Genomic DNA, 71,734 nt, shown 5'->3' with positions numbered 1-71,734 from the left:
TTCTTGCTGCACAAAGGTGCTCGATAAATGTTCAAGGAAGAAGACGGGCCAAGGAATAACGTTTCAGGTCTCTGTGACAAGAGAGACAAAAGGAGGACATAGGGCATATGATGTTCCTCTTCCCCATATGACATTACTTCTTTGGATGTTGACTCCTCAGCAGAATGGAGATGGAAGGAAGAGTAAGGAATGAAAAGGAGGGACAGAGAGTCCTTGATCATTCATGGCCCAGTTAAAAAACATGAAGTACTTTCACAGAAGGGTTTTAGTACAAGGAACAAATTACAAAGGTAGTAGGAAAGCAGAGGGCCAAGGATAGGGAACAATGAGGCAACCTAGACATCGTCCATAGCTGGAATCTGCTGGAAGGTCATAAGACAGAGACAGCAGTACCAGAGGCCAGGAGCTAAGGCCACCAGTCAGAACTGAGACCACAGAGGGCCAAGCTGTCTGTGGCAAATGGAACTGCAGAAGGGATGCAGCCACTGCCCTAGGCACTTCCCTAAACAGACAGGGAGACTTAGCCTGCCTTCCTCCTGCTTCTTGCTGTCCAGTTTCCCACTGGTGCCACCCTTGGCCAAACACAGCCAAAAGCCAGAAGGCACAAGGGAGCCTGAAAACCGTAGTCTGAAGCACTTAGCCGCTGCTGTGATGCCAAGTGGATCTGAGAGCAACCGTCCAAGAGTATTAGTCTTTTGCTTCTTCCATAACAAGTATCTGCCCTCCTCTGCCATGGTCCTGAGTTCTCCTTTCTGCCTGTGTTCCTCCCACCCCTTCATGCCAAACCAGAGCATGAATGGGACTACTTCTGGGAGTCTGTTCCAAGAGGATAACCAGGCAGGCCAGGGAAGACCTTGGATGATCAGTTCATGATCAAGGAGCCCTGGCAGGCAGGTCTGGCCCGGCCACCCAGGACTGGGAGCAGTGCAGGGAAAGGGAATCACCCAAGCTTGGCAATAGCCCCGGTGGAACTCAGAACTCCCAGCTCCCTCACCCTCCCATCCCTCCCAGCCCAGCTCCCTCACCCCACTCTCAAGGAGTGACCCCCATCCCAATGGGCCCATGGTCAACTGTCTTGGGACCATATGGTAGACCTGGCCTCTCAAGGCTTCAGGATGCCTCTAACGTTTAGATGTGAGCACCACACTCTAATTCATTCTGATGAGAGCCACCAGAGGTTTTGATCCACAAGAGGGAGGAATTAGGAAGCCTGCACACACACATACACACACACACACACACACACGCACGCATAATATGCGCACACATATATTCATGCATGGGCTGGAATTCTCTGGACATTTTCCCAAAGTTCTCTTTAAAACTGAACCTTGTTTTCCCCCTTCATAAGGCAAAGCTTTGGCCTGAATGCCCAATGTTCCACCATCAAAAAGCCACTGTTCACCAGAAACACATGTCAAAATCTAGAAGCCAGTGACCAGTAATGCTGAGAACAACCAACACTGATATTTAAGCTGAGCTCATGTGCCCATGAATGTTTACAGGAAGACATGGAAGAAATCCCACTTTGCAGAGAAACGGCTGGGTATTTTGAAGTTTTGTTTATACTCAAGCATCTGCCTCAGGAATCTGACACGTCAAATCAACTCATTACCACCCACCTTGTCCAAACTTTCATCAGAGAAATGCAAAAGGAGCGATGAAGGCAGGTAGACCCTGGCTGCCCAAATTCAGTCCCACAGTTCCGAGTAGTCTTGTCCCCACCCCATCCCAACTTTTCTGCAGCAAGGTTCAGCCTTGGCTTTAGGGTCTGCCATCGACCTTTAGACACCCTGAGGCTGTGTCCACACCCATAAGAGATGGGGCAGTTAGAACTCACAGGCCAGGGGTGGCTGCTCAGCTCATATAAAGTCATCGTTGGGGCCTGGGAAGATCCGCCCTCTCAAGCGGCCGCGGGAGTGTTACTGAACCAGGCACACGTTCAGAATTTGCCAGCCTTTGCCCCTCACCAGGATGTAAAGTCTGACCCCACACAACTCTGAGGATCCCCAGCCAGGCAGCTCTCCCAGGCAGTTATCACAGCCAGCATGGGCAAGATGGGGAGTCTTGGGAGGTTTTTCTCCCATATTCTTGCCTCTCCTTCAATGGCCTTCTTCCCCTATTCTACCTGCGGGCACCCAAAAGGCTTTAAAATGTCTATCTGTGATCACGCATCTTAGGATCAGATGCACACTGACAACTAAACCCTGAGCCCTAAATATGGAAGGGAAGCATGGAACATGTTAGGGCCCCTATTCTGTCTAGAGGGCCTCATCATGTCCCACTGAGTCTTAGGGTGAATAGCCACTTAAGCTGGCTAAGAAGGACCCCTCAGTAATCAGAATGCAGGTAATGACCTAGAAACAAGTTTACTTCTCAGTAGAAATTGTGGTCTCTTCAACCCACATAGTGAGAGGACCTCATAAGCCTCATTTCCTGCTGTCCCTACCACATTCCCCTCATCTGGCTCTCATGGCACCTTAATCTTCTTGACACACAGCTTGGGTCTTCTCAAGGCTGGCAGCCTCTGTGCCTTTTTCCATGACTTTCCTCCTCCCATTAGGCTCTTGCCAACCTGGAAAAACCTTTACTTTCAAGTACAGGTCAACAACCACTTTTGGTCTCACCCTCGCCTATCCAGGCTCCTCCTTTGCCCAAAGAGGGGTGACCACTCCTTCCTCTAATGCCCCATGGCTACTTTAGCCCTTGTCTTAAATAAAAGACAGTAAGGATCTTTGAGAAGATGGGTCCTCACCCCCAGTGGACAGAGAACTCAACAGGGACAGTGTTCAAGAATGTGTCACCAGTCCTTGGCCAGGCACACTTAGATTCCACAACTCAGTTCAGAGAAAGAGAAGCTATGTCACTTAATCACATCAGCCACGCTTCCCTACCTGTTTGAGGTGGACAATTCTGTTCCATATATCTGACCTGCTGGCCACAGACATAAAACAAACAGGAATTTCCTCCATGATCTGATACAGCCAAGAAAATTCTAATCCAACCATAGCAGCCAAAAATGCATTCTGTGTTTTCCATGTATCAACAGACTCAAACAAGCTTTAAATAAGCACTACATTGGTAACTTCTGATAAAGCCTCCTCTAGGTTTGGTTAAATTTAAAGGATCCACTGCCTTACCACTATTAAGGTAACCCATAAAAACACATAAACCAGAAGGGCCTACTCACTTGACAAAAGATAGCAAAGAATTCTAGTTCCCCCCTAAGAGCATTTCTCAAACGCTCATCCACACCATGGCCACAACTTCTGCCATCATCCATTTACCATCTATGTTACTAACTTTATATTTTTCTTCGTCTTAACATTAAAATGACTCTCTTTGATTTAAACTTGGCTTTTCTCATTCAATGCAGGCATTTTATTGTTTTCCTAATATGCAGTAAACCAAACACAAAACAACTAACATTTCCAAAAGTCTGCGCACAACATAAAACCTTTTTGTCTCCCACTCAGGTCAAGCATGGCCCACTCGGAGGTAGGCCCTGTTTGCTGCGCCTGCCTTTGGACGCTGCGGACAGAAATGTCAACACTTCTGCTGCCCTTGATCAGGGACGGGGCACAGTGGTTTCAGTGCCTGGCTTCTGGGCTCTCGGGTGACTCAGTGACCCTGCTCAGCAGCTCCCAAGGGCCCAGTTAAGGAGGTTACTATGAACAGAGTTTGCAAAACAGTGAAAGGGGGGAAGACAGAAGGCAAAGCCAGGCTTTGCGCTCATTTCAGGGAATAACCACACCCACTCAGGCTCCCACCCACTTGCTTTCCATCCCTGAGCAGCTCAAGCAGACAAGGGAGCCAGGGAGAAGCCTGTTGTCATAAAGACCTAAGAGCTGCGGGCCCCACTGAAGGTGGGGGTTGGAGAGCCTTGTCACCTCCTCACGCGGTGCCCAGACAGAGGCCGCAGCAAGAGCAGCATCAGTAATAATAATGACAACCTGCAGCCCCTGGAGTCTGGCTGCACAGGTGCCAGCTGATATCATTTATCAGCTGATAAAATGCACCTGGCACCACAGACCACCTGCCGCATAGCTGGGGGAAGAGAGAAAGGCCGAAATCATTGTAACTGTGATTTACTGAGCACCTCCCTCTGTGTCGGGCTGAGGTAAATGCTTTGCATACATTTGCTTACTTAAGCCTCACATGGCCCCTCAGGGCACTTATTACCAATGGGGAACTCATTCATAAAGGGGGGCCTGAGGTCTACCACTGAAGTGAAGGGATAAGCCCAAGGTCAGGCAGCTACTATTTTGAGTTCCCATGGCAAGAGTCCACACCCAGTGTAAAGGGCTTCGCTGTCATGAGCCTTCTGCTGTTTGTCCAAACCTACCTGAGACCAACCTTCCCGGCCTCTGGTGTTCTCAGGTGACACTCTCATCCATTTTGGGGTAGCCAACAGACACTGCACCTTTCCAGGCCCTGAGCGCCATACCAATGAGAAAATGCTGGTCTTCAGAATCCCCGTCTGCGGTTTTGGGCCAGCAAGCAGCCAAGGTCCTGGGGCTAGGCTGGGTGCTAGAGTAAGAGGAGAGAAAGCTTAGCCAGAGAACTGTATTGGCAACCTGGGGGTTTTCCAAAAGCAAACTCTTTATACCAGAGATCCTCTCCTTTCAGAGGAGCAGAGGCCAAAGGGGAAATGGCCGTACGCCATATGCCTTTGCCCAAGTGACATGTTTAGACGCACTGATGTGCTGCAGTGAGTCCTCGGGGGTGCAGGCCTCATTGGTGCCCGCTAGGGGTAGTCTGCAGGATGGGGGTTACTCAGAGGGGGTCCAGCCTCTCTGAGCAGCTGCACCACCTGCAAGGCCCCACACACTCTGCCCCCAGCCTGCCTGTCCACCCTCACGCCGCACGGCCCCTCCCAAACCACCGGATTCTGATGGATCCATTCTGCTTCACTGATTCATTCCTGAACGCAGGACCAGAGTCTTTGTACCATTACCTTTTTAAAATACGACTCATGTTCAAAGTCTCTCAGCCAGTCTCATCTGTTTTATGATGTTTCAACTAATATTTTTCTCACTTACAAATGTGCATTGCACAAAACTTTGAAAATCTGAAAAGTATAAGGAACATAAAAATTGCTCAAATCCAACCACCCAGACACAAGGACCGTTAAAATGTTGGTATGTTTTCTTTCCTTCTCTCCATCTTTTATCTATGTGTGTGATTATCTTTTAAAAAAAATTTTTTTAATGTTCATTTATTCCTGAGACAGAGAGAGACAGAGTGTGAGTGGAGGAGGGGCAGAGAGAGAGAGAGAGACACAGAATCTAAAGCAGACTCCAGGCTCTGAGCTGTCAGCACAGGGCCTGATGTGGGGCTCGAACTCGTCAACACTGAGATCATGACCTGAGCTGAAGTCAGACGCTCAACCGACTGAGCCACTCAGGCATCCCTGTTAGTGATTATTTTTAATAAAAAAAAAAAAAAAAAGAAATCATGCTACATATAGCTTATATCCTGGAGTTTTCATTTGCTACATAGTAAGCATTTTCTCAGGTAATTTAATGACAGGATTCTTCAAAAACATGATTCCTAATGACCACAGAGTATTCATCTTATGGATGGGCCATAATTTAGTTAACTATTACCATATTGTTGGACGTGTCAGCTGTTTCCAATCTTTTTCTATTAAAATAATGCCACGACAAATACCTGCATATCTAAGTCTATATATGAATCTCTGATTCTTCCCCAAGGTGAATTCATAGCAGATGAATAGCTTGGCCCCCAGGGATAGATATTTTTCAGGCTTTCCATACAAGGTATTTCAGAAAGCTGGTTTAGTATTCCCACCCTCACCTGAATGTCAAAATACCCATTTCACTGTATCCTTACCATCACTGGATCTTGTCAGTTTTAAAGTACTTGCCCTCCTGAAATATGAGAAATGCTATGTTGTGTTAATGTGCATCCTTTGAGTGTTAGTGAAGTCTGGCATTTTTCCATAGGCTTATTTGGCCTTTTCTCTTCTTCTTTTGTGGTTTGGTTATTCACGTCGTTTGCCCTTTTTACTCTTACGTATTCATGTTTTTCTTACCAAACTGTAAAAGATCTTACATTGAAAATACGGAGGACAATGTAAATATTTCCTCATTCTGTCTTCTGGCTTTAGATGACAACATTGACATTTATCCCAGTAATTCATCTGGAATGTATTTTGATGTGTGGGTTGTGACAGCAGTTCCCACATTTTAATATGAAGTATAACCTAAAGCTTAAATATCTGCATTTTAAGAGTGCTCCAAGGAATTCTGATGGCTGTGGCCACACTCTGAAGAACACTGGTACAGAGTGAGAGGCTAACTTTTTTTGGTAATGGGTGAATTGCCCCAGCTTAGTTATTGAGTAACCCTTCCTTACCAATTGCTGTGAAATGCTGAATGATAAATTACATTCTTATATCCACTTGGGTCTATATCTTTTAGATTTTTGATATTCCCACAAACTAAAAACTTAATTTAGGGGAACTAGTATAAAACTAATAGCTCATATTTATTTACTTTTTTTGAGATAGAGTTATGAGTGGGGGAGGGGCAGAGAGAGAGAGAGAGAGAGAGAGAGAGAGAGAGAGAGACTGAATCCGAAACAGGCTCCAGGCTCTGAGCTGTAAGCACAAACCTGATGTGGGGCTCCAACTCGAGAACAGTGGGATCATGACCTGAGCTGAAGTTGGATGCTCAACTGACTAAGCCACCCAGATGCCCCTAGCTCATATTTAATGAACCATTGCTATGTAGCAGGCAGTGCCCTACTCTTGCCACATAATAACTCACAACAATGTTATGAGGCCAATTATTATTATTGATGAGAAAACTTGGGCCCAGAAGTATTTAGTAATTTGACCAGAATTACACATTCAGTAAGTAGTAAAGCTGACACTTGGATCAGAGTAATTTAACTGTAACATTGTTCCACCTCGTTTTCAAGAAGCATTGTCTCACATACCTCAAAAGTACCAAGTTCATGAACATGGTACACTTTTCCAGTGATTCATTTTTAATTACTCTAAATTCAATATATTTCTTACTCATCTCTAGGTATTTTATATGCTTAAATAACTAAAATAAGATCTTTTGTATTACATACTTTTCCAGCTAGCTATTGTTAATACTTGGGAAAGTTATAGCATATAAAGTATTTATGTAGCCTGGCCACCTAATTGAACTCTTATTAATGTTAATAATACTTCTATCAGTGCTCTTAAATTTTCTTAGAAGGTAATTTTACAATTTTAAAATAATGGTCACATTGTTTCTTCTTTTCAATAGCTATACCTCTTGTTTTCTAGTTCCATGACTTCTTCCATAGAGTGATATTAAATCTCAGGCGGGAGGGATCATTCTTACTATATTGCTGATTTTAATGGGAATGTCTTTTGTTTTCCTATTTTCTTTATTTTTTAATGTTTTTTTAATTTTTGAGACAGGGAGAAACAGAGCATGAATGGGGAAGGGTCAGAGAGAGAGGGAGACACAGAATCTGCAACAGGCTCCAGGCTCTGAGCTGTCAGCTCAGATGCAGGGCTCGAACTCACAGAGCACGAGATCATGACCTGAGCAAAGTCGGACACTTAACCGACTGAGTCACCCAGGCGTCCCTGTTTTCCTATTTTCTACAAAGGTGGATATTGGTTTAGACAAACATTCCTTATCCTGTTAAAGAAACATTCTTTGTACCGTAGCGTTTTTTTTTCATGTTTATTTATTTTTGAGAGAGAGAGACAGAACGGGAGCTGGGGGCAGAGAGGGGAGATAGAGAGAGGGAGACACAAAATCCAAAGCAGGCTCCAGGCTCTGAGCTGTCAGCATAAAGCCTGACATGGGGCTCGAACTCACGGACCGTGAAATCATGACCTGAGCTGAAGTCGGACACTTAGCTGACTGAGCCGCCTAGGTGCCCTCACAGAATTTTTAAATGTTAATTATTTCTGGGGCACCTGGGTGGCTCAGTCAGTTAAGTGCCAACTCTTGGTATCAGCTCAGGTCATGATCTTGCAGCCGTGAGATTGAGCCCTGCATAGTGTTCCATGCTGGGTGTGGAGAGTGCTTGGGATTCTCTCTCTCTCCCTCCCCCTCTCTCTCTCTGCCCCTCCCCCGCTCATGCTTTCTCTCTCTCTCTCAAAAATAAACACATATTTGAAAAATATTTTTTTTGAAAAACATTTTTGATGTGAATTATTTCTGATAAAATTTTTCTAAAATTTACTCACTTCTGTCTTCTTCAAACAAAAGATTCAGAACATAACCTTCCTCGAAGATTCAGAATCATTGCCTGCATATCCACTACTATAATGTGTGGGGGCACATAGAACTTTCTTGTCTCTGTATGAATACATTCCCGACACTAGATTTCTTGAAGTCAGGGCTCTGCTTTTTATGTTTCTTTTCTGTGCCATTAAGTTGTCATTTCTTGCTGAGGTCAAGGCATGTGTCTCTATTCCCCTTTACCCTAAGGTTTTGTAGATGTCTAAATTAGAAAACTCTACTTCTTAAAGTTATATACAAAATGAGAACAAGCTCTGAGAAAGCAGTGTCTTTATGAGTAAGAGTGAGTATTATCACAAAGAAACCTTGAGCCGTTTTGACAGTGATTAAACTTCTCCCTGTATTCAGTGGTTGTCAGCTCTGTTCTGGGGGAGAGAGGATTCCAGGTAGCTGAAGCATTTATTGCCCCCACAGGTAAGGAAGTAACTATAAGCATGCTTTAAGAACTTCAATTACAAAACAGGAGGAAAGCACACAGTAAAACAGAAAATTAAATTAATTTAAACACCTCATTCTAACAATCATTCAGGGGGCTTTCTATAAAGTTACTGGAAGATTTCATCCTCATCCATGATGAAAATTGTTATCAGTGGACTTCCCACTTTAAAAAGAGCATGAAGGAGGAATGATAAATAATCTACAGGGGCAAGTGAATCTTGTTATATTTATCTTCCACGCTTCCTGAAGTAATGACGCGGCATGAGGTTCTATGTATGCTAACAACTCTGGGGGTACATAATCCTGTAAGAGAACTGAACGTGCCCGTGAATGATTACAGTAAGAACGCATGTGTGAGGGTTGGGGCTGCAATTTTCAGGCTCAAGGAAACACACTCAGGAGAGTCAGAGAGGGGAAACGGGCACCCTTGTCACCTGCAGTGAGAAAAAAGACCACGGAACTAGGTCTGAGCCTGTGGGAATGGATGCCCGGGGTCGGTCACGCCCCTCTCCAGGGCTCTCCAGGCTAGAGCTGGCCCAGGCCCACCCTCGGTCCCAAACCTGGTTGTTTTCCTGGCACCTGGAAGACTCCACATATCCCTACTTGTATATTAGTCTTACTTTTGTTGCCAAATGGCCTACAAACATTTCCTTTAAGTAAGCACACATATTTTTAAACAACTGGATTTTTGCATTGAAAAAGTAATATATGCATGTGGCTAAAAAAATAAATAAATAAACAGTACAAGTAGTTATGCAGTTACAAGTGAGTCTCCCTTTTACCCTCAGTCCTCCAGATTCCCTTCTGAGGCACAACCACCAATTTTTAGTGTACCTTTCTAGAGATTTCTGCAAATGTATAAGCACACATGAGTAAGTACATGTATAAACACACATGTGTAAGCACACATCCCTTTTAAACAGATGATACCCAGACACCTTGTTCTGCACCTTGCTTTTTCTAATAATCTATCTTGGAAATGGGGTTAAGCCTTAACCCAATGGGCTCAGACTCCCTCCCATGATCCTTATAAGGAAAGATCATCTGTAAACCATGTGCAGGAATGGACAGGGGACTCACCACGTGTCCCTCTGCCAGGAACACGTTTCTGCGAATCTGCAGAGCAGATTCCTCATGCTCAGGTCTCAGCTTGAAGGTCACCCTCAGCCATGTGTCCTCTTAGGTCACCTTATCTATGAAATACCTGCTTCCCCCACCCAGGTATATTCTTCTCTCAGAATCCTGTATGTTTTCTTCATACATTTTACAGGGTATCCAGCTACTTTCTTTGCCATTTACTGGTTCACTATGTGTCTCTTCCCATGAAACAGCACGTCCATGAGTGCCAAGGCCATGACTGTCTCGATCACTGTTATTTTCCTGTGCCCACCACACACTGCCCATGACAGGTGCTCTGTGCATACTGGGTAAGAAAATAGGTGTCCTGACTCTACAAAGCCCCTTTATTTCCTGAGTGAGGGATAGATGAGGCAGTATGAGATCGTGGGGATAAGAATGAACCCCAATTTACTGATGGAAAAACAGGTTTGGGGAGAAAGCACAACTTGTCTGAAGCCACATAGTGAGTGGGTCAGTGGTGAATGGAGCCAAAATTACAACCCACACATTGTGGTTCAAGACCCATGCCTCTTCCACCTCTAGAAAATGCCAAGTTGTACTGATTGACTCTCAGCTTCCAAAATGCCAGTCCTCGTTTTCAAGTTGGACCCTAACTCTACAGATGTCCACAGATAAGGGCCCAAAACCCCTCACACTCCTTCCTCCAATTAGGATCTAAGGATGTGTCCCAGGCCACCCTAGGAAGCAGCTAGTTCCTCAAGGGACACAAACTGTCCTCTTCACATTTGACAGCTGTCAGAGATTTGGGGCACCAGAAAGAACCCAGTAATTTCTGCTCACACTTGCCTGGCCAGCCTGGGGGAAGGAGGACAGGAAACTGTCCACCTCCCACCGATCATTTCCATCGATCAGTTTTCTGCCTACCATGGAGCGACCCCCTCATGTACTGCACCTTTGGTCATCACAAGCCTGCATGCTTCGGCCCGTGCCCTGTAGCTGCACAGCCAAGGCCAGAGTGGGGAGAAGGGGCATGTGGCCCCACGTGGAAATCTGCTCTTCCTCAAATGGGCTGGGCTCTCTGGGAACCACCTCACGAGCTGGCCCATGTGCAGACGTTCCAGGCCAATTGCAGAATTCTCCTGCATGGTGAGAAAAGGGCCCTAGACACCAGCTGGCTCCCCTGTGACTTGAATCAAGCATTTGATCTTCATGTTCAGTCCCGGTCAGGCTCTGACCACCACCATTAGATGAACAACAGAACTTCGCTACTGAGGCAGACGTTAGTGTTCTGCTGACTTACATCCTCTATAAAGAGACCATAAGAGTTTCCAAACCAAAACAGCCCTAAAAATAAAAAGAGTACCCTTAATACTTATGCCAGGATTTCAGACAAGAACCAGGAATGTCCCAGGCAAACCTGGCATATTTCACCCTAACTATGGCAACAAGTCTGCTATTCCTAACGGCCCTGAACACATCTCTGAGCTTGGCCCATCTTCCAAAAGACTCCCTCAGCTGCACATCCTCCACTGCCTGGCATTTATAAAACTATTCCCAAGCATTTTCACATCCATATAACACTCTTGTGAACTATAAAAACAAGTATAATCTCCCTATTAAAAACAAAGAGATTTTTAAAAAGGGAGGGCGTGCCTGGGTGGCTCAGTTTGTGGGCATCTGACTTTGGCTCGGGTCATGATCTCAAGGTCCATGGTTTCAAACCCCGCATTGGACTCTGTACTGACTGCTCAGAGCCTGGAGCCTGCATCAGATTCTGTGTCTCCCCTCTCTGTTTGCCCCTCCCCCACTCGTACTCTGTCTCTCTGTCTCTCAAAAATAAATAAATGTTAATAAAATAAAAATTAATAAAGTTTAAAAAAAATAAACACAAAGATAAAGGCATGGTAAGGTAAGGAAATGGCCAAGGTCCCACAGAAGTTAGTGGCAGAAATGGGATGAGAACTCGACTCCCCCGACTGCAATCCAGTGAATAAACCAATTCCATGTACCTTCTCCACTGTCAGCCCGCTCTGATTTACATAATGACTAATGTAGAAAAGGGCCCTTTTTGAAGTCAGAAGATGAGCTTCCTCTAGGAACTAACAAGTCACTATTCAGTAAGAAACCCTGAGTTAAAGAAACTACTAATACAATTACCTAATACAATTTCCAGTGGGTTTAACTTAATTCATATAGAAACAGGAAAACATACACCCTTAAAGATGCTTGTATACTCCTCTCCCAAAGGTAATAACCAACATAATGTGTAACCTACACTTGTGTGGTCATAGCATGTTTCATTCTGTAGTGTGATGGGGGCGAGTCTTCCTCCTCAAGGTGAGAATCAGGCTATCTTCATCACTCTTCTGCTCCATCTCCTAACACATGGCCTGGCATGAGCAGGTGCTCCAAATCCATGAATGGGTGGATGATGGATGGAAGGATAGCTAGGTGCATGGATGACGGAGGGCCTATTCAGACAGGTACATGCATAGACACAAGTTGGTCTCCCTTTGATGGGGGATCAGCTATATTTATAGATCTATTTAGAACATGATTAAGTAGGCCACAATTAAGTTGAGACATCCATTTTTTCCCCAATGATAAGTCAAGCGCTATAGTACAAGAAAACAAGGGAAGGAAAGGCATTAGGGAATATCCTAACCCAAACCAGTGAATATGGCGAATGTTAAGAGCCTGAGCTTCTGAGAAGTAGCACCTGTGAAGGCAGCCAGAGGGCAGGAAAAGGAGAAGCAGACTAGCCGACTCGGTGGACACTTAGAGGTCCTGGGGTCTAGGCCAAGTGTGGAAGTGTCAAGGCAGGACACATGGGAGATCCCACTTCGGGGTGGGAAGCAGGAAACACTGGAGAACAGAAAAGAATTATGGGCTTCACCAGCAAGGAATTCTAATTCACTCTCTCACAAGCCACAGTGGTAATTTCATCCACTTTATTGTTCCTCTGAACTATAAAAGAAAAACCAAATACACATTAAAGGCAGCTTCTCCAGGCCTGGAAAATCTCTCCTTTATGGTTGGGGAAGTTTGTTCAGAGATCACAGAAACAAAGGCACCTCGGGGGTGATGCTATTTTTCCAAGGAACTTCCTTATCCATCTAGTGCTGAACATGCACTTCAGTTGAGTTTCACTCACCCTGGGAGAGAGCATGACCTGTGTACCAGGGAAGACAGGGGAACTCTGGGTGTTTGGGAGTCAAAAAGAGCTGGCTTCCAGCTCAGTGTCTGCCACTCATTAGACAGGGGACTCAGCCAAGCCACTTGCCTTCTCTCTCTGAGCCCCGGCTTCTTACCTGTTAAACCACCCTGATACTCAAAGAACCTGCCATGGAGCACAGGTGGCCACTGGTGACCTTGCAGTGCTCTGCACATGGACAGTGGTGTCATCTGTCTATTTAGAGGATTAAAAATCATATATGGGGGTTGCCTGTGTGGCTCAGTCAGTTAAGCGTCCAACTCTCAATTTCGGCTCAGGTCATGATCTCCTGGTTCATGAGTTCGAGCCCCACACTGGGCTCTGTGCTGATAGCATGGAGCCTGCTTGGGATTCTGTCTCCCTCTCTCTCTCTGCCCCTCCCCTGTTTGAACGCCCTCTGCCTGCCTCTCTCTCTCTCTCTCTCTCTCTCTCTCTCTCTCTCTGTGTCTCAAAATAAATAAAAATAAACTTAAAAAAAACCACATATGGTTTGTCTACAGATAAATGCTTCTCAAATATTTTAAATGGAAAATTGAAAAACAAAGTCAGATCCTAGCAAGTTATTGTCATTTCTAAAAGTCTCACATTAACCTTGAATTTAACTCAAATTAACACATTCCCCTGTTTTGTCAAGACAGACCTATAGCACAGACCACCACCCTTCTGAAAACGTGGACATTTTATGTGGAAGAAAAAGTAAGGCTGGTGGAGTGTGAACCAGTGTAAACAACCAGGTCTCTGTCCAGACACAGGCCTGGGCCTGACTTAATTGCATGTCAACACAATTCCAATCTAAAGGTTTTTGAGCCATTCTACCCTCACTCCAAGGCCAGATCTTTTTTCTCTACCCTAGGACTGAAATGTTCTCGTAGCTCCCTGCAGTGGCATTGCTTAAGAGAAAACCTAGTGCATTTTAGATACGCAATACATGTTTCTTGATAAATCTTCAATCTGAAAATAGTATGGTAATTCGTGAAATGCTGGCTTCAAACAGCCAACCTTTCTTTGACAACACCCTCCCAGACCAGGCGTCCATCTCCCAAAATTTGCATCTTCTGGGGCAACACAGATTTTTCTCTGCTCATTTCTGGCACTATGGAAAAATCAGCATTCCCAAGGAGCAGTCAAGACCATGCAGAATAAGAAAGAAAAAAAAAAGACCAGGCAGAATAGTCTCGCTCAGGCTGAGATTTCCCATTGGCACCAAACTTAGGACAATTTTCAAGTTCAAGTTCACTACCACTTTCAAAGATGTGTGTTTCAGGATGGTCAAAGCCCAAGCAAGGCAATCAGGCAATGGCAGTGAAGATGATGTTAAGTGCTCATATTTCCGGAAAGCAAGTACCCAAGGTAAACTCAACCAAGAGTATCCACTGTCTCCAGGGAAACCTGCAGCAGTTCTACAGGAGATGGGCCATTCAGGAAGATGAAACACTGGAAATTCTAGGCAGGCCCTGCCTGGTGTTTCTGGCTGGACGTGCTAGGCATGAAGAAGGCCACCAACCAGGCAATTGTCAAACCCTCCTAACAAGATGCTCACACTCAGATCTGGATACAAAGCCTCTGAGTGTTTCCAATCAAGGACCTCCAACCTTTCACAGGCACACACTCCTCATCATTTAAAACCCATTTTGCAATGGGAGCAGGGGCTGTGAGGGCAGGATCCTGGCATGAGAGAGCAGTCCTTGTTTTATATTTTTCAATAGGATTTGTTTTAATTATAAAGTAATTCGTGCTCATTGCACAAGATAGAGGCAATACAGAGTAAGAAGTACATAAAAACCATCCAAATTTCCATAACATAAAGATAACATTCCTGTGAATGCATATATATAATTAAACGCATAATGTACATAATTTGTGCATCCCACAGTTCTCACCTAAAATTACTTAAAAGCATTTTCCAATGGTGTTCACTGTTTATATTTCATGAACACCCCTGTAGCCTTTACTCTGAACCAGAAACTGTCCTAAGTGCTTTCACAAGCACTAATCCTCACAGCAGGCCTACAAAGTATTATTATTATCCCTATTCGTAGCCGGGGACACTGAGGGATCCCAGAGTACGCAGCAGCAAAGCCAGAGTTCACACCTGGCCATCTACCTGCATAGGCTGTGCCCTTGACCACCATGCTGGACAGCCTCGGCAGCCTTTGGAAATCTGACTTTTTAGGACTCCGTAATATTCCAATTTGGTCTCCTGTGATTAGAGCAGTGCCACGTTTAAGACCTCAAAGTCCCTTCCAGCCAAAGTCCCTTAGCTGAGTTGTTTTTTTCTCTTTTAATTTTTAAAAATATTTTTAAAGTTTATGTTTGAGAGAGACAGATTGTGAGCTGAGGAGGGGCAGAGAGATGGATACAGAATCTGAAGCAGGCTCCAGACTCTGAGCTGTCAGCACAGAGCCCAACGCAGGGATCGAATTCATGAAGCACGAGATCATGACCTGAGCCGAAGTCAAACGCTCAACTGACTGAGCCACCCAGGCGCCCCCGAGTTTTTTGATTATAGGAAAAGGATCCTGAATATCAGTTGCCTTAACTGTTGACTACGAGGTACCCCCTGGGACAAGCTATTTATAGCAAACTGGGGAAAACACTGCCAAAGAAACACTCATTGTAAGAGCTTTAGCTGTTTGACCCTGGCTCTCAAGCCCCAGTATCCCAGGGAACGGAGAAGTTGTTCCACTTCCTCAAGCTCCAGGAGGCTGCCTGATTTTTGCCTGAGCTTCACTTTATATCGCTAACATGGGGCACCTTCACCTGCCTGACAGGATCTTGATGAGACTTAAGGAGACAGCTAGATAAACCTGAAGTATCTGGCCCAACCTGGCCCAGGGCTGGGTGAAGTACAGGCTGTTTTTGTTTTTAGCTTCCCTGTTGATTCAGGTCGATACCCACTTGTGCCTTATCCACTGGGATGGGAAGGACAGACTCTGGAGTCAGACAAGCTAGGACTGACTCCCAGCCCTGCCATTTCCTAGCTGTGGGTCTTTGGGCAAGTTTCATATCCTCTCCGAACCTTGTTTCCTCATCTGTGTAACAGGCATAATAATGGAACCCACCCACACAGGTTACAGTGAAGATTAGACAACACAACGCGTGTCAAAGACCTTAGCGTCTAGCAGGCACTCAATAGGTCATAGCTCTTCGTAGCACTTCTTTGCTAATTTTCCACTCTCTGCTTTCCCCTGTACTCATTTCATTCGTTTCTCCATTGAGATGGAGCCCAGGAAGGGGGCAGGGGACCCGCCAAACAGGCCTGAGTCTGTGACATAAAAACCTCAAGCAACCAGTGTCAAGGGTAGGTTAGAAACCTGGTCACTCTCCACGTCCCTTTTCCACTGCACGGCTCAGGGGACCTGACTCCCGTGCCCAGTCATGGTCATCGGCCATCATTAGAGAGTACTACTGGGACTGTGAAAGCCTCTTCTAGCATCCCAGAACCATTAGCATGTTATTTCTAAAGGAATCACCTTCTTAAAAAGAAAGCAATGATGAGGAGCTTGGCCCTGCCCCTGGGGCTGGAATGCCTGTTTCTGAAGCCCAGGTTGTTGGTTCCTAAGTGAGGTATGCAGGAAACTGTCTGTCAACACCCAAGCCTGCCAGTTTCCAGTGATAAGGCTCCCTAGGACTCTGAGCTGGCGTGTTCCCCAAAGACAGCCCGCTAGCTCCAGGGAGGGGCAATCTGGAGGCAGGGCCAGGCGTGCTGGGAGGCAGGCCCGCTTCTCCAGTATTTCCACTTGGCCCTGGGGCCGAAAGGGAGGAATGTATGGGACACTCCTCAAAGCCAGCATGGTAATTGCAAAAGGCATTAAGTTAATTAGGCTAATCATCTGCCTGAAGTCATTCACCTTCAACCCCCAAAAAGCCTCTTCAGAAGAAAATCCCATAGCAGCTGTGGGGCTGGAGGGTGCAGGCGGAGGCTTAGGGCACTGGTATCTGGAATTCTTACGAAGACTCCAGCATGGTCTCAGTCAGGAGTCCTGGGGGATAGAACTAACCAACTAAGTCTATACCCAAGAAGGGCAAAAAGGGGGACTTTTCGGCCTTAGTCCCAAGCGGGATCTGAGCCCAGACTAGAGGCCGGGGGTCTTTTCCCGTTTCGCTCTGAGCCTATTTGACTTGGTCAGTGGAAGTATGACCCAGGAAACTACCGTGCCCATGCACGTTCCCATAGGCCCTGCAGGTAGAGTATCTCTAGCTGAGTATCCCCACAGCAGTGGCCTCCTGTCTGCCAGGGTGTATTATGTGTAACCAACCGAGAGACGGAAAGACTTATCCGAGTGGAATGGGTAAGTCAGAAAACTTCATGCGAGGCTCCAAAGCCCAGCTGAGAATGAGCAATCCTTTGCAACAAGGAAAAAAAAACAAACAATCTACTTAGCAGCTAAAACTGAATCCTAAACCCCACACTCAAAAGTCTCAGGGCATAGAGATGCCAGCGGCCAAACCCTTGTGCATAAATGCCTTCCTGGAACCGGGGCATGAGGAGGGAAATCTGGAAACTGGGTCCAACTCCAGGTCTGCATAAGCCCACGCACCTGGTAAAAATCTCACCGAATCAAAGCACACTCATCCAGAATTCAGGATCGCTGGGATACAGAGTACCTGGTTCCTTCCTGGGTCATGGTTTACGGAAGGCACACAGTGAACACAATTGTGGGGGAAATGCTTAGCCCCACCGAGTCTTCCTGATCGTCTTAGTTGCACATATTAGCACACAAGGAGCTAGACATAAATAATCCTGTTTTGCCCATCAGAGATGATTCTTGACATTAGAGGCTCACTTTGTTGGCAGTAGGCCCTAGCTTTGTATACACTCTCTATAAAAAGGAAGAGACAGGCAGTTTATGGAGCGGTGCCTGCCATGTGCTGGAGAGGAGCACTAATCCTCTGCTCTCTGCCAAGTGGCAGGCACAGAGCAAGGTGATTGACACTGAAGTCACTCCTCACAGTAAACCCAGGGGGTAGACGCTGTTAACCCAGATTTACGAAAAGAAGAAACCAAGGCTCAAGAAACATTACATAACTGCCCAGGGTCACTGAGCAAGTGAGCACGCTGCTGGTTTCAAACTCAGGTCAAAGCCTGCGCACACAAGACGGCATTCCCAGGAATTCAATAGTAGAGCTTCCTTTGGCCCATCGGGGCATTCACTGTGGCAGCTGTGTGCAGATAGGATAGGAGAGTGCAGAAGCCAGGGCAAGTCCAGCTGGGCGGCCCACTGTCCCCCCGGTCCAGCAGGAGATGGCCAGGGCCCAACTGAGGCAGCAAAGGGGTGGGAGCCCACTGGAGGGAGCTGTGAGGAAGCAAAGAACTTGGGGGGAAAGACTGTATAACCCCTAGGTTCAGCTCAAGGAGGGGAGAAGAACCACACTTTCTCCCAAGAGTGTTAAAGACAAACACTTTAAGCACACATGACCGGCTCAAGGATAAAAGAACATTTCCCTGGAAGGTTCCCAGGCATCCCTCGGAAGGTGGAAATTGAGGGAAAAGCCAGACTCCCCAGGCATGGCAGCAGGGGATGCCTGTGGCAGGAGGCAGCCCTCAGTGGTGACAGACTCTCAACGTGCACATAAAACACTATGCAGAGTTCTTATGTGGCCCCCACCAGACCCCCACAAGGACAGTTAGCAGCCAGAGGTTGTGATGAGAGATGGAGACCTGAGCATCCAAAGCTGTAAATGACTCATCCACTCCAGGATGGATGGCCCCGGCTGCGGCTCAGAACCTCCCCAGGTCACTCCCTCACCCTGTGTCAGCCCTCTGCTCTCCTATGTCTTCTTCCATGGTTGGTTTTTGACTTCCCTCTTCTGTGACCAACTCTGTGAAGCCAGGGAAGGGGTAATTTGTTCATTCATCCAGTCAGCCAGCCAGTCAACAGAGACCTGAGTGCCCACCATGTGCCAGGCACTGTGTTTGGTGCTGGGATAGGACAGTAAACACAACAGTCCCTACCGGGGAAGACATTCCAGGCAAGGATAACAAGGAACACAGAAGTAAAGGTTACAAAGGGGCAGGAGCGAGTGGAAGGTTTATTCAGGGAGATAGCATATGGGCACGACTTTGTGCAAGTACCAGTCTGGGAAGAAGAGAAGAGGTGTTCCCTCCTGGCCCAGCCACTCCATCTGGGGAGGGGGTACAGCTGGGTGCCAGGTATACCTCCTCAGAGGACCCCAGCACCACTGTCCCTGAACTGAAGATCCCCAAATCCACAGACAGACACCCTCAGGGCTTTGATCCCGGGCAGCAGAGAAGGCAAGAATGGTGTCCTAGGCCACATGAAGAAAGAGGCTACATTAGTCATCTACTCCCCAAGCTGTTCCACTTGGAATGTCCTGGCCATCACCAACTAGGCACCAGAGCATAAAGGCCCTGGAAGTGCCTCATTTACCTTATTATTTTGACCTACTTTTAATCAATCAAAGACCGCACCCCAGGACACAGTTCCTAGCATGAGAAGCTCTAATGAAGCCAGCAGACGTATCCCTGACAACTGTAATACACCAGAAGTGCTGAGTGATATATTGAGCCCCGAGGGGGTTGGCCAAGGGAGAAGGGCGTAGGCAGAAATACAAACGGATTCTTTCTTAGATATGTTATGGCACGGACAGACAGGAATAGACGCCTCTTCCCAAGGTCACTGCCATGTACTGACTTCCCCAAAGTTTCCCAGAGAGGCAGCCCTGTCCAGGGCAAGCCGCTGAGTGCTGGTGGCCAGGAAGGAGGGTGTGCCTGCTGACTTCTAACTCCTTACATAGAGTTAGCCCAAAAGTGGCATCAAGGAACATCTTCCGGATAAAATTAACAAGGGAGTGAATGCCAGATGGAAGGAAAAACAAACACCTTTTTGGGCTGGTCTGTGGTCCCTACAGCTAGAGTGGGAAGGGTACCACCAATACCAGCAATATTGGCTGTGTCCTCCCAGCCTCAGTCTCCCCAGCACCCCATCCTGCCTCCAGCTGTTCTGGACCTTCATGGGTTGTAAATGGCAAGGGTACCTGCAGATCTGGGCACAGCACCATAGCAGCACGCCTGTGCCTGGTGAAGAAGAAAGGGGAGCCGTAAGCAGCTTGATTGCAGCAAACCTCCAAAGGGTCCCCACCAGATTCTGGTGGGAAGGGGGCACCCCCTAAGAGCCACCAGGTCTAGGAATCCAACTCAGTCGCACAGTCCAGGAGGGATGAGAGCAGCCATATAACCAGATAGTGCTCCCCAAAATGAAAAGTAAGCATGATCGTCCAGGTGGGAGCCCTCCTAGCCATCCCTATGCAGGAAGGATCCTTCCCAAGTTCACAGTCCCTTTGGAATCATGGTTCTAGGAGCTAGATTAATAGTAATGGTTATAACAACCCTCCCACGTCTTCTCCCTCTCTCTGCCCTAGGCCTCATCTACAGCCAGCTTTCCCTTGAGGGTTCTTCTCCCCACAGCCCACTTGCACGGAGGCTACTCCTTCCTTCTGCATTGGCCGGTGGCCCCAAGTCATCTTCACTGCCCAGAGCTGCTTCCAGCACACATTCTGCTGCCCACACCTGAAGCTCCTGTCCCTCTGAGGCTTCTGTGGTCTGGTCCCCCTCTCCTCGCAGTGGTCATCTATCGCCCGCTTCCTTCACACCCCCTCACTCACCGCGGAGCTGTGAGCGGGCCCACTGTGCTCCCCCAGGCCACCCCGAGGTCACCTCGGCCTGTGGGGAGGCCGTCAGTCCTTGACTTCCTTGTCACTGGCGGCCCTCGCCCACACTCCGGTCCAGCAACCCACACGAAGAGCCACACCCTGCACCCTGTCATCCCCCAGACTCTCTCCATCTTCCAGATCACCAGCTCCATACCCCACCTACTGACCATAGGCCTCCAGCCCCCTAGCCCTCAGGGTCCTACACCTTCCTGAAGAGCACTGACCTTGGAGCCACCCCTGCCTTGGCCTCTGCCGCAGAGCCCCATGACGAGGCCCCGTGGTCTCACGTGAGGTGCCTCTGGTCCTCCGACGGTCCTCTGTGGCAACACTCCACACAGCAGCTTTTGTTGCTCTCCTCTCAGACGCCCTCATGCCACCACCGCCCCCTTCCTGCCAGCTGCAGACCTACCTCGGCTTCGTGGAAAAAGTATCCTACTTTTCATTTAGCAGTTACTGATTCACCATCCCAAATATGTGTGACTTACTGTCCTAGGCACTGAGGATACAGACAAAAATCCCTACCCTCTTGCAGCTTACAGCCAACTGGAGGGAGCCAAACAATTAAAAAGATAAAGTAAGTAGTACATGCTAAGTGCTAAGGGAAAGTGCTAGGACTGACAACAGAAACTCACAGACAGGTGCACCCTTCACGCCTGCCTGCCACCAGGAAAGGCACCTCATGGTGCCATGACCTCCTCGGGGCCTCCAGCCCCCAAATTTCTGTGGCCCTCCCTAGCCCAAGGTTAGTTCCACTCCTGGCCTCTGGGTCCCTCTCTCCCCACTTCCTGGGGTGGGGGGAGTCTCTCCCATCAGCTCCGCCTCTGGCCAGTCTCCCAATTCTCCGCCTCCCTCTGCCTCCTTCCCCCACACATGCTTGGGTCCTGCTCAGTCATCAGGAAACCAAAGAGTTGTTTAACTCTCCTTCTACCCATTTCTCCACCTTCCCCCAACCTGGTGCCCTCTCTCCTCCCACCAAAGCGAGGTTACCTCAGAGAGTTGCTTACAATCCTCCCTGCCCTCTTCCACTCCAACCACTGCAGTCTGGTTCTGTCCCCTGCCAGCTCCCTGGAACTGCTCTCGCCAAGGTCACGGTCAGCTCCCTGTGGCCACCTCGGACCTCATCCTTCTGACCTCCCAGCAGTGTTTGCCCTCGAACATCCAGCTCCACTGCAGGGGCACCATCATGAGAGAGCTGGTGCAGCACTGAGTTCACACTCTGGAACCATGCCGTGCTGAGCTGGCAGTCCTACCTCTGCCGTTTACTGTCACTTTGACATCTCTGCCTCAGACTGGGGGGGGGGGGCGGGGGGGGGACACCAGCACTGCCTCCCCGGGTTACCGTTTGGTTGAAAGCTTGTATGGGGCGTCCAGTGCTTCCTGGCACCGTAGTGACAGTGACCATCGCCGTAATCACAAGACCACCAAACTCTGGGCACACACTGGGTGCTCCACATTGAAGAAGCTGAGAAAAAACTGGAAGGGAGACTTGTCTGTGAGGTCTGCATGTCAAAGGAGCAGCTCTTTCATTAATAACTCAGGGAAACTGGAACACTGCTGACAAGAGAGCCATTGAGAAAATGCCAGGCCAGGAGCTAGAAGTGTTCAGAGAGGGTGGAAGGGTGGGGAGTGGGAGTCCCCCACTGAGAAGGACCAGCTCTGCCCAGGCTCTGCCAAGTCCCCTCCTCCACATGCCTTCCCTGCTCACCCATCTACGGTGGGCCCTGTGGCACCTTCCAGTTCTTGCCTTTGGCACTGACCTTGCCTCTTTTCCTCTTATTGCCACTTGGACTTGTCCTCCCCGACTCCTGGGTTGTACGTCCCCAGAGGACAGACTTTGACATTACCCAGAGAGGTACACCATCTGCAGCACTACCAGAGCCTGGCGCCCAGGGAGAGTGGTGCCCGAGGCCACTGCCGAACTGGTGAAGGGACAACTGGAGAAGAAGGCCAGATGGAGCAAAGGTCAGGGAAGAGGTTTCTTAACTGACTGGCTGAGTCAGCGAGAGACTGGGGGCGATGAGGATGGTGAGGATGAGTAAGTTCTGGTCTCACAACTAACGAGCCCTCTTCTGTGGTGAGGGAGCCAAAATATTTGATGTTAAAGGGGCCCAGGAGCTCTGCAGGGGGTGGGAGGGGGGAACTTGCCCAGAAGGGCAGGGAGGATGTCACCAGGAGGCAGCGTTGAGAGAGTCCTGAGAGCTGACCCAGAGATCCCAGGAGCAGAGGCAGGGAAGGCATTCCAGCAGAGGGAACAAAGAATACAGAAGCTCGGAGAAGTGAGAGAACATGGTGTGTCTGGGCAAAACCACAGGGGCTGGGGGGCTGAGCTCAGTGTGGCAGGGGAAGATGAGGCCAGGAGGCCATTAGACTAGATGCCCTGGGGCCAGACCTCAGCACAGCCACCTGGAGGCCAGGGAGCCACTCAGGAGCTCAAAGCAGGCGAGAGAGTGGCAAGCTTTGTGTTTAAGAAAGCTGTGCAGGCTGTCAGGTAGACGATGGGTTCGGAAGGAAGCTTGGAATCCAGGAGGCCAGAGGGAAGGCAGTCACACTGTCCAGCGCAGAGACTGTGATAAAGGCTCAATGAAGGACTGTGGCAATGGAGGAAGGGACAGATATGTCAATGGAGGTGATTTACAAGGCTTGGTGGCTGGTTGGGGTGAGCAGGTCGGTTAGTGAGGGAGAAGAGTAAGTCAGAGTGGTCCAAGCTCCTGGCACAGACACTATGGCGGAGGGTGACATGATGACACCATTAAATGAGATGCTGCATCTCGGAAAACCACTCTGCAAGGGAGGCCCCCCAAGGAGAAAGGTGAACCTTAAGACTCTTCACTAGGGGCCCCTCAAATTAGTGAGTCCTCAAGCCAGACTTCCTGCGAAGGCAAGGAAAATAATGATAATGATAGCAACAGTAATAACAATAATAATGCCAAATATTTTGAGCACTTGTATTAATAAGCACTTGGCTGGATTCTGTGGATTGGTTCTCCCAGCTTCCATTCCATTCTCCTTCTAGCTGGGTGGGGGTGGGGTGGGGGGGAAGCTAAACACATTTCCCAGACTCCTGCAGCTAGGATCGAGGATGTGAGCTAGGTTCCACCAGTTGGATCCACTCACAGGAGGTTTGGAAAGCAGAAGGAAGGCGGAAGTCATCCCCCCATCTCCTCGGGCTATTTCCAGTGGCAAGAAGTCCTGGAGATGTGGAGCTTCTGGGAGGCTGGTTCCAGGGTTCCTACCGCTACTTCCAGGAGCAGCGGTAGTGATTCCTTCATCCTGGCCTCCTGCTTCCTGGATCCCAGCTGCAAGGATGAATCCTGAGCTCTGAACTCCGTTGTCAGAGGGGGAAGAGAGGCAGGCAACCCCACCCTGGAGGGTCAGTTCTGAACTGATCTGGGAATCCTTCCAGAGGCCCGTCAGTGACCTGCTCCCCCAGCCCTCCCAACAGTGTTGTAGGACCTCATTCCCTATATTAAATCTCCTCTTGCTCAAAGTCGGTCCGCTGTGTTGCACCAGGCACTGTGCTGGGGCTTTTATAGGCATCATCCTCTCACAACAGACTTACTCTTTTTGCAAAGAAGAACCGAGTTATAGAGAAGCTAAGTAATTCACAGTAGGTCACACAACTAGTAAAAAGCAGAGCCAGACTTCAGCCCACTGTCAAGGACCCCAATCCCTACACTACCTACACTGATGGGGAGCAGACTGTTACACTACCTCCGAGAAGCAGCCCTGTGGGCATGTCTTTTCCGAGCCTCCACTAGGCGCAGGGGGGCGGGGCGGAGGGCAGAAAGAGAGGGAAGGGGAAAACCTCTCACTGGATGGGCACTCTTTCAAAATGACGGTGGGATAAATACGGGAGGACACTCTGGTGGGTCAACCTTATTAAAAGTGGGACATAAAGTTCTGCTCGCTTGGTAGGTGACACCGATGAGAAAAACTCCCCCTGCCCTTCTTAGAAAATGAGGCAGGTCAGCACATGGAGGTTATGGGCAACTGGGAGCTGAGAACCACTCACCCCTCATCCACTTCACAACTGAGCATGTTAAATCATCTCATTCCCCACACCTGTAAAGTCTAGCCTGGGTCAAAGAAGAGGCTACTTGGATGGTGAAGTGAGGCAAGGAGAGTCAAGATATTTGACTTTGAGGGCTACAGAGGCTGACTCCTTGGGCTGAAACTAAGGCTCCTCACACGTGCCCCCTCTGGATGAGGACAGAGGGACAAAGCTTTGCAGATGAGTCCTTGCTAATCCTTTTCCTCCCCCCAGAGATTTTTCCCTTGGCTGCATAGCCCATGAGTGAAGTCATGTGCCTCTGTGCATAAGGTTCAGCAACTATAATTTACAGGGAGTTAATTACCTTCATACTTTGATCTGGTGGAATTTCATCTCTATGGTTACCGGATGACTATAAACAGTTATCACTTGTCTCTTTCACATAAAATATTCTTGGAAAACACCCCTAGGGCTCCAATCATGGAAATCAAATACACAGAATGTTCAGAGAACCTTTTAAGATTTTTCTATATAAAATGTCTCTACACACAAAAATAGATAAAACTGAGTAACCATATGGCTATAAATAATAATTGGAAGTTTGCTACAGTTTGTTTTTTCAGCCCTAACTTACAATGAGCACATCAGGTCTCCTAAGAGTGGCAGGCCTGGTGAGGGTAAGGGCCTGACTGACAGGTGGGGGGTGCCAAGAAAACAACGTCCAGCACCTGATGACGGTAAATTCTAGGAGTACCAGAGTTGGGGGTGACTGATGCTCAGAGGGACCGTGCAGGTAAGTGATCATTTAGTCCTTTTGCGTACTGATTATGCCTGCCTGGGGCCTTATGCTGAAACCTGTGTAAATAGACGCAACTGTGGTGAATGAATGAATGGATGAATGATTGATGAAAGCTAACATTTATGCAGAGTTTACTATGTGCCAGTCACTATGTCACGCACTTTATCAGTGATTCATGTAATCTTCACAATATCAGTATGAGGTAGATATCATGGTCATTATGCCAAGTTTACAGATGAGGAAACAGAGGCTCAGAGAGGTCACCTAGCTAAAAACAGGTAGAGCCAGGATTTATACCCAAGCCCATCTCAGTCCAAAGCCCCTGCTCTCTCGACTCCCTCTTCTGCTGCCACCATACCACAGGCCCACAGGCCCCGTGGATGTCATGACTGCCCAACAAAACTCTGACATTTTCAAGGTGAGGGACATGACAGCTTTTCTAACTTGCCATGAGGGAGCTCCATAGATGGGTAACCCTGATGGGAAGATGCTTCTGACCACCAGAAGCATTCAACCCTTGGAATCCCTGGTCAACAGTATCTACCTATTGACATCTCTTTGTCTCTGGCCAATGGTATATGCCCACTGTTAGCCCTATGTCTCTGGTCAATTGTGTTCTTTCACTGGTAGCTCTATGTTCCTGGTCAGCAGTGTCTGTCCAGTGGGAGTCTTCCCATCCAGTGTAGAACCCTCAGCAGCTCTGAACGCCAGGAGGCTGAGCAAGGTTACGATGTCACACAACTCCAGGTGGCATACAATGGGAACAGTGCCCAGGAGACTTCAGCAACACCCATCCCGGCCCATACAATCTTGTCTCCAAATGGGACAGGTGACAGGGACTACACAGGGTGGAGCTGGGTGAGGGAATGAGAGGACTCACCAGAATGGCACTGTCTAAAGATGGAGGACTCCAGGTGTCTCCCCAGGGACCATTTGGAAGTGGGGTCTGAGTCACTGCAGAGATGATCCGACTTCAGAGGCATGGAGATCCCATCTCCAAGACCCAAAATCTGGGTATAAGGTCTGACCAATATTTAAAACAGGGACAAAATATTTGGAGTGAGGACTATCTCTCAAAGCCCCGGTTGTCATGATCCCACAGAAATGGGCCACTGCAATAATTTTAGCTCATCAAAGATGCCGTCCTCCACCTGCCTCTTGGAAGAAACCCTTGGAACTTCATCTATGGTGCCGGAAATTGCAGATGCTGCTTAATCAAGTGCAAATGCTTCCCTAGATCCATCAAATCCCCTTTAATTTTCTGCTCTGGATGGGATCTGCCAGAGATTAGAAATAGTATTATTTGTAATATGTACCTGCTGAGTGTTGACCTGAGGTTAGCACACATAGGTTGTCACAGAGGTTGACACTCGGTCACAGAATAGACAGCCAGCTGATGTTCCACTGCAGGAACAAAGCAATCAGGCCCATCGGTCAAGCAGCCTGTTGCTAAGGGCCTGCTGTGTGCTTGAGCCTCTGGATCCAAGATGGAGAAGCCCTGGCTTCTGCCTGGGGCATACGGAGGACACTGAGGACTACACCAGCTGTGAGCAGAAAAGGAGGGAACTGGCGGATGAGAGAAGAGGAGGAAGAAGGAGGAAACAGCAGAGCTGATGAAACGGCTCCTTCTGGGCAACCTGGAGAGCCTAGATGGCAGCACTCCGAGCCCTTGGACCTGTGCCCCTGGGCACTCCCCTGGGGTCCTGCTGGGTTCCGGCTCACCGCTAGAGCTCCAGGACCCTGGGCAATGACCAGGTGATGGGCATTTCTGTCAGGAGTAGGATGTTTACACGACTCTTCCTCCCTCCCTGTCCCCCACTGTGCTCTCTCAGAGAGTTCTGCTGTAGGTACTGGTGCCTCTGGTGCCTTCAGAGTGTCTAGAAGCCCCTAACATCTGCCCTCCACTCTCTAGCATCTGTATGGGAACCAGCTCTTCTCCAAACTCCCAGTGCCTTCATTCTACCTTCCCAGGGCCATGGCTAGACCATTTCAGGGCACATGTGTATTCTCTGTCTCTCTCTGTCTCTCTCTCTGTCTCTCTCTCTGTCTCTCTCTCTGTCTCTCTCTCTCTCTCTCACACACACACACAGACATGCGCACACATGCTCACAACACACCCCCTCACACACAGATGCTCACACTCATACAACAACCCACATACACTTGCACACTCACTCTCACCCACTCAGAGACCTTCACACTGTACACACTCACAACCCACATACACTTACACTTGTCCATGCTCACACACTCAAAGCACACCCACATCTACTCACACATGCTCCTTTGCACACACTCACACACACACTAACACTCTCACTCCCTCCCTCACTCCCAGCGTGACTTCTTGCTCCTCTCGCAGCACACCACACCCTGCAGCTTTCCTCTCCACGGCCCATCCATTTCCCATGTCTGTTTCTTCCCACATCCCGTGCCCTCAGGCCCCGCCAGCTGAGCCCCTGACATGCCCCTGTCTATGATGGTCTGCATTCAGCAGTGGACACTGTGACAGATCCATTCTGGAGCCACCGTGCCTCAGCATGTGTTTGATGAGCACTTACTACCTGCCAAAGGTGTGAACAACTAACAGCGGACCTTCAGGGACAGGACAAAGTCAAACGTGTTCAGGAGTGAAAGAACATTCCTGGAACCACAGACAGTGTCTGTTCCTGGTCAGCTGGGCTTAGTCACACAGCCCTTATTGAGAACACACCACAGATCTGAACAGCTGGGCCTCAGTTTCGGCTCTAACACGTGCCAGCCCTACATGGTTTCCAAGCACCCTACATAGTCTAAGTGTCTGGTCCCAGGGGATTCCCCTGGCCCTGAAAAGGAGGGTTGGGTTGGCAGTGGGGGAGGGGGTCTTAGTTTAGGTTTTCCCCTCCCAGAGCCTGCCATGGGGACATGGGTATGAGTGGCTTCTTTAGAAGGAATCCCAGGACGCAAGAGTAAGGGAGGAGTGAGACTGGAGGAGAAAGATGACTATAAAGTGTGTTATCAAGGTCACAGATGTAGGCAGTAGGGGCTCCATCGTGCTGAGGTCTCTGAAAACGTGGACAGCGCCCCCCAGACACACACTTCTGACTGGCAGAGCCAAGCATTAGTCCACCCATTCCCACTCCCCATTGGGTGGCATTTGCCCCCAGACGGGTTAACTGGCCACCCACTCTTCCAGGTTTCCAGGATGTCCTGGCATAATGGCAACAGGAGCTCCTACAGGCCTGGAGAAGGCTCTGGGGGAGAAAGCAACAGGACACAGGGAGCACTTGAGGTGGCCTGAGGCAGGGACAGGTGAGTTGGAACCGCCCAACACAGCTGCCACCAAAATCAGAGAAAGGCCAAGGGAGGCGGCTGTGACAGGCAAGCGTGGGCCATAGTCACCCTCCATCCCACAGAAGAACCACCCCAAGAACACTGACATGCCAGGCAGCATACTAGGCAGTAGGCAAACATCTGGGCATAAGTCCTTTCTCTGCTCTGGGCCTCAGTTTCTCCATCTCCCAAAGGGGGATCAGAATGCCCACCCTGCAGGGGGCACAAAAATGGCTGCAGGGCAGGGTATGACAGCGTATGTAATGCTTGGCACTTCCATCATCACCAGGGGAGGCCATGCCTTTGCCCAGAGAAGTGCAGTCTCATAGCAAAATCACAGGTACCTGACAGGCAGGGGACAACTTGGGAGACAAGGCAGTCATCACCTACACATCCCGGAGGCTCCTGCCAGAGCAGCAGGTGGTGCTGGGGGCCAGTGCACAGGCCTCGGAGTCGAGACATGAGCTCAGAGTCCACGTCTGCCCCCAAGCTGGGCGACTCCAGAAAGGTCGTCTATTCTCTCTGCCAATGGGGCTGCCCATTGGGCTTGGCTGACAGTGCGAAGGGACAGTATCTGTGAAGAACCAGTACACGAGGCCCAGCACACAGCAGGCCTGCAGCAAATGCCCTCTGCGGCTGCCCCCACCTGAGGCCCAGAGAACGTCTGAATCTGCGGTGCTCCCACAAAGCCAGGCTATTGTCTTTCTGGCAAAGCCTCCCACCCGCCTTCACAGGATGGAACACTGTGGGCCTCAGTGCAGGTGTTGGGGTGGGGGTGGGGTGGGCCGGCAGCAGCCCTGGAAATGCTCAAGCTTTACAGTCCCCCGGCAGGGGCTGTGTTCCCCTCCACTAGCTCAGGCCCTGGGCCCTCTGAGAAGCCCTGAGCTTAAGGGAACCAGGTGCCTTCATTAAAAAAAAAAAAATCTACAAATAAAGGGTGACTTTGAGAGGGGAGTGTGGTGCATTCTTGGGGGCTCCAAGCAGTTTTACAGACCCAGACACAGAGCAAAGGCATTCATGGATCACAGAACAGTTCCCAGGCCCAAAAGGCTGGCCAGAGCCCAGGCTGTAGGTAGGGATGGAGTGGGACAGGCCCCTCCTCCAGCTCTTCACCCCTCTCCAGTGGCAGAATCCCAGGCTGGCCCTACTGCAGGTGGGTGGGAGGAGGGGAAGGTGAGCGGTCCAGCCCAAGGAAAGTCAGGTTCGTGAAGCTCTTCCATGTTAGGGGCCTTGTATCCCAGGGACAGCCTTTCCTTAAAAGCAGTTTGTCTTGCTATGGGTATGGAACGGGTACGTGCAAGCCCTGGGTGAGAACACCCCAAATCCCTCCTCTCCAGGCATTCCCAGAAAGGCAGTCCCTCTCAGCTCTCACTAAACAAATTTGGGAATATACAGAGTCAGGAAAACCAAGAGACTGGACTGCAAATCCATCTATAAAATCTTTCTTTTTGCAACACCCAAGACATCCAAAATTCAAAATACATGAGAGCATGTCAAACCACCATATACCAAAACATAACCACCAAATGGGCAGCCTTGGCAAGAACCAAATGCCCATAAATGTCATTAGGGATGAACTGAAACCAAATTTTGATAACTGATATTTCAGTATCTTGGTCCTTCAGCATATTGACTTTTGGAGGATTGACCTACGGCAACTAATGGACCGAGTCCAGTGTCTGGAAGAGGGAAGAGGTCATCCTAGAGCCCTGTCATTAATCCCTGTCCTGCTGCATGGTCTTTATCACACCAGTGGTCTGCCAGGAACCTGAGCACGGTAACACAAGCTCATTTTTCTTGGCCCTATAAGAGCGTGTGGTTGAGTGAAATGGGAGAGCCGGCCCCAAGGGATCTCTGACCCACAGCAGGTATGAACTAGAGAAACGTTTGGAGAACCCAAACTTAAACCACTAAGGTGGAAACTGTTCATATTTCAGAAAGTCTGTATTTTACCCCAGGGTCGTTTTAAGCCTCCCTAGGCCTTTTTTTTTTTTTTTAAATAATGTTTGTTTATTTTTGAGAGAGAGAGAGAGAGAGAGAGAGAGAGAGAGAGAGAGAGAGAGAGTGTGCAACCGGGGGAGGGGCAGAGATAGAGGGAGACACAGAATCACAAGCAGGCTCCAGGCTCTGAGCTGTCAGCATAGAGCCCAATGCGGGGCTTGAACTCAGGAACCATGAGATCATGACCTGGGCCAAAATCGGACGCTTAACCCAAGGAGTCACCCAGGCGCCCCTCCCTAGGCCATTTAAAGTGGGGATTAATGGAGCAAAGAGGGGAAGTCATAAAGTAACGTGGACCAAAGGAAGACAAGGACACATGGATAGTACAGTACGACTGTAATTTTGTGAAAGTCTCTGCACGGGCACATCCAGAACTGGCCCTTGGCAGGGTGGACAGTTCCACGGTACCCTTTCTTCTCTTCAGCACCACCATACTGTTTTGGGAATAGGATAGCTGTTTTGTTTGCAGGGGTTGTTAAATTTTGTTTTAAGAAATGGGAGTTGTAATGGCATCAAACAGACCTAAGCATCAAATTCAATTTTCCAATAAGTTAAATACAAGTTCCTGACACCAGCTTCCAAGGTTCTCCCCAGTGGCCCCGTTGCCCACAACCCTTATCTATCTTTTCAGGGAACCAGCTACTCCCAGACTCACCACACACTTTCTGGCCTCCAGGCTGTTCTGGTGTTCAGTTCCTGTGGCTTAGCTTTCACTCCCCCTTCTCTACCTGGGTAAATCTCTCTCCTCCTTCCAGGTCCATTTCAAGCTCCCCTGCTCCCCTGGCTGGATGTGACTGTCCCTAGCCACCCTCTGAAGTCCCAGAACTCATGTCTGGAACCCATTTAAAGGACTCTTCCCAGCCTGCTGGCCTTTGGTCCCCTTCACTGCCCACACACTGGGTTGCTGCCCACATCTCTGCAGCCCCCACAGCCCTGGCAACAGACAGGGTGCTCGGCAGGGGTTCACCTTGATGTTTTCAAAGGACTGTGCACAGCAGAATAAAATAAACCCTCCGCCTCAAGCCAAGAAGGGCCACTGGGGCAAGCATACTTTTCACCCCAATCCAAAGGGATTTCCACATGTGTTACTCTTCTACAAGATAAACAAAATTAGTCTTTTAGTCTTTGCGTGGTGTTTCAAATATACTGTTAAAAAACTGCTTCAAATGTTGTCTTCAAAGACAAAATTTCAGGAAAAGCTTATAAAATACTTCTGTCGGTCCAGCTGAAGAAGCAGCCACAAGCATGGTAACCTTTCAGTCTCTGCCTCTTCCCTTTGAAGCTGGACCTCCCAGCCACCGCAAACAGGGGCAAGCCTGCCCTGCTCCATGGCCTGAACCTGGACTCCACCTCTGCCAGTGCTGTGGGAGGCACCTCCAGTCACACGGAGCCCTCTCCTCCACCTTCAGCCCAGACGGTCCCCTCCCTCTCCCTCCAGCCCATCCATCCCCTCCCCAACTCCCCTTGCCACCTCCTGCCTGCCCCCTACCTGCTTCCCTTCGACCTCCTCCCTCCTGCCTGCCCCCCCAACCCCTTCCCCCCTGCCCCCCACCTGCTTCCCTTCTCCCCCCCTCCATCCTCCCCCCCATCTGCTTCCCTTCTACCCCTTCCCTCCTGCCTGCCCTCCTCACCTGCTTCCCTTCTACCCCCTCCCTCCTGCCCCACCCGCTTTCCTTCTACCCCCTCCCTCCTGCCTGCCCCCACCTGCACACCCACCCTCCAGCCTGCCCCCTCCCTGCTGCCCCTCTCCAACATCCACATCTGGTTTCCCTTCCTCACAAGTTTCACAATGGACAGATTCTGCACTTCAAGGATTTATGGGTCCTGCTGCCCCTCCTTGCTTTTGATATGATTCCATTATGTGCTTAAAATCTGGGCCGTGCTCTTGGCTCCAGGGAGCTGTTTATGACAATTCTTTTACAGTCTTAAATCGTTCACCATTAGGAACCTGGTCAGGTTCAGAAGCAATGACTAGTTGCTAAGACAGAATTTTTGCAATGCATCTCAGACGGTTGGTTGAAAAGTTTTCTTCATACAAGATTAATTAAAGCTAAATGTTCACCTGGCAGGTAAATCCTCTGAGCAATGCCTTTGAGCCTGTCCTTTACATCTGCCTAAGACACTGATTCAGAAATGAATTAGAAACTCACCCACCCCAAACCAAATCACTGCCTCCTTCCTCTGTGCTCCTTTCTTTCTCTGGGTGCTAGAGACCCACTCACAGAAGAGATGGTAGAAATAAAAAATACCAACACTGCAAACACGTCCCTTTCTGTAAGAAAGGGAACTGAACCATCTTTCCCTTTCCATCTCTGTGTCAGGTTTTGCAGAAGAAGACAAAAAATTTCAGGAATAAGGAGACAAAGTGTTTATTCCTGGTCCTTTGGTCTAGGACTTCCCTGACCAAGGTTTCTCTTGCCTTCCAACTCCCTGTCTGTCACGCCTCCTTCACCAGAAGCCTCAGAGATCTTCCTAAGAGGCAAAACCTACTCACCTGACCCTCCTGCTTAAAGGGTTCAGGGGGTCCTCTTCACCTAGGTGATGAAGCCCAAGGCCCTGCACAGTATGGACCTTGTTCACATATCCAGCCCTCTGCTCTCCCTGACCAGATCCCTGCCTTACCCCACAGTGTCCTCTTGACTAGCTGCCCTTGACCTCCCCCTTCCTGGAGCAGTACCTTAAACTGTTGCCTCCACCTGAACTCTCCTCCTTGATGCCTGACTTTTCAGTTTGCATCTTCCTCTCCTCTGCTAGGGCCTGAATGCCAACTTTGCCCCACAAGAGGGTTCATAAGTGTGCCTATCCTTCCCCTCCCAGCCCTACCCATGGCAGACCCGAGGGGACTCCATGTCTGTGTGTCTGAGACCACCATTTGATGGAGGCTGGCCCCAAACCACGGTACAGCCCCTGATGCTGAATGTAGGGTGGCCATTTAAAGTACAGAAAAGCTTGGGCACCTGGGTGGCTCAGCTGGTTAAGCATCTGACTCTTGATTTCAGCTCAGGTCATAATCTCACAGTTTCATGAGTTCGAGCCCCACGTGTGTCTCTCTCTCTCTCTCTCTCTCTCTCTCTCTCTCTCTCTCTCTCCCCCTGCCCCTCCCCCACTCACACTGTCTCTGTTTCTCTCAAATAAATAGAGAAACATAAAATAAAATGCAGAAATCTCAGTTAACTTTGAATTTCAGATAAAGAGTATACTTTTAGTATAATTGTGTCTCCAAATATTGCATGGGCACCATGCGAAATCTGGCAACCCTAACTGGATGGGAACTCTGGGACACCCTTCAGGGACAGGAGCTGAAGATCAGATGTCAGCAGCACAGGGCAAGGAAAGCAGTGGGGAGGCCTGAGCAAAAAATGGAGCGTGTTCCCCTGGTCCCTCCTCCCAGGGGGCAGCATATGGCTGTCCTGAGCAGAATTCTATAGCCAGACTGCTTCCAGGTGAAGATCAGCTCTGCCACCTGCCACTTATCTTGGCAAGTTGCTTACCTTCTCTGTGTCTCCGTGCCATTTAACAGATGGGGGGTACCTACCCTAACGTGGTTATGATGATTCAATAAATTAATATTTCTATAGCACTCACAATAATCCTTGACCCAGAGTTAAGTGCTATAAAAGCATTTCACAAATATAAAGCAAGAGGAATTAGCAAGCAAACCTACAGATAAGGGAGTGAGCCTAGGAGATTTAATAATAATAGTAAAAATAAGAGCGGACATGTGTGGAGCACTTGCTATGTGACAAGACGTGCAGTATCCTTGTCCTGTATCAGCTCATTTAATCCCCACCACAGTCCTATTATTTTTACTATCCTCTTTTTTTTCTAATCTTTTAATGTTTATTTATTTTTAGGAGAGAGAATGAGCATGAGCAGGGGAGGACAGAGAGAGAAGAGAGATACAGCACTCAAAGTAGGATCCAGGCTCTGGGATGTCCACACAGAAGCCCGACACGGGGCTCAAACTCACAAACCATGAGATCATGACCTGAGCCAAAGTCGGACTCTTAACTGACTGAGCCCCCCAGGTGCCCCGCTACCCTCTTTTTACAGGTAAGGAAGCAAAGGCACAGGGAGGCACACTGTGGTAGACTAGCATTCTAAACCAAGAAGTCTGACTCTAATTCACCAGACTGTGGTAAACTGTGATCTGCAGTAATTTGTTCATCACTCATTCACTCATTCATTCATTCAGCACCGGCTGTGGGGCAGGACCTGGATTCCTGCTAGGACAAGAAGGTCCTCTGAAGCGCATGGACGGATGGGGAAAACCTTGAATGAACCTTTGTAGGTGTGTGGAGTGGTGCCAAAGAGAAGTGGGTCTATAGACCATGAAGGCCGACAGCAGTAACCTCTCCCAGATCGGGATAGGGTAAGGGAGGGGCAGGTGTGCATGGTCTGGGAAGGCTTCCCTGTGAAATGACATCTTTGCAGGTTAAGAAGGCAAAGCAGCGATCAACCTGGCCAACGGCCGGGGCAGAAGCCTTCAGATGGAACAGATAGACAGCAAAGGAGCTTGAGTTGCAGTTTTTAAGAAACTGAGGAAGAGAGGGTGTGGCTGGAGGGACGGGGGACTCGGCTACAGTGCAACCGGTGAGAGGCAGCTCCCAGGACCCATGTCAGGAGACAGGGCTCCCTTCCAAGAGGCCTGGGGGAGAGGCCAGCACCCTGCTGTGAACATGAAGCAGGAATGGTTAGAGAAGGAGGACACAAAGCAGGACTAGGCCGGGTGAGGCCTGTGGGGACAGGCCAGCGAGCTGTGCTGCGAAAAGTATGGACAGCTGTGAAGACGGGGCACGAGCCCTCATCACGGGCCTCACCCACACCACCAAGAACGGTAGGTACGTGCTGCTTGTGCAGTGCCGGCCGCAGGGCAGGAGAGCCTACTGTCCCACAAAGTGGAGCTAAGACTTCCCTAGGCCGCACCGCCTCATCTGAATGCTCTTGAGTCCCTTTCATACTAAGAACATTCAAACAAACTGGAAAGCAAGGAGGGAACCCTTTACAAGATGCCCAAAGTCCCACCACTCAAAGAGGGCGATGTTTGTATCTCTTACTTTGCCATGCTTTACATAGCGGTTGCTGCCTTAAATATTTGCAATCACGGTGTTTACACGACCTTGTGTTGTCTCTCCTTACTGCATAAGCATTTACTCTGCGAAATTCCACAGATTCTATAATCAGGAGTCTTTACACCAGTATAATATTTCATTCAGAGCTTTCACTGTTTACTTAACCAACGTCCCATTGTTGGGTCTTTAGGTTAACTCCTTACTTGCACGTAGCCTTTCTCCCTTATCAGCTGTTTAAATAGAACTGAAGTGGGTTAATGGGGAAAAAGTAGTTTATTTCAAACACTCTGGATACATACCATAAATATAATTTCTCAAAATCTTGTACCAATTTGTAGTCCCACCAGGGATGCTGAGTTCTGCTCCCTCCCTTTACCATTGTCTGCTTTGGATATTACTATTTAAAATAAATATTCATGGGGCACCTGGGTGGCTCAATCAGTTGAGCATCCAACTTCAACTCAGGTCATGATCTCACATCGTGAGTTCAAGCCCTAGTCAAGGTCTATGCTGACAGCTCAGAGCCTGGACCCTGCTTCAGATGCTGTGTGTGTCTCTCTCTCTCTCTCTCTCTCTCTCTCTCTCTCTCTCTGCCCCTCCACTGCTCATACTCTCTCTCTCTCTCTCTCTCTTTCTCAAAAATAAAACATTTTAAAAATTTAAATATTCATTATCTGGTAGGACCCAAACCAAAATGCCATGATACTGCAGCATTAATGTGGTTTTCCTTGATTGCTAATGAAGATGCACATTCTTTCATGAGTTGGTTAATAATTGCTTTTCTTTCTTTTTCCCCTGAATTGCCCTTTGATGTCTGTCCTTTGCTCATTTATTTATTAGGGCCTCCTTTGAAAATATCTTTGTTTGTGTTCTTGATATAGTGAAGATGTTTGTCTACAGTGAGGTGGTGCTGAATAAATAAATGGCAGGGTGAATGTTAATGGTTCGTCTGTCATATTTGCTGCAAGCATCTTGTAGCATGCTTGGGGGAACACACAACACTCTCAGTTACCCACTGGAGTCAGGGCCCCTCTGCTCCACAAGGCTGCCTGAAGCCTAATTCAACACTGCCTGGCTACCCCCTGAACCATTTCCTGTAGGCTTAATTGCTCAGCTGCCCTAACCATTCCAAGTATAAAGAATAAAACCAAGTGTTGTCCTCAGGAAACCTCAGCCTGCATCCCCCTCTCCCTCAGAATGAGGCCCTGGGGAGGGGGGTCACTATGCAGAACTGTGCTAAAAGAGAGCCAGCAAAGAGGAGGCAACTGGCTGCCCAGGGTCCCACAGGGTGGGGGAGACACTCAGGGAAAGGCACACTGATCTCACCACAGGAAGTGTTGTCTCTCCGCTCCCTGGACAGGAAACCAGCCTTGACCACTTAGGATCCACCTGCTCAGCGGATCTATAAGGTGGTGCCCTGACACCTGTGGGGTTTCCTGGAATCCCACACTCCTGCTCAGTCACCTCCTCCTCCCTCCGGCAAACACTTTTCTGAAGCAAATGCACTGGGAAGAACTGGCTTTCCTCAGAACGTGGCCTTGCTAATGGCCACCCTTACCCACTCCCTTCGCAAACACACAAACACACACACACACACACACACACACACACACACACACACACACACTCTTCCCCCCCACCCCCCGACCCTGACCTTGTAGTCTACACAGCCTAGATTTACTGAGGATGAGCAAGAAAGACAGAGACTCTACCTTCATGGAACCAGCAGACCAGAAGATGACCCACAACACACTCCCAAATAAACTGAACATAGTACAGTGTGAGGTTGTTGCACATACAATGTAAAAAGTAAAATATACCAGTGGCATAGAGAGTGACTGTGAGAGTGCTGGTGTGACTGACTCTGAAGAGTCACTATTCCGGCTGAGACTTCTGTACAGAGGAGCCACCTGCCAACACGTGGGGAACAGTAGTTTGGGCAGAGGGGTCAGCAAGCACAATATCCCAAGATGGGGCCAGGCTCGGCATGTCTGACAGAGAAGACAAGGCACTGTGGTAGAGCATGGCCAAGGAGAGAATGGCGGATGGTCACGAGGGGACGGGGCACTGGCAAGGACTGGCTTGGACTCTGGGTGAAATCAGGAGCCAGTAGGGCATTAAGCAGGGGTTTACCTACAGGAGATCACTGTGTGAGGAGCACAGACTACAAGGGGGCAGGAATGGGCCCCTGCCATTGCCACCTGGTTAACTCCTCCTTATCCTTCAGACTGCAGCCCGGTGGACATTTCCTCTGGGAAGCCATCCCCACCTCCCCACCTGGTCAGATCCCCTGGTGAGGCCCATAGCATCAGCTTCCCTTCATCACATCTAGCTCTGCAGTAATTTCAGGTGCATTTCTGGTTGTCTGATTAACGTCCATCTTCCCCACTACACTCTGAACCCCTTGGGGACAGGCGCATCCCTCCTCTGTTCACCTTATCCCTAGCACCTTGCACAGAGCCTGGAACACAGTGGGTGCTCAATCACTGTGAACAGAATAAATATGGAAATCCCTAGGGTCAGCCAATTTTCCACTCCCTCAAGGAATGGTTTCCTGCTTCTATTTCCTCCCACCTCTGTGTCCCCCACACATTGCATGTACCCCTTCCACAGAAGCCAGCCTGACCATAAATAGCTGCAGGCACCTACACACACACACACACACACACACACACACACACACACACACACACACCAGACTATGCCCCAAAGGGCAGAATGTGTGTGTGGTCCTTCATCACACCCCAGGGATCACCCCGGAATTAGGGCCACTGTGCACAGAACTGCCTCACCCTTATCCACCTCACCCTGCCTCCTCCACCTGCTCAAAGACCCCCACATGAGTTTGGGAGAGTCTGCACCCAAAAGGCAAGTCAAAAGTCAAGACCCCCCTCTCTCTCCCAGTTGAGCAGCATCATCCACAGACAGGCTGGCAGCAGGAGGCCCCCATCCTCTCCTCTACCCATGGCCCCCCGAAGAACTCACACAAACAGGAGTGAGCTGTGCTTGCAAAAACACATGGCTGTATTTTGCAAACAAAAGATGAGCATACGTAGTCTACGGAGTACAAATGGGGGCAAAACAATGGGTGGTCTGACCTCTGGTCTGGCCCTGGAAGTTGGGAAACTGGTCCGTATGTTTAGGGCCAACTAGTTTTTCCAACAAAAGCTTGGTGCCCATGATCCCTGACGCTGTCAGATCCCACTTACCTAATCAGCATTGTTAATTTAAAAATCTATGTCACATGCTCTGAGAAACCTTGGCAGGTAAGAAATTCCTTGTGAAAAATAAAATGGATTATATTTTTTGAAGGGAAATTTGTATTAAAAGCCTTAGATGAGCATGCCCCAATGGCCCAGTGATTCTGAGACACGATCAATTTTTAAAGGGCTGCCCCAAAATTGAGCTACAAGAGTATATGTCACACGCCACTGAGAGAACATGGTTCAAGACAATCTAAACATTTAGCAAAGAATAATTAAAGTAATTACAGTACATCTGTACAGTGGACTGGGCTGCACCCAAAATAATGACAACAATCCATAGCATTTACTGAGCACTTACTCTGTCATAGGGACCACATGAAAAGCTTTTCATGCAGCATCTCATTCAATTCTCCTTCTGCCATAGGTCCCATTAGCATCACAACCTCACAGGTTAGAAAATCAGTATTGAAAAGAGTGAAGTCATCTGCCCCAGGTCACATAGCTGGTAGTAGGACTCACACCCAGGCAGTCTGACATGGAGACACTGAGCTCTCAGCCACAATGCTAGGTGACCATATATGATGCCATTAAAGAGAGACCGTAGAAGCAAAACCTGTCATATGGGAGAATGTTGACGATACAGAGACAGGTAAAACAAGTGGGTTTTCAAACAGGACACGCACACTGATCACACCTGTGCACATGCATGCAAACAAACACAAAAGTGCTGGGAAAGATAACACTGTTAGCATTTTGGTGTAGACCTCCGAGTGGGTGGAAGTGTGTTCTTTTACGTTTTCCTCTGCTTGTGTTTTCTGATTTTTCTGTAACAAACATTTTGGTTTTGTACCAAAATTTTTTTTGAAAGACTAAACATTTTGAAAAGTAATGCTATTGCCCCAAATCACTCCCTTGGTCTCATCTTCTAGATAAACCCACATGTCCAGCGGTTCGCCTTGCTTCAAGTACAAATCCAACTGCATGCACAGGACTCAGGACATGGCCTGAAGCCAGCTCATAAGCTCTGCTGGCCCTTCATGGCTCAGCGTCCCCTCCAGGTAGCCAAGGAGCTCAAACTGGGAAGAGACGGTACACATTTTCCACTCTGTCCCCAGCAGCCTGCCCTCTCCATCCTCCCAGGACCCCCTTTGGGTACTTGCACCCCCAGGGAGTTGCTGGGCTGACAGCACAGAGCTGTGTGAGCTGGAAGAACCTGGCAGTTTCTGCCCTGGCTTCAGCTCTGGCCTGGGAGCCAAGCCCAGGGACCCTTGGAGCCTGAGATACTCCATCCCCTGTTGCTGGGTCTAAGAAGGAAGCACTTCCCCAAGTGCCTGAGGGAGGCAGGGTAGCCCAGAGGCTGGAGCCCCAATTCTCCAGCCCCTCCTGACCTAGCCACCTGGCTCTGTGGTCTTAGACCAGTTATTTCTTCTCTCTAAACCTGTTCCCATGCCTGTCAAAAAAAGAATGAAAATACCAACTTGGAAAATGATTTATAAGAATCAAAATAACATAGGTTAAAATACATACTATAATGATATCGATAGGTAACATTTCCTGGGCACCAACTATGGGTCAGGCATTCTGTCGGACACTTTACACGTGTGATCTTCCACACCTCTCACAGCCACCCTGTGACATGCACTATGACACTCCTGCTTTACAGAAGGCACAATGAAGGCTCAGAGTAGTGAGGTCACTTGCACTGGTAAGTGATGAAGCAGGAATCTCTGTTGCCCTGCCTTGGCCCACAACACTACGCCACAGAGCCTGGCACATGTCTGGAACATGAACTTTGTCCAAATGGTTACCACTGCCATGTCTCCCTGCTGGGCAGAGCCTTTAGAGAATGGTATGACAGCAAGGAACCCCTGGCTGGTTCTCACCACTCCGCAGGCAGCTCGCACAGCCATGTACCAACTTTAGGAAGTCTTCCTCTCAGAGTGACCAAAAATCCCTCGGGCGCATCCTTTGAGCCAGCCGCAGTGACCACAGGCAATGACTTTGCTCCTGTACAACCTATGGCAACCTCCCTCCAGACCTGGCCTTGTGCTCTGGCCACCAAGGCTGCTGGCCCAACAGGGACAACTCACGCCCTAGGAGTCAGGCCTGCTGGCACTCACACCTGGCACCTGTTCCAAAACCCTTTCAGTTCTCAGAAGATCTGGGCCGCGGGCCTGGGTCTCTCAGCAGCTCAGGACAGCATGCTTGTCTGGCCAGAGGGAACCATGCGATTCAGAAAAGCAGCGCCCTTAAGCAGCCTCTAAAGAGTCCAGAACAGCCGGTACCGCCGGGGCACTGGCGGTGTGCGCGGGCTGGAGTCTCGGTGTGCAAGTGTGTATAGAAGCAAGGGGGCAGCGGGTATGAATGGGTGTGTGCGCGCGTGGCTCCCAGTGTGCGCCGCGGAGATCGCGGTCCCGGGGCGGGGAAGGTCTCCTCCCCCCACCTCGTTGAGAAATCTCAGTGAGTCACCGAGTGGTTCTGCATATTAATGAGCTCGCTGCCGCGAGGGCAGGAGCGGATTTAAAAGAGGCCTGGGCGGGCGGAGGGAGGCTGCGGAGACAGCGCGGAGCCGAGAGCGGAACGCAGCCGGCACCAGGCACCCACCGACGGGCGCAGCGGGAGCGAGCGGAGCAGAGCCGGAGGCGCGCTCCGAGCAGAGAGAGCTGAGCCGGCCGGCCGGGCGCCCTCCCCAGTCCCTGCTCCCGCGCCGCGCCCCTCCGGCCAGCATGAGGCTCCTGTCCGCCGCGCTACTTCTGCTGCTCCTGGCGCTGTGCGCCGCACGCGTGGACGGTGAGTGCCCGGGAGGTCTCTTGTCGCCGTCCCGTCCCGTCCTGGGGCACCTGGGCGCCAACTGCTGGGCTTCCAGGGTCCCCCGAGGTCCTGGGTGGGCACCTAGGGCGGTGGGGGGGGGGGGGAGGAGACCGCACACGCAGCTGAATGATACCCGTCGCTCTCTCTCCCAGGGTCCAAATGTAAATGCTCCCGAAAGGGGCCCAAGATTCGATACAGCGACGTGAAGAAGCTGGAAATGAAGCCAAAGTACCCGCACTGCGAGGAGAAGATGGTTATGTGAGTTCTGGCTCCTCACCGTGAGCGTGTGCGCGGGCTGCTCTTAACCCGATGCTGGGGCACAGCATGGGGCTGGGTCGGTGGGGCTAACAGACATTCCTCTGTGCCTTTGGCAAGGCCTTGGAGGAGGCTTTGTAATTGCCCAGCAAGTCCCTAGGACGCTGGCGTGACAGTCTGAAAGAGTTTGGAAAGAGGGACAACTGCCCTGTTCTCTGGAAACAGCCTCTGGGTGTTCACCCTTGCTAAGATTCAAATGGGTAGCCTAGGTGCTTGCACTGCCCACCATTCTGGGGTGATCAAGGGTTAAATGGCTCTGGTCGTGCCAACTTTAGAGCATCGGGATTGAAAGTGCTCCAAACTCACCCAGAACTATTGAACTTGCACCCAAACTGGGACGCATGTTGCCTTTCTGTTGCTGGAGAGAGAATTAAAACAAATGCTGTCTTTAAGTCCTCAGACCCAACCCTCCTTTCAGAGCCTTTTCCCTACCAGGGGACCACAGCCAGCTTTTTTGGCTGCTAGCGATTTCATGTTGAGACTGATCCTTGATCCTCCACCACCGGCTGGACTCTTGTGGGTCCCTGAGCCTGAGCAGTGCTGGGCAAAGTGATCTGCTGGGGTTAACGTGCCATGCGGCTGGAGCCCTGCTTGGTGGGGATGCAAAGAATATTTTTAAAACTGGGACAGAGTGAGAGAACACGGAGTTTCCTTGCCCCTCTGCCTTCCCAATTAACCACTTGAGTCCAGCACCACTGTTTCCCCATCAGTATGCACTTGGCCAGGAAGGAAGCCCTTGGCAAAGCAGCTACCGTGGTCTGCCACGGACCATTGGCCCCTCTTCCCCTCCCCCAGAAACAGGACACACTTTATTCTCAGTCTGGGCAAGTGCCTTCTATCCGCTGGCCCCGATGGTCCCAAGGCCTCCGCACAGTGTATGCAAAGGCAGCCCACCTCCCCCCACACACTGCCACCTGGGGGCTGCACAGTCAGGCTGAAGTTAGGGGAATTTGCAAAGCCACCAGGCTTAAGCCGAACCCCACTGCCTTTCTGCCCAGGCACATAAATCAACCCCTGTCCCTTGCCTAGTAGACGCAAATCCAGAAGAACTGCCGGAAAATCTTTTTTTGGTGGGGGCTAGTGTTCCCACAAGCTAAAGGAGGAGCTACAAGTCCTTCATGGTTTCCAGCTTGGGGGCTGAAGATGACAGGGACGTAGCAAATTAAGTTTGCACTCCTCTAAGTACTGAGAACCACCCCACACCCCATGGCCAGGTGCCAAGACCTTGCAGAGAAAGAGAAGCAGGGTATGGGGTGCAGAGACTTCTCTAAAGGACCCTCAATAAACAGGTTTACTCTTTCTCCCGACTAAATTTTTTCAGAATAGAGAGGAAACTGACAGCAGGCAGGTGCGAGAAGGCTTTACGCAACCTTGTGAAAACTGGCAGGGGCCTCAGGAGGTCCAAACACAGTCACCAGTCTCCTTCCTAAACCTTCACCCACACCCAGCCCTGCCCACAGCACTGAAGGGCTGAACATCCTCTCCTGTCTCAAGCTCCTAAGAGTCTCTAGATCAGATGCAGGGCCAGCACTTTTTGCCAAAGCAGGTTTTCAGCCACAAACGCTGAACAAAAGCAAGTCTTCCAGTTCACCCTGAGTCACCCAGAAATCTCTGATGAGGCTGGGGGTGGGGTGGGGAGGCCAGTGTGCTTTGCAAGTGGGAGTAGACTCCAGATTTTATAAAGGGCCATTTGTGCCCTATGAACTCTTGCCCAAACCCTCAGCACCCCAGAACCACTGAGGAGAGGGGACACAGGACCCAGAATTCCTGAGCAACTGCTGGGAATATAAATCGTCATGTCTTTACCCCACAACCAATTTTCATAGTCCCAGTGTTGTGACAAGCATTCAAGGACTGTGGTGGGAGGGCTGAGTGTCTTCCCTACTGCCCCGACCTTCAGAATTGGGAATCCCCAGCCTGCACAGTGACCTAACTGAGGAGGGCATCTTCATCAGGCTTCACATCCCTTCACTTCAAGTGCAAAAGCAGCACTGTAGGCAGAGAGAGCAGTGGGTTAAATTCCCGCAGAGTGACCGAGTACTATGGAGAGGAGAACAAGCACACTGCACTGGGAAGCCTGGCCCCATGCTTGAAGACCTAGCAGGAGGGACAGGACCTGGGGAGCGACTGGTCTCAGAGGGCCAGTGAAGGCAGAGCCCAGTCCACAGCATTTAGCAGAAGAGCCACCCCTGCTCTAGGAAGCTTAGGCTGCAAGGGGGGGCCTTGGAAACTCTGAGCACAGAGAAGGGAAGAGAACAAGTTGCCCAGAAATATTCTGCCCCCATTCTGGTGGCAAGATTCGGTTTTTCTCTCCCTGTCAACAGGGAGACTCAGTTTGTGGTGGCCCTGCTCCCATCTAGAACTTTGCCCATGTGCCCTGACACTTTACCTTTGAGAACCTGCAGGGCCCTAACTGCCCTCTCTCCCTCCCTTCTTTCTCTTCCCAATCCAGCCTCCAACTGCCCCTCTTTGCCCCCTCAGCTCATTCCCCAGCCCACCATCATCTGTTCGTGCCATGACCACTCAGGGAGTGGCACCTCTCACCTTCCCCTTTTCCACATCCCCTAGGTGGTCCTTTGTTCTGGAACACCATCCTTCCTCCCCTACCCAGAAGCTTCCTCCTAAAATCCTGCCACCCTGGCCCAGCCCAGGGTGAGAGGGGCATGGCAGTCCTGGGCAGCAGTCCTGCTTTCCCTGTCCAGGCTGGAGCTCACACACTAAGGCTTCTCTTTCTCCTTGGCCATCTCATCTTCCAAGACAATTACTAATGACAGGAATTCTCCACATTGCATCTACCAGGTGCTAGGCACTCTGCATACATTATACCCTTTCATTACCCGATAACCCTAAGAGGTAGGTCCTATTATTAAACCCATTTTATAGATGGGCAAACTGGTTAAGAGAAATTACCCAAGGTCCTACAGAAAGAGCTGGGATTCACACCCAGGCCCTACACTCTGTACAGTGCCACCTGCTTTTCTGCCGCACGGCTAGGGCCTCCACTCGGTTTGGCACATGGGCTGACAGAGGCCTGAGGGGAGGAGGTCTTATTTTCTTGCTGGGGGCTGAGACAACTGGGACTTCAGGCTCAGGAATCAAAATGGGCTGCAAGGCCAGCAAGACTTAACTTCAGGATCCGTCATGTCCCAGCCCCGGGACAGACTTCAGAGGATCAAGGGGTGCTGGGGTTTGAAGGGTCAGACAGAGACCACCCATGTGCAGGGCATGTCTGAGCCCTGCCACGAGCAAGTTCCTTGTACCCAAGGAAAGGGGTCTCGGCGTGTGCACCTTGCTGATATTAGCTCTCTCCACCTCTCCAATCCTAGGTTTAGAGGAGCTGGAAGAGTCCCCAGAGCTTTGTTCTCCAAGGGAGGCATGAGCCCTGTAGGCAACAGCCTTGTGGGGGAGGGGGTAGGGGGAGGGGGACTATCCCAGACCCTAAGAACTCCAGGGGAGAAGTGAGAGCCAATCACTCCATACAGGGTTAAACTGTATGTGAAATCGGAGACTAAGGGGACACCCAGAACCTTCCAAAGAGGCAGCCAGGCAGTGAGCACCAGGGCGCGTTCCCCTGACAGGAGGAAGGCGGCCACATTTTCAGGGCCCTCCCTGACTGGGACAGACCAGGGCGGCCCACAGGCCACACTGAGGGGCTGCCCTTCAGGCTCCTCAATCCTGCACCCCACGCTGCTCCGTTTCAGCATCACCACCAAGAGCGTGTCCAGGTACCGGGGTCAGGAGCACTGCCTGCACCCCAAGCTGCAGAGCACCAAGCGGTTCATCAAGTGGTACAACGCCTGGAATGAGAAACGCAGGTATGCATGCCCCCACCTCCTCACACCTACCTTCCCACCAGCCCCAGGTCTCAGACCCCGGCTAGCTCCTCTAGCGTCGTCGAAGGGGTGAACACCCGCTACAGTAGCCACGGCGAGCAGAGAGCCAAGCCTGTTCACATAACCCCATGGGGTAAGGAACTCGCTGCTTCACAAAGCAGGCCCTTGCTCCCTTGGACAACTGTAAGCATCGAAAAGTTATCCTTTCGTGAACTAAAGTTTGCACCATGCTAACGTGTTAAGCTGTAGTCTCAATTCCTCTTCTTTTTAAAGCAACCTAAGTTCTCTGACCCTCAGTTTCCCTCTGTCAAGTGAACGGGCAAGAGGCTGGCATGGCTCTCTGGGACTCTTGTGTGGTGAAACATGACCACTTAAGTAACTGTGTTTATTAACTGTAACACAGGGTACCCCCACCACACAATGAGGACAATACCTTACCAACAAACACTTCCTTCCCTCAAGGGGCCCCCGTGTCCCCTGCTGCCCAGAAAGCTGACAGACTCCCTCCCAAGCAGGTGCAGGCAGGGACCTTGGACTTGACCCTTTAAAATCAGAGCCACTGTTAATCTCAGGGGGTAGCAGTGGCCAGATGACCAGAGCTGTGAACCAGACCCCTGTCCTCTCTGGGTTCTGTTTCCACAATCAGAAGGCCACTCTCCATCTCTGATCTCCTGTGGTCCCATGTCTGGCAAGTTCCCCGTTTCCCCATACCACATAAAAGTGAGCGTGTCCCAGGGCACAACTACTCCTCCCACACTCAGGGCCTGTCTACACCTGTACCTATATACCGTGTGTATATATGTGCACACACACACAGAGGGGACTTCCTTGGGAGCTGGGCCCAGCACCCCATTCTGCAGAGAGGGAAACCAGGGTGAAGTGGAAATAGGGAGTGACTTCCCTGGGAGCACATGGCAGAAAGCCAGGCCTCCCAAGGTCACCTTCTCCCTGCCTGGAGTGGCTGCCCGAGCCACCCCTCCCGTTGCTCCCCCCTCCCCAGCCCTTCCACTCGAGGCTCAGCCCATGACCGGCTCCCCCACAGCCCACACTCAGGCCCAACCCCACTATCTGAGCCCTTTGCACTGCCTCCGAAACTGCCTCGTCTGCAACTGCTTGAAATAGAAACTGATGAGAGCAAGAGGTTATTTTCTGTGGATCTGATGGGAATGAAGCCCTCTTTCCGGTCAGGGCAGGCAGCTCACGTGGCCGAAGCAGGACCCGTCCTGTCCACTGCCACTCTCCAGGCCCTGCGTCATCCAAGTGGAATGGGGCTAAATGCAGGGCCAGTCTGTGAAGCGGGCTGAGACCATCTGCACAGGACTGAGGGCAGACACTCGGGCGATGTGCACAATTTGTCCCTCAGCCCTCCACCTGGGCCATGGCTCTGACGACGGGGAGGCAGGCATGTGACAACGCAGCCCTGCTCTTTTTAGATCTGCAAATTCCAGTGAGGAGAGCCACTCGGTGACCAAGCCTCCCGTGGCTTCATTACAAAATGAATTCATCCTCTTTCTAGGGAGGCCGAGGCATCCTGGGAGAGGAAGGGGACGATCTCTTGCCCTCCCCACCTCCCCTCCCCCTGTAAAAGGCTGGAAATGTCTCCACGAATGTAGAATGGAGAGAAAGAAACTACCGTGAAGTCTCCTTTGCAGAGACAGCAAGAGAATGCTAAATGTAGGGTGCAGGAAGGAGATGCCAGCAGGCTGGCCCAGGCTAGTCATGGGGGCTGCTGGCAGGCCCAGGAGCTGCTGGTCTGTGGAGCCAGCCTAGCAGCTCCGCATCTGAGAGCCCAGAGCTCCCGGATGCCACGGGAAGCAGCAGCATCGGGCGGAATACAGTCAGGTGGTCTTACTCCAAAACAAGGAATGAGGCAGAGGAATGGGTGGGCTGTCTGAGTACGAAGCATGGCCCTGAAACAGCCATGGGGCAGAACAGAAGGGATTTAAGATCTGAAATAGAGACAGTCTGGGAGGTGAGGGGAGGGGGGGAGGTCATGCAGGTCCTACAACCACTAAAAGGAAGTGACCTGGAGCCACAGGCCTCTGGGACAGGCCCCAGCCCCACTAACCACCCTTCAGTCTTTAGGCAGCAGCTTCCAGAACTAGCATTTTTCCGGAAGACATGCATTCTCTGGGCAAAACACAAGGGAAGATACAAGCCTGAGTTGAAGGATGGGATGCCCTGTCCTCCCCTGCCCCATCCCTGCTCATGCTAGACACAGACCTCATTCCCACCGTGGACATTCAGTGTTCGTTGGGCAAATCTTAAGTCCCTTGTGCCTCAGTTTCCTCATATATAGAGAGGGCTTGCTCCATAGGGCTTTGAGGATCGCAGAGGTTGAGAATGCACAAAGCCAAATTCGGGTAAGATTTTGAGGTCCATGCAATGACCTCCTCTGAGGTGTCCCCCCTTCCTCCTACTTCTCCCAAGCTCCTGCCTTCCCGGGAGGGGCACTCCCGAAGGCAAGGATGAAGCAGCTTAGCCCCCGCCCTGTGTCATGTCCTGAGCCACTTAACGTGGGTGTTTTCTCTTCCCAGGGTCTACGAAGAGTAGGGTGAAAAATCCCTCATAGGAAAACTTCACACCAGCTGGGAGACGAGCAAAGGACTCTGCAGATAAAAAACAAACCTTCTCTTTCTCACAGGCATAAGACACAAATTATATATTGTTACAAAGCACTTTTTACCAAGGGTCAGTTTTTACATTTTATAGCTGTGTGCGAAAGGCTTCCAGATGTGAGACCCTTCTCTCTTGTGCTCCAGACTTCATCACACACTGCTTTTTACCGAAAGGGGGGAAACTCATGCCTTTCCTTTGTAAAAAAAAAAAAAAAAAAAAAAAATGCTTTTTTGTATTTGTCCAGACATCACTACATCTGAGCTTTATAAGCGCCTGGGAGGAACACAGAGCTTGGTTGAAACATTTCATAGCAGCGTTGCTCCGTTGCTAATGCGGGACGCTTCCGCTCAGAGGTCCTGGCGCCTCCACACAGCTGCCACGGGCTCTCCTGGGCTCACGGTTGGTCACAGCCTTGGGGGGACGCCACAGTGGACCCCGTCACCGGGCAAGCAGAAGCCAATCTCTCTGCATCTGTTGTGTGAGGGACTCAAATTTGTCTGCTACAGAAATGTGCTTCACCCCCCCCCACCCCCCACCCCAGCTAACTTTTACGTATTCTAGGAAACATTTCCAAGATTCTGGGATGGCAAAGCACGGGGCCCTTAAGGAAGGCGTTGGGTCTTCTCTCCTTCTTGTGAAAGGTTCACTGCTTCAGTATTTACTGCTTTGGAAGCACGCGAAGTTCCCAACACTGTTAGCGAAACCTTACAACAACACTTAAAAAGAGACCAATCCATGCACAGTACACGGCTACAGACACACTATTGATGATGGAGAACCTTCAAAGCATGTTTCTTTCCCTCCTGGTGGCAGAACACGTGGTACGGAAGCATTCTACCTGTAAGGCCCCGTGTAATTCTTCAACGTTAAGCAGCACAGTCCTCTCTTGAAAGCTACGGCGACCCCACGCCCTTTCCTTTGTACATAGACTCTTAAGAACGCCCCCTCCGCACACTGCCCCTTTGGTATATGCCTCGTTGTACTGCTGTGTCATATGCTATGCACGTGTCAGAAACCATTAGCATTGCATGCAGGTTTCATATCCTTTCTAAGACAAAAAGAAAAGTAATAAAATATATTTGAAACGTACCCAAATTCTAGGCTACTGACTTTTTTTCTATCCAGTGAGGCCAGGATGACAACCATATGTTTACCACGTTGTGAATAAACTGGCACAAGTGCACTGAGAAGGAAGGAAAACTGGCGTTTCCCAAATACCTGTCAATATTGTCACCTTTGCGGGATGCCATCACAGTCCTAAAACCAGAAAGCTAGGTCTTAAAGTCTCAGGATGGGTTCATCGGATTAACCAGGTCCATACATATGGAATTAAAGGGTCACAGTAGGGTCTCCATTCAGGGAAGATGGCAGATGGGGGACCAGTCAAGATCCCTGTGGTCCAGGCCCCCATGATTCCACTGGGATGCAGGGAGAGTTGGAAAGTGCCCAGCTCGAGGCTGTGGGGCTCTGGAGCCAGGCTGTCTGGAAGGTACATCCAGAGAGATGCTGAAGCTCTCTTTCTGCTTCTGCAAGCCGGGGGTGCCGAGCGCATACCTACTCAGGATACCAGTGCCTGGTGAGTGCATGGTAAATGTCAGCACCCTTAATATTCACAAGATCTGGCCTCTCCGTACTTTACACAAACCACCCACAACCCCACAGCCCACTGTATCCAAGGTGGTGGACAGGCCTCCCTGTGCCCACCTGTGTCCCCCACATTCCACAGGGCTACCTAAAGGGACAGCCACCCTGTCCACACTTCTTGTTCACTATGCAAGGAACCAGCAGCCAGGCACTCAGGTGCACTTCACCTCTGAGGACAGTTTCCTGACATGCACGGCTGGTTCTGCCAGCACTTAGGGGAACACACAGCAAGCACCCTGCCCTGGCGTGTCCTCAGCAGAGTGCGACTATCGACCCTTTCCAGCATGGCCTCACCTCCTGACAACGCCAAGTTAAACCAACTGTATTCCTGAGGAAACTGAGGACCAGAGAGGTGAAGAAATTTGCCCACGGTCACTCATCACACTGCTCCAATAGCTGAGCCTGACAGCGTTTCTGCTGAGGGGAGTAGGAGAGAATGGGCGAGGGTCACTATACCAGGGCTTAGTCCTGCCTTTCCCTGTGTTACAGAGAGAGAAGGAAGACTGGACAGGGACACCAGACACCGACAGAACAGAGGAGGAGAGTCCCAGTAAGAGGGGGCATACCAGGGCCGGGGAGAGCAGAGGCCAGACCTCTCTCCTTGGGAGCCCTGAACCCTGCTTGGCCCCAGATCAGCACGCCGTGGGGCCTCATGAGGCGGGCCCAGTGTAAGAAGTCAGCTGCAAGAGCCCCTCCACCAGCCTGGCAACGCAAAGGCACAACAGCATGGGGCCACAGGGCATGGGGTTCTCTGTGATGCAACATGAGTTTCAGACTTCACCTTCCGCTCACTCTAAACACACTACACACGCATCCTCCCCCTGCTCTCTCTGTCCCATCTGTGGTTCCAGGACGAGTACCTTCTCCCCAGCCCTGCTGGTCCAGGTGTCCCCTTGGTTCTCTGACCTCCCAAAGCACAGAATGGATTCCTAGGAACAGTAACAATGTCCCTTCATGGCATGCCAGGCACTGACCCGGGCCCTTGCCCTGCACACTTTATGTCCACCCTGCTAGCCATGCTGTGCTGCAGGGGCCCAGACAGGTCAAGAAATTTGTGTAGGAGACACAGACAATCAGTAGAGGGAGAAGTGGACTTCGAGCCCTAGTGTGTCAGGGAGCAGAAGGGGGGAGAGACTTGGTGTAAATATCTCCTCTTCTATAGAGACCGTGTGTCCCTGGAGAACAAACCCTGGGCTATGCTTCCTGGATGGCTTAGACGCTGTCCATCAACAGACGATTATTAGCTGGACCACTAAGAATAGGCTCTGGGCCCCAACACTTCACCAAACACCAAACAAGGGTCCTCCGATGCCAGACACTGGGCTCTGCCCAGGGAAGATGCTGATTACGCAGCTGTTGTTCATCCTTTTTCTCCTTGGGCCTTCTCAGCAGCCCTATGAGGTATCCACCTACCACATTCCAGAAAGGAGAAGGACTCCAATGCAGCAAAGCAAGGCCAGGCCACCTTTCCACGTGGCTCGCCTGGGCCTCCCTGGGGAGGCATGCAAGGGCACTGGGGCACACAGGCAGCCCAGGCCCCCATGCAGGCTCCACCTCCAGAACCACTGCTTCCTCAAAGTGGGGCACAGCTTGAGTTCCAAATGCCACGCCCCCGACCCCTTCCTCCTCCAGTTTCCTGAGCAGTCCGCAGCGCCACACCAGGCTTGACGCCAGGATGGCCACATCCTCATGAGTTCTGGCCCAGCTCTCTGCCTGGCCAAACCCTCTACCGCGAGCTTTTCCTGGTCAGCTTGGACACCACATCAGGACCAGTTACATAACTGCAAGGCCCGGGCCAAAAGAAAGATGCAGGACCCTCTATTCAAAAATTAAAAATGTCAAGACAGCAAGACCAGAGCATCAAACCCCAGCACAGGGCTGTGTGTAACTCACATGTGGCAAGCCCATGGAGCCAGCCTTCTAGCAACTCTAACACCCATCCAGACAGCTCACCTTGGCCCTGAGTTATTATATGACTTGTTCTCCACAATTTACATTTTTTAAAATTTTTTTAACGTTTTATTTATTTTTGAGACAGAGAGAGACAGAGCATGAATGGGGGAGGGGCAGAGAGAGAGGGAGACACAGAATGGGAAGCAGGCTCCAGACTCTGAGCCATCAGCCCAGAGCCTGACACGGGGCTCGAACTCACGGACTGCGAGATCGTGACCTGAGCCGAAGTTGGACGCCCAACCGACTGAGCCACCCAGGAGCCCCTGACTTGAATATCCAACAAGATGTGCACCTAGGAGCCAGGGACCATGTCTTACACTTCTTTGTAAAAACCCCAGAACCTAGGACAGCACCTGTGAGGTACTCAAACACTGTGAATTAATCTTCATCTGGAGCACCCTCAGAGCACGCTCTCTGCACCCACTTACTGAGCTACCACTACGTGCAGAGGCCTGCAGCGAACACCATGGGGAACGCAGGTCTGGTGAGGTGCCGTCCCGTCCTCACGGCCAGAGTCCACGGTTCATCCACCCAGCCACTGTCTCATTAGGAAGCATTTGCTACATGTCGCACACCGTGTTGGTTGCTGGGAATGACCCCTCCAGAAACTCCCAGGCTACGAGGGAGTCACAAACCCAGCTGAAACTGCCTGCTGGTCTAAGCACACTATGCTAGAGGGCTGCATGGCCAATTTGGGGGCTACTCCAAAGGGACAGCCCACCTAGTCTTGGAGGAAGCAACCCCTGACCAATACCTCTACCAGCCTGGAGAGGGCTCATGGCAAACTGCCAGTAGTTCTCAGACAAAAATAGGAAGTGTTGATTCCAGCCTGGCTCTGATGTGGCCTGTGGTTTCTGTGTCCAGTGGCGATAAGGCAGGCCAGCAAAGACAGGGAATACCACAGGGACTGCTGGAGGAATTCAGAACACCAGCCATGCCCCAGTTGAATGTCCAGGGAAACCAGCCACAGCTCCAACATCTACCCCCCATTTCATGCATGTCTCTTCCTCTCCCTTGTCTTTGTCTGCTGTCTGGCCTGCCCAGTGATCCATGGCTGCGACCAGCCTCCCCAACCTTAGGGGCAAGCAAGCCGACCACGGCTTTTCTGGGCAACCTCCCACACAAGGAAGACATCATCCCACTTTAGGTACCTCAGGGTATTCTCCTGTTCTCCTCTTTTTGAAAAGTTGAAAAGATATTCTCAGAGGTCATCAAGAAAGCAAGAAAACCCAAATTGTCTTACTTTGAAGGTAACCTCTCCCAGCTTCCTGCTCTCCAGATCGCTCTGATATTTGCCACCAGAGGGCAGCAAAGAGCAGATGTACCTGAGCCCAAGGCTCTCCAAGGTCCCCCGGGGGGCCCTGTGAGAACAGTGACAGCAGTGAACCAGCCAGTGAAACCCTGTACTGAGGACCTGCTGTGCCTTATCGCACTGAATCCTGCAAACAGCCATAGCAGGGGCTTCTATCAGTAGCTCCCTTTCACGGATGAGAAAACCAAGGCTCAGTGAAATGAATGCACTGTCCACATTCATGAAGCTACCAGGCAGTAGACACAGGATTCGAACCCAGCTGTATCTGGCAGGGCTTTTGCGCCCTGAAGTGCACACTGCCTCCTGGTTCCTGCTGACCCCGGGCCCACAGAAAACTGCTCTGCCCTCACCTGGGGCTTTACTCTTGTTTAGAGGACAGAGATCAATCATGCACTTAACCTGGACCACCCAGAGCGCCAGGCTTAGCCAGGCTTGTCCTGAGTGTGCCTCATTCGTCTTTTGGAGGCTAAAGATGGCAATCACCACACACTCCTCCGGGCTTGTCCCGCTGACCCAACAAAGTGAGCCCGACAAGTGCGCAACGGCTGCTCTTGGCCCACGTCTGGCAGACGAAAATTCTGCTTGAGAACCAGCAGCCACAGCCTTTTCCCACAGCCACCAAGAAGGCTGAGCAAGCAAGATGGCTGTGCTGTGCTAGCATCAACTTCGACTCGACCTTTAAGCTCGAAACAAGGTGAAACCATTTTTGGTTTCAAAAAATTAATTCAAAGCTGGATTTGAAAGAATCAACCCCACTTCCTAATGAGAGTTGACATTGTGGGAAGAGTTGCAGGCATGTCTAATTGGATGCAAATGAAACTCTCATCTCCTATTCAACATTATTCCCCTGGAGCAAAAGGGAAGGTGGAAGCAAGCTACAGGCTCTTTCTTTCAATCCATTGTTTCCTAAGAATGTTTCAAAATTACAAAGGCTTTTGTCCCCTCGAAATAATGGCCTGCAAAGACAGACCTAATTACTTGCATTAATACAGTCAAAAAAATATTATAAACCGAGAGAATAAAGAGAGAAAGAATACCCTCCAAGTCCTTGATAGCTGCTAAGATACCAACCCTGCTGATTCCCCGCACTTGGAAGGGCAACCAAGTTTAATAGAAACTGTAACCGCCACCACAAATGGTATTAATTGAGTGCTTTCTCAACAAACGCTGTCCGTAGCCCCGTTTTACAAATGGAGAACTTAAGGCTTAGAAAGTTGAGTAACTTGTGCATGTTCACACAGTGGCCAAGGGGGTCTTGATTTTCATTTGGACACTTCCAGGTAGGGTGACCATATGTCCTGGTTTGTCTGGGACAAGCCTGGTCTATGACTGCTGTCCCAGGGAAATGATGAAGAGTGTTCCCTTTTGCTCATCACACAGTGAGTACACTGGGCCTGGCAGGAGAGTACACAGGGCATGGGATTGTGCGGTATCTGAGACATGCTTCTTCAATTTACCCCCTTGAACAACCTAGTTCGAAGCAAGCGTTGGCCCTTTGGAAGAAATGGTGCCTCTTTAACGCCAAAGAGCACCCTACAGAATCCGGGGCAGTCTCCCGGTTTCTCCTGCTCCACCCTGGCCTGCCTGTCTGGCTAGATAAAGACTGGAGCTGACTGACACCCATGGACTGTTCTCTTTGGGGGGGGGGGGGGGGGGGCACATGGTACTCTGGAGACCCATGTGTTCAGTGAAGGTCCAAATCCAAATCCCTACCCCCTCTCCGTGTGTCTGAAATTCCCCAGACAACTGGAGTATCAGACTCTGGTTTCAAGAGAACAAAATCAGCCAAGGGGCTGTACTTCCCAGAGGACTGAGGTAAATCGTTCCTTGACAATTCGGTTGGCACACTCTGTGAGGGGTAACGGGATATGGGTGGGCCATTGACATCCTATTGTGATTCAGGGATGGAGAGCTGAAGCATATCCGGGGGACTGGGGAAACCCCCGCAGACCCACAGTGCTTTCCCTCCCCCTACATCAGTACTGAAAACTACTCCCCTCCAACTGCCTGCTGCCAGATTTGGTCAAGTCTGGAGTGCTTTCCTTAAAGGCTCCTTCTGAGCCTGGAAGGAGCTGAGGTGAGAGAGGGCACGGCCCCAACTCGCAGGCTAGGCTGAAGCCTCACCTTGCAGGGCCACCTGAGCTGGGGCAGCGCTGGGGGGCACGGGAGTCCTTCAGGCTCCCTGACTCAGCTGTCCTCTCCGTGTTTAGCCCCATAGGCTGGCGTCCTGCTCCCGAGGCTTCAGGGTACATCCAGCTGCTGCTCTGCCTGACCTGACCTGTCCCAGATCCTTAAGGGGTTTTCTGGACCTCTCCCCTCCCCCAGCCATTCAAAGAGCCCCTCATGGGAAAGATACACAGAAGGGACCCAGGCCCCAGCTCCACGTCCCATCCCCAAGTGTCTACAAGGCTGAGAACACAGGCTGTGAGCCAGATGGGCCCATTCAAATCCTGGCTCCTCTCCTTTTTTTTTTTTTTTTTTAAGTTTATTTATTTATTTTGAGAGAGAGAGAGAGAGAGAGAGAGAACAAGTGGGGGGGGGGGGGGGGGGGGGGGGGGGGGGGACAGATGATCCGAAGCAGGCTCTGCTCTGACAGCAGAAAGCCTGATGTGGGTCTCAAATTCAAGAAATGTGAGGTCACCACTCGAGCTGAAGTCAGACGCTTAATGAACTGAGCCACCCAAGGCACCCCCTGGGTCCTCTCCTTAAAAGCTAAATGACCATGGGCAAGTGACTTAATTTCTCCCAGCCCAACTTTATAGGGCTGTCGTGGGCATTAAATGAAATAAATGTCTCCACACAGAAAGTAAAAGTCAATACATGGTTGCTTATTGTTATTATTATCATCCTGCCTTTAAAATTTCCAACATGAGGCACCTGGGTGGCTCAGTCGATTGAGCATCTGACTCTTGATTTCAGCTCCGGTCATGATCCCAGGGTTGGGGGATTGAGCCCCTCGATGAGCATGGAGCCTGCTTAAGATTCTCTCTCTCCCTCTACCCCTCTTTCCTGCTCATGCTCTCTCTCTAAAATTAACAACAAAAATAAATAAAATTTTCAACATAACATCACATCTGCTAGGCATAAAAGGGCCAGTGGCACCTGGGTGGCTCATCAGTTAGGCATCTGACTCTTGATTTGGGCTCAGGTCACAATCTCGTAGTTTGTGGGATTGAGCCCAGCCATCCAGCTCTTTGCTGACAGCACGGGGCATCCTCGGGATTCTCTCTCCTTCCTTCCCTCTCTCTCTCTCTCTCTCTCTCTCTCTCAAAATAAATAAATATTTTTTTATAAAGCTACATGTGGGGACACATATCTATCAAGAAAAGAATTTGGAACCTTCTGAGAACTTTCCTACCTCAGTTTCATCACATACAATGGGAAAAAAATAATAATACTTAACCTCAAAGATTTTTTTAAAACACTAAATGAGACAATGCAAATAGAATATGTAAAACTTTGTGTGGCACATAATAGGCACACATAAATTGGCAGCTAATAATAACAACAATTTCATGTTACTCACAAGAATATATTTAACAGTTTAACAAAGACTCTTACGCCTGGGAGAAAAACCACCTTAAAATATAGTCATACCTTACACCCAATAGCTAAATTTCTTTAAAATTATGTGTTTTTAAACTGCTTTGGGATGCTAGCGCCCCTCCCCCAAAATTTACTGATGAATGCTGTTTCCTTCTCCCCGAAAAACATGCACAGGCTATTTTACAAACAATTTCAGGAGATTCTGGGATTACCCCGAAGTCATCTTTACGGTTCCTTAGACTCTGTGTGAGCAAGTCCTATCTTAGACCACCCCAGATGGGGCATCCAGAGGCTGCCTGAATGCCTCTACTACTCCCGGGAGCCTCACAAGGCATAAAGCAGCTCACTCCAGGGTTGGAAAAGTGCTAAAAAGTTGTACGATTCTTCCTTGAATCAGGAAACTGAAAGATGCTTCCCGAGGTCTATCTTTGGAGCAACACAGAGGGAGTATGATACCTTCTTCAGGGGCCAACCCTTGACATTTGTGGAAAGCAGGACCCATGCTCTGACGGGTCTGATCTCTCCAGGCTAACCTGTGTGCCCTCCCAGCCATTCCAGGTGATGGCTTCCAGGCCCTCTGCCATCCAGGTCACGGTGCCCAAACCACCTCCTGCATGGCTGTGGGTCCTTTCCTTTATCTAGGACACTGTGCTTGTAGGGACCCTCCTAAGTCTGAGCTACTGTTCTTAGCCACCTCATCACATCCATTAGGCAAGCATTGAACTAATCCCCAAGGCCTCATCGTACAAGAGCAGAGTTTCATGCCACACATACTCCCACTCCAACCTTTCATCTAGCCACCTGATCTTTTGAACCTAAGCCCACCACTATACATCTGTCCCAATCAAATTTAGTCTCACCGATTTCTTCCCTGACATTCTAAACCCCTTGGGAGTGTTTGAAATTCACATTCTATCACCCGGTATATTAACTCTGTCTCTCAGCTTTGAGACATTTGCAAATCGCATCCAACATAAGCCAATCAATAAGACTTACACATCTCCCTGTGTTAAGCTCGGGGCAAAGTGCCTTACACATGTTCTCGTTAAATTTTCACGTCAACTCTATGAACTAGGCATCGACGTCTGTACTGTCAGCCCTGTTTTATGAAACAAAATGGAGTCTGATGGAGAGTCCGTCACTCGCATAACAGCCGAGGTACTAAACAGCCGAGCCGCAATTTCAACTCAGCCCTGTCCAAGCCGTACTATTTCACCACACCTTCGGCATTTCTACACTGAATGGCTTTTTTATTTCTAGAAACGTCTGTCACTGCACCCAGGCTGTGGGACCTCTGGTAATAGTGAATGGGTTTTGTCTCTGAATTCCCAGCCCCTGGCAAGTGCCTGGGGCAGAGGAGTTGTTTCAAGACCAGTAGAGAAAGGAAAGCAAGGAGAGGGGTCACCCGGGGGCCGGTGTGTGAGAAAATGCTTCTAGAGCTGAGCCATGAAATTCAGGTTCTTCCTTAAGAGCATTTAATCTACCCTGTGGAAACTTAAGATACGTTGCCGTCCACACATGACCAGAAGGTTCCAGGTCCCCCAGGGTCATGCTGGCCCTAGCACTGCGACATTCATTCACCCAAGTCATCGGAAAGCTGACCAGAGGGTGGCCTTGCACTCACAGCCCGGTCCACCTGAGCCCAGGGGTGGCTCTCCCAGTGTGTCCCCAACCCCACTGCTGGCCTCCTCAGCACAGGAGGCTGCGTGGTGCGAGAGAGAAGGTTCAGGAAGCCTGAGGCCTGAGATTTCTCAAATATTCCTGAGAGGACACCCACATCCCTGACTAACTCAAACGCTCTTTTTCATGAAATGGACACTGGGAACGAACTCACAGAACTTTTATACTGAGGTATCAGGCTGAGGGGAGCTGAGGGAAAGGGGCTTAATACACTGTCGGAACATAACCACTGGGGTGATGTCCACACAGCACCACGTTTCCTGGCACACCGCCCCTCGTGGCATACAACCCCCCCCCCATGGCCTGCTCCTTTCACTACAGGCGGCAAGGTCTGAATTCTTCTGGGAGCCACCAGGGAGGAGTCCCACTCAAGATCTGCGGGGTAACGGACGCAGAGGAAGACCCGGGCAAAAGACAGTGTTCACGTGAAGGAGAAAGAGCGAGAGCGCCACCTTGTGGTGACTCGACAACTTGCATGCTGCCTAACTTGCCGCTTCGGCAGTAACACCCTGCCAGCCTCTGGCACTTTCCTCTGCAAGCCCCTGCCCCTGCCCGTGCCCCAGCCCGGAAAGCCTGAGGGGGCTGTGAATCACGACGTCCACGCCCACCTGACCCCAGCAGTAGGCACGGTCCCTGAACCAGGACGGCCAGCCGGGGCCCAGCATCCTCCACCAAGCATGCTGATTGGCTGAGACAAGGACACAGGACGCAAGAAAGCCAATCAGGGACGTCACAAGATTTACTAGGTGGAAGCGGGAGAAAGAGGCTTCTCTTTTCTCTGGTCACAAGTCATAAGAACGTGGACTCAGAGCACCAGAAGTCATGTGTGGGATCATTGAAAGAAAACCTGCCTGAGCACAAAGCCAACACAGAAGGAATCGGAGCAGAGAAACGGAGGGCCGGGACTACAAAAAAGACATGGGTTAGCCCCTGGATCAAACTCTGCCTGAACTGGCACCTGCTCTCTCTTCTCAATTACAGGAGCCAACTCATTCTGGTTTTGCTTAGAGTCAGGTCTCTGTCACTTTTAATCAAGAGACATAACATATGAATAAAGAGAAAACATATTAAGCCCAGTTGTAGGGAATAAATGATGCTCGCAATAACTTTATAATAAGGCTTGTAAGAATAACTATTCATAGGGGCACCTGGGTGGCTCAGACGGTTAAGCACTGGACTTTAGCTCAGGTCACGATCTCATGGTTTGTGGGTTCAAGCCCCACGTCAGGCTCTGTACTGACAGCTCAGAGCCTGGAGCCTGCTTCAGATTCTGTGTCTCCCTCTCTCTCTGCCCCTCCCCCACTCTCTCTCTCTCTCTCAAAAATAAACATTTTTAAAACTTTTTTAAAAAAGAGTATTCATAGCAGCTCAAATCTCTCTTTGCAGCCTTGTGGAAATACGGAAATATCCTCAGGGACTGCAGGATATATCCTTTCAGCCAATGTAATTTCTAGGAGTCCATCCTAAGAAAAGAATCCCACTCAGGAAAAAATAATACTTGCATGGAGATGTTCACTGCAGCATTATTTACGATAGGTATAAATAAACAAATAACTAAGCAAATTCAAGAGGTTATGATACAATTGAATATGTTATGGTACATACTTCAATTTCATTATATATACATAGTCAGACAACCTATTCCTATGCCAACTACAGAAATATTTATTCAGACACTCGCAGAACACCAGCAATAATTCACTAAGCTCTTATTGTGGGCCACATATTTTACATCCTTGGTGACATTTCACCCTGAAACAATTTAAATGTTATGGACATCTTTATCAACCCTCTTAGAAATGAGTAATCTAAGGTTTGAAGGAATTTACACCTTTTTGGTGAAAGCGACAAGGGACTGGAATCCAGGAGTCCTAATACAAAATCCACACACGTGCTCCCTATGCTATTCTCCACGAACCAGGTGAGGCAACGAGGTCACCTGGGTTACGTGTAGAGGCAGCACCTGGCCTTTGTGGGAGGTACTCTGTATGTTTAGCTGTCCTTTCCAGCTCAAGGTCCAAGCAGAAGCAAAGTAAAGAGCCCTTCTCGGCATCTCCCAGGGGTCAGGCACTGAGCCAGATGCTTTGCTTCCACTGTCTCCATTAACTCTTGCAATGATCCCCAGAGAGGAGAGCTCACAAAACCTTTATTTCTATGGGAGGTGACTTCAGAGAGAACCAGAGCTTTGTTCCTGATCAGGGGCATGGCCTCTTATCCACATGTATAATGGGAAGATGAACGGGAAAATCGCAGAGACCTGCCCAGTCACAGGAGAGGATGCAGAGCTGGAAATGGTCTGAAGGGCTCTGAAAGTCCGGCAGAAGGATATCTGTACCATAAAGCCTGGAACAGTAAGAACACTAATACTACAGAAAGGACTACTACTATAGGGCGCTTACTCCAAGCCAACGCTGTCCATGATTTCTCACCTCATCCAAAGAGCAGGCCTTCAATCCGGGCATTATTATCCCATTTTACAGATTAGGACATCCAGCAGGTGGCACAACCAGGCTTACAGATAAAGACCCCACAGCACCTGGCCTCTCTGGAGTCCAGCAATCTCCACACCTGCACAGTTGAGTCTGTGGCACATTTCCAAGCACCGGAGATAGAGAGGGGCCGGGTGGTGTACCCCACGTGGCTCCTGGAGGGGTTCTGAGCAGCAGCGGCATAGCTGGTGAGAGACAGCAGCCCAGCTCCCCACTAATTGTGTCCCTTTGTGGTGTTCCGTTAAGGACTCAGAAGAAACCAATCTTTGTGTCTTTTCACGGTTAAAATTCTACATAGAACAGAAACCTCAAAGCAGCCACCAAGCCAGTCTTTGTTGGGTTTCTAGGCAGTAAGGACGCTGCATCTCAACACTTAGTGCTCAGAGAGAAAAGGGCTCGGTTATTCAAAGCGGAGCTTAACAAGAGCCTTTTTCTCCCAAGTCCTTGCAATTTTGGACTCACTTTTAATCCCCGGAAGAAATCTTGGATTGCTTTTCTCCTCCACATCTCAACGTCGTTCCTGCAAGTTCACAAACTGTCAGTGGAAGATTTTCAGGAGGTGGGCAGTTCCCACTTTCTACCCCATTCTGGTAGGACCAGTTTGGTTTTCAGAACCTTGAAACCTCCATTTTTGAAAAACATCAATACACTCAGAAACACATACTTTTTTTAACTCAGGTTTCTAAATACAAAGAAATTTATGCATTGTAGTTTCACAAACAAGCCTCAACTGTATTCCTTCCAAATAAGATGCCAGGCAGGTTTCTGAAGAAGCCACTCTGTGGAAATTGGCCGAATGCACTTGTATTAAAAGAGCATACATATCCTGAAAGAAAAGCCAAAGGCAGACTTAGGCGCCTGGGTGCTGGAAACACACCCTCCCAGGTAGGACAGAGGCTGTTTCTAGTGCCTTGAAGAATAAACACCTTCTAAAGGCAAAGATCTCTTGCCTTCTCTGGGCCCCAAATTCCTCTATGGGCCACTCATCATCATTATCACCAAAACCATCACTCGTAGGGCAGCTAAAATGTGCGGGCCCTCCCTGGAACACGTGACATACTTTATCAAATCCTCAAAATTACAGAGAAGAGGAACGTTTATCCCCATTCTGTAGATGTGGAACCTGAAACCCAGACCCTTGAAAAAAACAACACAACCAGCAAGGGGCAAAGCCAGAGTCAAGCCAAAGCTGTTGGACCCAAGTCCAAGTCCTTCCTGCCTCAACCTTTCACACCCCTGCCCCTCTCTACATCCTGGGTTCTGCTAATGAGGAGATCTATACACCTGTAGCTTAGACAGGGATACCGAGGTGGGAGGCCTCCCTCCTCCTCTTCGAGAGGGCTTCCTATTGACATACTCACACAGGCTGTTCCCAAGCAAATGTTCTCTGACCTGTCTCCCCCGACAAAGTAGTACTCCAAACTCTCTCTTTTTATCACTCCAGTCAGCCAACCAAGTGTATGCAAAAACCCTGCTCAAGGAGCCTGGGATCCAAAGGCGGCAATGGTTCAGCCATTTTGGAGAGTAGTTTGGCAGAATTGTCATTATCAAAAGAATTATTATTATCAAAAGTGCCCGTTTCTCTCTTTTTTTTTTTAAGGTTATTTATTTTGAGAGAGTCAGAGTGAGCTGGGGAGGGACAGAGAGAGGAGAGAGAGAATCCCAAGCAGGTTCCACACTGTCAGCATGGAGTCCAACGTGGGGGTCGAACCCATGAGCCGTGAGATCACGACCTGAGCTGACGTCAAGAGTCAGACACTTAACCGACTGAGCCGCCCCAAAAGTGCCCCCCAAATACACATTTCTGACACCCTACAAAAGATCTGACTAGTATTCCTTAAATGGATAGCACACTCCAACTGGGCAATTAGAGGTAACTTAATAAAGGAAAGTCAGTGACGTGCTGGGGCCAGCACTACCAGCCCACGAGAGCCAATGGCTACATTTTCATAATGTTTATAAGCCAGCCGCTAAACTGTGCTAAGCCTGGAACAAGCCGTGATGGGAGCATTTATTTGCACGACAGGAATCAGGAAATGCTACAAATCAAATTGGTTTGGTTAGGGTTTTCCCCAGAGAGACAGTGATTACACATTTACCAGCACACCCCTGGAAGGATTTATAAAAATGTGGGCAAAGTTAAGGGAAATCAAGTAGGATAATGCAGTCCTCTGGAGTTAGCGACAGGGGGGAGCTGTCAGCAGTCAAGCCCTGAAGGAGCAAGGAATGGCACCAAACCCACACGGGAGCCGGAGGGCAGGGCAACTGGTAGAACCTTTGACAGAGGCAATGTAGCAGGCAGGAGACAGGAAAAAAATACTCCAATTTCAGCCCCTTCTCACCAAACACCTCTGGCTGCCGCCTGCCATGAATGGAGCCCACCTGAAAGCAGAGGGCGTGGGAGCCCCCCAACCCCACAAGGTCCACAACGATTAGCCTCGGGGGCACCATGCAGAGTGATGAAAGGTAGAAGGTGGAGCTGGGGCACCCCGTATCCAGAACAATACGCCACCAATTGTTACCACACACACACACACACACACACACACACACACACAGTCTATGCACCAATACATATATGTATTTCTGGAAGAGCCCCCAAATGGTAACAGTGGTTACCTCCAGGGAAGGATGCTGGCAACTGGGTCAACACAGGGAGACTTTCTTTTCATTAGACTCTGTTTGCTATTGTTTAACTGTCATTCCTGCACATATATTACCTTTTTGAAAAGAAGTCAGGGGCGCCTGGGTGGCTCAGTCACTTAAGCGTCCGACTTCGGCTCAGGTCATGATCTCACGGTTCGTGGGTTCACGCCCCACGCCAGATTCTGTGCTGACTGCTCGGAGCCTGGAGCCTGCTTCGGATTCTGCGTCTCCCTCTCTCTCTGCCCCTCTCCTGCTCACTCTCTCTCTCTCTCCCCAAAATAAATAAACATTAAAACTTTTACAAAGCAGCGAGCCTTTTTAAACAGCAACGTTTTTCCCTCTCTTCACACTCTTGGGGTGGTGCGCCAGGGCAGAGGTCTCATCTGGTGTGGCAGCAAGGGGCTGCCACAGTGTGTGACTTCGTTTGCTGAGGAGAGATGGACACCTGGAATCATGCCATGCAGCGACCTAAGGGGAAGACAGCACAGAGCCCTGTGACAGAAGGTAGGCTCCGCACCCGGGGTGGGGGTGGGGGGGAGAACGTGGACTTGGGAGCTGGACTCTGCCCCAGATTGGCTCTGGGAACCCGGCAAGCCCTCCAAGCTTCCGTTCCCTGGCCCGTGGTGGAAGGAAACGGCCCCTAACGTGGTGGGGCAGGAGGGGCCGGGGTGGTGCCAAGGAGAAAGGATTTCCTTCAAGGCAGAGAGTTTGTGATGCTCGTCAAGGGACTGGGGTGGGGGTGGGGGGGTTGCTTCTGAACACTTTTCTTTCCAAGTCCTTTGCACCCATCTCCCAGCCCGGGAGTCTGGAAAAGGCTTCCCGGAGGGAGCAGAGGTCTTTGGGGGCTTGGTGCCGAGCTCCACCTGGTGGCCGCTCAGTCAGCGACCTGGAGGGGGCAAGGGAGTCCCAAAGGGAGTGCAGGGGCTGGGAAACGTTCCCAATACGCTTCGTTCACCCACAAGCTCACGGACACCTTTGCCTCCTCCTTGCTCTCGCCCTGTCAACACTGTGCCTTCAGAGGAAGAGCCGCCCCTGTGAAGGCTAGCCCTGGTCCCACCGGGATCACGGCTGCAGGGCAGCTCCGAAAAGCCCCTCGGAGGGCGTCTTCACACTGCTCCACTGAGGCCTTCCATAGGACAAAATGCCAAAACAGAACACTGTAGCATCTCTGTTCTCCATTTAATGAGTGGGTGCTTTTCACCTTTGCTAATCACTAAATGACATTTTGTCCTAGACCCCTAAAATCTGGCAGACTTTTAAATTTCTTTTTCATGTTTATTTATTTTTGAGAGAGAGAGAAAACAGGGGAGGAGCAGAGAGAGAGGGAGACACAGAATCCGAAGCAGGCTCCAGGCTCCGAGCTGTCGACACTGAACCCGACGCAGGGCTCGAACCCACAAACCACAAGATCATGACCTGAGCCCAAGTCGGACACTCAACCGACTGAGCCACCCAGGCAGTCTGTAATCCGGCAGACTTTTATGGTATGATGTAGAAATAAAGGCAGATTCAAAGTTGGAGGATACCTGCCTTCTCTCCAGCCTGCCATTTTTAATTATAAACTCATTGGAGATAATAACATTCAAAGTTAGGGGTGTCAGCGCGGCTCAGTCAGTTGAGCCTCCATCCAACTGCTGATTTCAGCTCAGGTCATGATCTCACGGTGGTGAGCTCGAGCCCTATGTCGGGCTCTGTGCTGGGCGTGGAGCCTGCTTGAGAGTCTCTCCCTCTCTCTCTGCCCCTCCTCACCACTACTCTCCTCTCCCTCTCTCAAAAAAAAAAAAATAATAATAATATTCAAAGTTAATGGCAGCCCCTCCCTGAGTGGGAGGAGGGGCCAAATGGCACTCAAGGCCCCTCCTCCTCACCCCCTTGCTCCTGCAGCTGCCCCCTAGCTCCCCTTTAGGGAACACTTGCTAAGCAAGAACACACACAGCACTTGCACACATACAGGGCTCTGATTCATTCCCACTAGATGTTCAGGAAGCGCGTTCAGGAAACCAAGGGGAGAGGCTGGCCTAAAGGACCTGGTCTCCACACCTGCCATTGAGGGACCAGGGATGGTTCTGGCAAAGTTGGAGCTGGAAAATGCCTCCTCCATTGGCCTCTTGGCGACCCAGGGGAAGAGACTGAGGCCTGAAAGGGGAAAAGACCTCAGCCCAGACCCAGGCCTGTCCCCAACTCCCTCTCCAATGTTCCTTCAAGGAGCTACGCTGACCCTGACTGGGGCTCAGAGAAAGATCATCTTTAAAATCATGACAGAAAGGTGGAGAGAGGCCATGCCCACCTGAATACACTGAACCCCCACTCCCTGGGAAATATCGTGAGCTTCCCAATGTGTTCAGCATCATGGCCACAGGGGGTGAGTTCTAGAAGGCCTTAGCAGGTCCCCTGGTCCAACCCTCTTATTTCTCAAACAGGTAAACTGAGGTCAGAAAGGGAACAAAGCCCAGTTAGGAGGCCTAGGAGGCTCCCCTACAGCATACGAGGTAACAAGAGCAGGCCAAGACCCCCATGACCAAGACCCTGGCACCAGCCACAGTGCAGTATGTCCTAGCTGATGTGGCGGACAGAGTCAGGCCTAAGACGCAGGCAGGGGCCGCAGGGCAGGGCGAGGGAAGGAAGATCAGAGGCTTTACCAGCTGCATGTGACCTCTGCCGCCGTAAGACGGGAAGCAATGACCACCTCTCTGTGACCAGGGTGTAGCCGAAGTGGTTCTTACAATAATTTTAATGGAAACTAAGAAAAAGAAACAGAAGGCATGCCTTTGTTTTTTAAAACGAACACAGGGCACTTGAAAAAAAAAAACCAACCGCCATTTCTCTTTGACCCTCTATGTTGGAGGAACATTCACTTACTGCTCACGCTTTGAGTCTCCACGTAAGCACTTCCATCTCCCTGAAGCCTTCCTAGTTCTGTCAGGCAGACTCAAGGGACTCCCTAACTGGGGCTCACCAAGTGCTCCCTTCTCTCCTTCCAGGCGGTAAGCCCCTCCTAGGGCAGAACCTGGGACCAAGGCTTCTTTGGGACAATCCCAGGAATAAGCGCAGTACCCAAACCTAGTAGGTGCTCAGTAAATAGGGGACAGCAACTAAATGACGCATCACCAACCTGGACTCATCATTAATTACAATTAAGTACAAAAGGCTCATGAATGCAACTTGGTGAATCTTGATATCCAGAAATCAGAAACAAAGCCTTACAAGAATCCTTTGAGAAACAACGTATCTTCCACACACGAGGTCTATAGGGTTTCTAAATCAGTGGGTAATCCTCCAGAAAAGTTCTCAGATTCTAGAACTCTGGACCACGCATGATCCACAAAAGTTGGTCAGCTCTAAGACCCAAGGAAGCAAAGACCCAGGGGAGGAATAGCAGGGCCAAGCTCCAGTGGGATCAGAATTTCATTTTATGTTTGGTTTGTTTATAATTTTCCTGTTTAAAAAACCACTAGCTTGAATATGGAATAATATACTTAATTTGAAAATTAAAAAATAACCAAAAGATACATTATCCCTCCCATTCCTGCCTCCATCCACTCACTCCGGCAACCACTGTGTTAACAGTGTCCTGAGGAGGCCTCACAGTTTTCTTAGCTTAGGCAAGCAAAATATTTCTTCTTATACCCTCTCTTTGTATATATTTCTATCCCATGGCATACTATACAAAGTTAAGTCTTCACCCTTGTTTTTTGTCTCTTAATACACCTTGGATACTTTTCCCTGTGGGACCTAAAGAGGGTTTTTTATTGTTTTCTTATAGCTACATAGTACGCTTTTATAGGAATGCAACATGCTTTATTTACCACTCCTCTACTGATGGACACATGGCACCTTTTTACCAAAATTTTACACGTCAAACAACACTGCCGTGAATATCTTATGCAAAAACACTTGCTTGCTCAGGTTTGCCTCACTGCCAGAACCTCTCCAAGTTCCTCAAGCCCACCCAGATCCCTTACTTCTGGCACATCCATTTCTGTTTATTTTCTGAGATCCCCTGGTACCCATAAGGAAAGACCAAAGTAGGGAGCTCCACCTCCCAATTCAGCCCTCTCCATTCTGGAAGCAGAGCTATGTCTCCGGGTTCTCCTGCATACTCTTACCCACCCCACCCAGGGCAGGCCGTACCCAGTAGATGACTAGCAAATATTTCACGGGTGATGATGAATCGACCTGATCTCGTGTCATACGATCATCACTCTCTTTCACCAACAGGTGGCGCTGCTTTCCACCTTTAGACAGCTAAGCCCCCACCCCACCACCCCACCCCGCGGGAAGCCCTGCTCCAGCAAGAATAGGGAAATTCTTGAGGATAGAAGCAAACGATGACTTTTCCATCTTATGATGATCCACACACCTCTCTCCATGATCTCCAACAGCCTAAGGCCATGACTACAATTTTCTCTGGTTTCTCCCTTCTCTGTCCTTTTCCATGTCACAGGTACATGCCGTTTGTACAGTTTCCTTGGACACTGGGAGATCAAATCGCCTAGCGGTTATGAACTTGGGCTCTTGAACCAGACTCAGGTTCAAAATTTGATTCCACCACTTGTCTCGCTGCTTGGCCTTTGGCAACTGGCTTGACCTGTCTGAGCATCCACTGCCTCCGTAGGACAGGAGCACAGCACTATGTTTGTGGGAGGATTAAATGAGGTGTAACACTAGCATTGTGCCAGGCACATGGTACCTGTTACAAAGATACGCACCCCCTGTCCAAATTCTGCACCTCGCTTAGGAAGGCTTTCTCAATACACACTGGTCTTCCATCAGTTCTTCACACACAAGCCTGTTCCTGCCCCAGAGTCCTCACTTCCTAGGGCCTCCGCCTGGAATGCTCTCCCCCTAGAACCTCCCATGGCTGACTCCTTCTCATCCTTTAAGTATCAACTTCCATGTCATCTCCTCAGAGATCATCCTTGTCACCTCAGCTAGAGTAAGTATCTCCTGCTTTGCCCCTTAGTGGCACCCTGTTTGTTTGCCACTTGTTACCACCTGCTATCTTAGGGGTTTATTCATCTTTGGGACTGTAGTCTCTTCCTGTTGGGATGTAAATTCTAGGCAGCTCCAGTTTTCTTGGGTTTTCCAGCACTGCACACAGTGACCCTTCCACCTGGGAGGTACCCCGTAGATGACTGGTGGGTGATTGGCTGAGTGGATGAGAGCACGCAGGCAGAGTTGTGTCTGAACTCTGTCCACTGGCGTGGGGTTCTATCATGTAATGGTTAGCACTCTGGACTCTGAACTCTGTGCACTGGCTGCTTTGCACACCCGTGTTCTGATTCCCAGAGTACCACCTCTTTGAGGGCAGGAATGGCTCCCACGTGCAGCCCTTAGCTAGAGCCCCTGCCAGTGCTCAGTGGGCAGAGCCAGGATTTGGGGGACGAAAGGGAGCAACTGAGAGGGCTGCTGAGGGCTTGCTGGAGGGCGGCATCGCTGACATTTCCACCCAAAACATACCATCACGCGTGGATTCCCGGAAATGACAGAGATGCGCCTCTGGCCCCTGCCACTCCACATGGCTTTCCTAAGAACCAGTCCCAGCTTGCTTCCTGCTGATGGTCACCTACGCAGGTGAGCCTTGCCCCCAGCAACTGCTCAGTCCCGACTCTACTCTGAGGGGTTCCTTCCTCTTCCCTGCCCCTTGTGAGCATTCCAGGGAGGTCCATTCTCCACTGAGGACTGGAAAGCCTGCCCCGTGCATTCCCACACTGCTTAGAGAGGCATGCCCACACACCTCTTTCATAAAGAGAAGAGACATCTCCTTCAGCAGTGTCTCCTCTGGGCACAAACAGTGTGATTCAGGATGTCCCGTGGATTCCAGGAAGACACAAGATCATCCCACGGGAGTCAGACCCAAGTAAGAAATGTGCCCCATCCAGCCAAGTCAGAAAACGTCCCCGTGCCTAGAGAGACACTCATCTTGGACACACTCCACCCAGAAGCACCCAGTTTCCCACTGTGTCAAACTAAATCCCTCGCCCATGACTCAGTCTCTCTTCAGCCCCGATTTTCCTGGAGCTGGGAAGGTGGAGACACACATAATAGAGAGACGCACAGATTTCACCATTTAAAATACATCCAAATGCACGTCCACATTCCACCGCAAAACGTCCTGGGCACCTCTTACATACCAACACTGTTCTAGCTACTGGGGAGACGGAGGTTAATAAGCCAGACAGGGAACTGCCACACACAGAACGTTCAGTTTAGTCAGAGACACGGACGAGGAGCAGCAGCAAGCAGTGTGCAGACCACCCACCGATCCGTGTGCTAGTGGGGGCAGCGCTGTGACGAAGGGTTGCTCAGGATCGTCAGGAGGTCCTCCTCTGAGAAGGAGCCACATGGGGAGAGCGCTTCAAGCAGAATGACAAGGACAAGGCCCCGAAGAGCACTGAAAGCACTAAACAGAGACCAGTGTTGCTGGAACCCAGAGGGCCAAGGGGAGAGGAACCGGCTGTGAGGTTGAGGTACCCCACAACACACCCCCAAGCCGGCAGGAGGGGGACAGATAGCACAGAGCCTTGTTAACTAGAGTTCAAATTAAAAGATGGGGGCACGTTATACTGAGTGCCGTGGGAAAACTGTGAAGGGTTTCAGGCAGGGAAGTTGAATGATCTTCTACCCAAGAGAAGTTGACTTAACATCCTGGCGATGAATGAAAGAGCGAGTGAATGAATTGCATGAACAACCACAGAACCAAAGAACGTGAGTAACTTAAGAGTTTCTGGGTGCTAAGATCATGCTGAGTTCTTCAGGGACACGGGGACAAGTAGACTGGGACAGCCCACACACTCTAGAAGCACGAACTCCACACTGAAGAGAGCACACAGAATGCCTCCTTCGCCACTCAGGGAGGCTGCTGGCTTCAGCTTCAGCACAGGTCAGCTCTCTGGCCCCTCATAAGCTCTGCTCACCGAGCAGTTAGGGAGACCAGAGAGGAGATGAAACCATTTGATGTCATATGGCCAGGTGACTCCCCAAGACCTCAGGTGTCAGCAGTACTGGAGCCTAGATGTCTCCCCCTGGACTGCAAGCCCCTGGGGACACCTTTCACCCCCTCCATCTCCCACACCACCATTCTTCTGTGAGATTCAGAGAGTGAGAGAAGATTTTTCTCAAGGCTGCAGAGGGCACAGAACCCAGACTGCTCGATTCTCACCAAGAAAACGAGAACAGAAGCTGACTTCAAAACAACAACGTCTCCTGTAGTCCAGGGTCACGGCCCTTCTCCACAAGAGTGACCAACCAACAGACAAGAACAGACCTCTTTCCACAGAGTCTCACCCACACCTGCAACAGCTGCCCTTCCCCACAAAGTAGGGCTGTGGTTTCCATCCCGTGTCCACCAGCCCCTGGGTGGAGCTGGCCACAGAGTGGATGTTCACATAAAGTGAGAAAAGGGAGATGACTAGTGGTCAGTGTCCCGCATGCTGAAGCCAGGCAGCCCTGGGCTCCCATTCTGGCTCTACAGCCTGCCAGCCCCATGACCTTCATCATGTATCTTAACCTCCCTGAGCCTCAGTCGCCTCACATTTGAGAGGCAGATTAAAATGCACGACGCACGGGCTTGCAAGTTTAATAAAATCACACAAACTGAGGGTGAAGCTTAACATCCCTCTAGGAAAAAAAAAACTGTTCAGAAGGGTATTTATATGAATATGAATATTGATGATGAGGAGGATGGTGGAGTCAAGCAGTAAAGAGGACTGTCATGGAACATCTCGACTCTGGGCACTCCCAGGGCGCATGCTCACCAGGGGTATCTGGACCGTATTTGTTAAAGCAGGAAAGAGGACAGGGATGCTTTAGAA

The 71,734-nt window shown here is 50.1% G+C and overlaps 1 protein-coding gene across 1 annotated transcript; it reads left to right on the top strand.

Moving 5' to 3' along the window:
• The first annotated feature begins 41,601 nt into the window (after positions 1 to 41,601).
• CXCL14 (C-X-C motif chemokine ligand 14) lies at positions 41,602 to 49,745 on the top strand. Its single transcript, XM_030318569.1, has 4 exons — positions 41,602 to 41,862; positions 42,036 to 42,141; positions 45,900 to 46,013; positions 48,569 to 49,745. Exons 1-4 carry the CDS (start codon positions 41,799 to 41,801, stop codon positions 48,582 to 48,584), a joined length of 300 nt encoding a protein of 99 aa, XP_030174429.1. The 5' UTR covers positions 41,602 to 41,798; the 3' UTR covers positions 48,585 to 49,745.
• The last annotated feature ends 21,989 nt before the right edge of the window (positions 49,746 to 71,734 follow it).

Source organism: Lynx canadensis, chromosome A1 (genome assembly GCF_007474595.2).
Source record: "Lynx canadensis isolate LIC74 chromosome A1, mLynCan4.pri.v2, whole genome shotgun sequence".
Taxonomy (NCBI): domain Eukaryota; kingdom Metazoa; phylum Chordata; class Mammalia; order Carnivora; family Felidae; genus Lynx; species Lynx canadensis.
This window is presented reverse-complemented; position numbering and strand designations above follow the sequence as displayed.

Excerpts from the sequence above, each read along its gene's own strand:
- CXCL14 (XM_030318569.1), top strand. The coding sequence starts at position 41,799 with ATGAGGCTCCTGTCCGCCGCGCTACTTCTGCTGCTCCTGGCGCTGTGC. Across the intron at positions 41,863-42,035 it reads GTGCGCCGCACGCGTGGACG|GGTCCAAATGTAAATGCTCC; the intron begins GTGAGTGCCCGG and ends TCTCTCTCCCAG. Across the intron at positions 42,142-45,899 it reads TGCGAGGAGAAGATGGTTAT|CATCACCACCAAGAGCGTGT; the intron begins GTGAGTTCTGGC and ends GCTCCGTTTCAG.